The 71361-nt window shown below is 46.8% G+C and overlaps 1 protein-coding gene across 1 annotated transcript; it reads left to right on the forward strand.

Moving 5' to 3' along the window:
* Window positions 1-996: 996 nt before the first annotated feature.
* On the forward strand, window positions 997-20597 carry LOC114808717 (RING finger protein 17-like). Its single transcript, XM_029056529.2, has 12 exons — window positions 997-1138; window positions 2041-2120; window positions 3550-3638; window positions 4501-4612; window positions 6764-6844; window positions 10303-10403; window positions 10848-11016; window positions 12454-12530; window positions 15105-15403; window positions 16938-17118; window positions 17868-18057; window positions 20115-20597. Exons 2-10 carry the CDS (start codon window positions 2088-2090, stop codon window positions 16952-16954), a joined length of 978 nt encoding a protein of 325 aa, XP_028912362.1. The 5' UTR covers window positions 997-1138; window positions 2041-2087; the 3' UTR covers window positions 16955-17118; window positions 17868-18057; window positions 20115-20597.
* Window positions 20598-71361: the final 50764 nt, after the last annotated feature.

Below are 71361 nucleotides of genomic sequence, written 5' to 3' on the forward strand. Positions count from 1 at the left end.
GAGATATCTTGAAGGCACAGCACTGTACTAAGCACTTGGGAAAGTATAATAATAATGATTATGTTGGTATTTGTTAAGCGCTTACTATGTGCAGAGCACTGTTCTAAGCACTGGGGTAGATACAGGGTAATCAGGTTGTCCCACGTGGGGCTCACAGTTAATCCCCATTTTACAAATGAGGTCACTGAGGCGCAGAGAAGTGAAGTGACTTGCCCACAGTCACCCAGCTGACAAGTGGCAGAGCCGGGAGTCGAACCCATGACCTACGACTCCGAAGCCCAGGCTCTTGAAGGGGACGCTTCTCCTTGCCGACAAAGTATGTGCCCCTTCTGGGCTCTGTGCTTCCCAAGCACTTAGTCCCACTCACCGCACCCACTAGGCGCATACAAACACTCTTACGACTATCTACTAAATGTGACCCAGAGGTGATGGCCTGTTGGGCCCACCCGGCGGCCAGCTAGGCCAGAATGCGTCTTCCACCTCTAATGCTTTGGAGGTGACTAACAGGATGAGGGCGCAAGGCCACAGGGATTGAGGGGGTGAGGCGGCCGAGTGAGAAGGCGGGGTGAGGAGGCAGGCCGGGTGAGAGGGTGGGAGATGGTGGGGTGAGGAGGCCGGGTGAGAGGGTGGGTGAGTAGGGGGTGTGAGGAGGCGGGGTGAGGAAGGAGGCCGGGTGAGGAGGTGCGGTGAGGAGGGAGGCCGGGTGAGGAGGGAGGCCGGGTGAGGAGGGAGGTCGGCCGGGAGGAGCCAGAGCTTCTTTTCCGTGGCTAGTGATTGGCTGACGGGAGACGCCTCGCCCCGCCCCGCCCCGCCCCGCCCCGCCCCGCCCCGCCCCGCCCCGCCCCGCCTCGCCTCGCCTTGCCTCATTGGCCACAAACGCTCCCGGTGCGGGCTCCTGCGCCTACTCGGCCGAGTGGGTCCGCGTGGCGCTTGAGGCCTAAAATGGCCGCGGCGGCGGCGGAGGCCGAGACCGAGGCAGAGGGAGAGGCCGAGGAGGACGAGGGAGAGGTCGAGGCTGAGGCCGCTGTGGGGTCCGGATCCCCATCCCGGCCCCCATCCGCCGGCCCCAGGCGGGACACTCGACTACGCGGTCCGGCCAATCTTCGCCGCAGCCCTCGCGGAAGCAGCTTCACCTCGGGTGAGGGACTGGAGCCGCGATGGCGGCGGCGAGAGGCGGGGAAGGAGAGGAGAGGAGAAGCAGGAGGGGAAGAGGAGGGCGGGAGAAGGGGAAAGGGGGAGGGGAGGGGAACGTGCTGGGTGGAGGGCAGCTTTCTTTTCGTTTCGCCGTAAGCGGATTCAGTGGTTGCTCTCGTGCCCCCGGGGGGAAATGTTGGGCCATCGTATCAGGCTGTCGCCTAGGCGCCAGGTCCCATCTCCCACCTTCCCGCCTCTCCCTCTCTCCCTCCCTCCTCCCACTCTCCTCCCTCCCTCGTCTTTCCCGCTATTCCCACCCCTTCCCGTTCGTCCTGCCTTCCCTCTTTTGCCTCCTCCCCTCTTTGCCCTTTTTGGGAGAGTCGAAAGCCATAGAATAAGAAGAAGAAGAAGAATGTTGGTATCTAAGGGCTTACTCTGTGCAGAGCCCTGCCCTAAGCGCCGGAGTAGATCCAGGGTCATCAGGTGGTCCCATGTGAGGCGGGAGTCTTCATCCCCATTTGACAGATGAGGGAACTGAGGCCCAGAGAAGTGAAGTGACTGGCCCACAGTCACTCAGCTGACAAGGGGTAGAGCTGGGATTCAAACCCATGACCTCTGACTCCCCAGCCCGGGCTCTTTCCACGGAGCCACGCTGCTTCGATCAGTAGAATCGCTAGACATGATCTCTACCCTCAAGGAGTTGACAATCTAGTGGGGGAGATGGACAGTAAAAGAAATTACAAATAGGAAAATGGCAGTGCGTAAGGCTAAATAAGTGTTGGGCGGTTGGGGGGTGTTTTTAAGGGTCGTTAGACTTTTGAAAATGAAGGGAAAAAATAGTAAGAACAGATTGGACATTTGACGTAAAAAAAAAAGGGCAGCTGTATAACTAACTCTCGTCAGCAGGACCCTCAAGCAGAACGTATTGCAGAGAGCCTGATTGTGAGCGATGCATGCTAGAGATTGAATTTGGCCCTGGTTTTGAGGTAAGTTCTTCTATACTATTAACACATGAGTTTAGTGACCTTTTTAAGGGGAACACATTCAAATCTCTTTACTTCGGAGATTCTCACCTCTGAGCGGTAGTGCTCCCTCCTCACGCTCAGCTGCTTTCCCTCAGTTTCCAACTCCCAGCCCAAGAGTGTCTTCTCCGTAGCGGATGTGTCAAAATCATTCCCGTGGATAGATCATTGAAACAGCTTATTTGTTGGTCTCCGGGCCACCCGTTAAAGAAAAGCTGTACGTTCCAGGTTTTTACAAAGGGTCGATTAATGTTGATGTGGTACGCTACCATTAAATGGAGCAAGAAGAAATCAAATTGGCGAATAGCCCATCACTGGGCAGGGATTGTCGCTATCTGTGGCCGAATTGTACATTCCAACGCTTAGTACAGTGCTCTGCACACAATAAGCACTCAATAAATACTACTGAATAAATGAAATGGCACAGTCTCTATTTCTTCCAGAACCAGTGGTGGTGGTGGTGGGGTCTACCAAGGGGCTGGGGACAGAGGCCCCAGATTGGGGTGGGAAAAGGGGAAAGAAGCATTCCGAGGACCCTCCCGCCCCCGTCACCCGTACACTCCCAAACCCAAACTCAACCGACACTGCCCCATCTCCCATTGTCCTGCTTATTACTCATGAATAAATTACTTACTCATATTAATGTCTGTCTCTCCCCTCTAAACTGTAAACTGGTTGTGAGCAGGGAACGTGTCTGCTGATTGATTCGGTTGTAGTGTACTCTCCCAAGCGCTTAGTATTTTTACTGTTATCAAGTGCCGTCGAGTCGTTCAGATTAATAGCGACTCTGTGAATATATTTTCTCCAGAGCGCCCTGTCTTATGCCATAATCCATAACGGTGCTAACGATTTTCCCGTTATCGTCGGTAGGGTTTCTGTCCATCTAGCAGCTGGTCTGCCTCTTACATGTTTTCCCTGGACTTTTTCATAGCATTAGTGTCTTCTCCAGAGAGTTAGTCCTCCTGATTATGTGTCCAAAATATGCTAGTCTAAATCGAATCATTTGGCCCTCCAAAGACCTTTTTGGCTTAATTTGCTCCAAAATCCTTTTGTTTCTCGTGCAGTCCGTGGTATTCGCGAAAGTCTTCTCTGGTACCATATTTCCAAAGAATCGACGCTCTTTCTATCCCAATGGCCTCAAATTTGGGGTCTCCCCTGGCCGGTGGGGGAGGACTCTGATGCTTTCTGGGAAATGGGGTGGACTTTTTGTTTCTAGAGCCTTGTCCTGCAATTAGTCAAGCTTCTGATATTTATAACTATTCATGAAACCTCTTGAAAACTCCTTTGTACTGGATTTAAAACCTCTTGCTGCCTGCTTGTAAATCAGTTCCATTGTCAGGAAAGGAAAAGCATATTTTTTGTTAAAAATAATCTGATTTTTCCTTTTTGAAAGGCCGTGTGCCCTCCAAATTCAAGATCAGGAGTCAATCCTGTTGGTGGATCCATGAAAGAAATGTATGAAGAAAAGCTGCAGCCCAAAAAGTAGGAGTGCTTTGTACAATTTGTACTGATAACTTTGTTTTATTTGGATGATTATTTTTTTTTCTGGCTTTTCTCTGCAAATTACTGTTAAGAGAAGCAGCGTGGCTTAGTGGAAAAAGCATAGGCTTGGGAGTCAGAGGACGTGGGTTCTAGTTCCGGCTCTGGCATTTGTCTGCTGTGTGACCTTGGACAAGTCACCTAACTTCCCTGTGCCTCAGGGACCTCATCTGTCCAATGGGGATGAAGGCTGGGAGCCTCACGTGGGGCAACCTGATTACCCTGTGTCTACCGCAGTGCTCAGAACAGTGCGTGGCCCATAGTAAGCGCTTAACAAATACCATAATTATTGTTATTGTTATTACTACATGGTCAGGATTGACTTTGGACAGTCAATCAGTTATGTTTATTGAGCGCTTACAGTGTGGCAGAGCACTGAACTAAGCGGTTGAGAGAGTACACGGTAACAGCATGACAGAGTTGGTAAGACAACGTGCTTAACAGTCCAGAGGATGGTCAGAAGTATTCTGTCCTGTGTGGTGGCTTTTTCTAATGAAAGGCTTTGGCTGGAGTGTCCATTTAGTTCTTGATGGATATTGAAGAGGAAATGTGTGCCCCTTACTCCATGGGTGTCCTTCCCGGTGATGTGGTGGCACGTGGCCCAGTCGACCCAATTCCCAGCTAGCAAGGATAAGTTGTTAGTTGGCCAGGCAGAAAACTTCAAGTTACTTCCTTAGAATGTTTTCAGTTTCTAATTTCCAAACCATCTCATGAGGTAGAGCTGTGGATGGAGTCTTCTTAAACTTGTCAGTGTTCTTAGAAACTTGCTTGTAGGAAGGGCTTCATGAGTTTTGGTGTTTTTTAGGATCAGGAGTTGCCCTCAAGACGCCGGAAAGATTGACCTCCAACAGGCTGCTTATTTAAAAAATCTGTCCTCCGAACACCACCCTGTTTTGAAACCATCGGCAGCCTCCATGGTATGGAAAACATTGGAGTTTTTACTTTTTCTTCTCTCCGTGATACTATTGGGCCAAACAGCGTATGCGGGAGAAGGGAAAAAAAAGGACTTAGTATAAGTGAAGATCAGTTTCATTAGTACCGTAAAGTACCGCTAATATTTTCATCCTGACTTCCTCTGATTTTCTTCGCTTGCCTAACTCTGGAAGCTGAGGAAAAAAGACTAAGTTTGTCAAAGTCTGAGACTCTGCTTGCTCTGCTAACATCTTTTCCTTCTGCTTCTTGTCTCTGGATTGCCCTCTGCTGCCCTTCTGCCCTCTGGAGTCAGTGGATTTGGGTTCTAATTCAGGCTCTGCCACTTGCCTGTCGTGTGACCGTGGGCAAGTCACCTGACTCCTCTGGGCCTCAGTTTCCTCATCCTTAAAATGAGAATTACTAGACTGTAAATTCGTCCCCTAGACTGTAAGCTCATTGTGGGGAGGGAATGTGTCTGTTTATTATTATGTGGTACTCTCCTCAGTGCTTAATATAGTGCTCTGCGCACAGTAAGCGGTCAATAAATATGATTAACTGACTGAGATACTGGTTCTCACTCCCCCTTACACGGTGAGCCCCTCGTGGGACGGGGACGGTGTCCAACCCGATTGTCTTGTATCTTGGCACACAGTCAGCGTTTAATGTGGCCTAGTGGATAAAGCATGGGCCTGGGAGTCAGAAGGTCAAGGGTTCTAATCCCGGCTCTGCCACTTGTCTGCTGTGAGACCTTGAGTAAGTCACTTCACTTCTCTGTACCTCATTTACCTCATCTGTAAAATGGGGCTCGAGACTGTGAGCCCCACTTGGGACAGAAACTATGTCCAGCTCCATTTGCCTGTATCCACCCCAATGTCCAACCCAGTTTGCTTGTACCAATCCCAGCCCTTAGTACAGTGCCTGGCTCGTAGTAGGTGCTTAACAAATGCCATCGTAATTAGAGAAGCAGCATGGTGTAGTGGATAGAGCACAGGCATGGGAGTCAGAATAATAATAAATAATAACTGTGGTATTTGTTAAGCACTAACTGTGTGCCGGGCGCTGTACTGAGGGCTGGGGTTGGTTCAGGCAATTTGGGTTGGGCACAGTCCCTGTCCCACGTGCGACTCACAGTCTCAATCCCCATTTTCCAGATGAGATGACTGAGGCACAGAGAAGTGAAGAGACTTATCCAGGGTCCCTCAGCAGACAAGTGGCGGTACCGGGATTGGAACCCATGACCTTCTGACTCCCATGTCTGTGCTCTATCCACTATGCCGTGCTGTTTCTCATGGGTTCTCATGGGTCATGGGTTCCAATCCCGGCTCTGGTCACTTGTCTGCTGTGTGATCTTGGCCATGCCACCTTACTTCTCTGTGCCCCAGTTACTTTATCTGTAAAATGGAGATTGAGACCCATGTGGGACAGGGACTGTGTCCAAACTGATTTGCTTGTATCCACCCAGCGCTTATTACAGTACATGGCACATAGTAAGTGCTTAACAAATATATTATTATTATCCTTTGCCAGAGCTATTTCCCTGTGGCAGGGTGGTTTCTGTTTTCAGTTTGTTCGTTGTTTGTTCCATCTTCTTCACCCTCCCCTCGCAATTTTCCTGTTATGTTCTTTCCCATCGTCTAGGCTCCTTAGCCTCTTTGGGGTTTTTCCATGATTCCTGTCTCCACACTCCTCTTTTTCCCCATACTTTCTTCTCAGCTGTCTACATATAAAGGTGAATTTTGCATTTTTATAGAACTGGAAAATCCATACCCATAACTGCTGTTTTTCTTGAAAATGTTTTCTGGTCTCCTCTTTTTTTTTTTTTTCCTAGGTAGTTTGAAATATAGTAGTATCTGTCAGTTTTTAAATAACAAAAGTGAAGAACAGAAATATTTTCAGAGTTCATGTGAAATTCATTTCAAACTGCAACTGGGCCTTGGTTGCCAGATATTTTGCTCCAAGATGGACAGTTTAGAGACAAAATCCCTCACTCCCTTATTCTTTTGTCTGTTTTTTGTTTTGTGCTGTTTTTCACCATCTAGTGAAGTGAAATTACTGTCTGGCACCCTTTTTAGAATTTCTCAGTTAAAAACAGTCTTAAAATTTACACATGTGCTAAGTCATTTTAATCATGTACACAATCATCCTTTTCTCCCTAGATGACTGAAAGTGTACAAGAGGTTGATCAAGCTTTGAAGATAGCTGAACAGAATTTTGCGCATTTAAGGGCTGCAGAACAGGTAAGGCTGAGAGTGTCGCCGGGGCCTCTGTGGGCAAGTAGAAGGGGGAAGAAAAAAAGAAAAATTCATCTATTTTTTGTGATTTTCTAACAGTGCTCACCTCATTGGCTTGGTTTTCCACCCAGGTGTTGTTAGGTTGGTCTTGAGCCTGGCTGCTGTGGCTCGGTGCTTCTTTCTTCCTTTCTCCCTTCCCCTCTCCAACCCAACCTCTTCTTCTGCCAGCTACTACTCAGTCGGCTCTCTCCCGCCTACTTATCCGTGCTCTTCGCCCACTGCGACTCACCTTCCACTCTTCTTCCTCTCAAACTAACCTGTTCACTGTCCTTCATTCTTCAGTCTCATCTCTCTCTCTCTCCACCGACCTTTCACTTACATTCTTCATCCCCTGTCTGGGACTCTGTCCCCCATCAAATCTGACACAGATCAGGAGAATGGTTGTGGTGTCCATAGTGATGTGAAACTTAGGAGGAGGAGAGGATTTGGAAAAGAAGATGTGGTACTTCAGTTTTCAACATACTGAACTTCAGGTGCCAGTGGGCATCCCGTGTCCGTGGCTCCCCTCCCCCCCAAACTGTGAGCTTGTGGTGGGCAGGGATTGTCACTGTTTATTGTTGTGTTGTACTTTCCCAAGTGCTTAGGACAGTGCTCTTTACACATTGAGCTCTTAATAAATACGATTGAATGAATGAGATACAAGGAAATGTGTGATTGCAGATGGGGCTTAGAGAGGTAGATTTGGGAGATATCACCACTATCCTAATCATCATGACGCTCAGTAGCACTTATTGAGCACCTGCTGTAGGTAGAGCATTGTACTTAGTGCTTGTGAAAGTAGGGAGCTAGTGATTCCAATCAAGTGAAGATAGGGGAGGTTATTGACTTGGGGGGTGGTGGAGAAGAACTGGCCTGAAGCCATGAGAGCAGATGAATTTCCTGAGGAAGCGAATGTAAAGGGAGAAGAGAAGGGGACCCATAACAGAGCCTTGAGGGGCACCCATAGTTAGGGGATGAGACACTGAAGAGGAGCCAGCTAAAGAGAGACTGAGAAGGAGTGACCAGAGAGGTAGGAGGATTGATATGGTCCCTTATTTGCCCTCCCTTTAGCATCGCCTGTAAAGTTGGGGCTGTAAAACCATAAGCACTGTAATTTTCTCCCAACCCCCATAGCACTTAGGTACCTACCCATCGGTGATTTCTTCTCGTCTCTGCCTCCCTGTCTAGTTGGTAAGCTTCCTGTGGGCAGGGGTCATGTCTACCTATTCTGCTGTCCTGTATGCTCCCAAACATTTAGTACAGTACTCTGCACACAGTGAGTGCTGGATAAACACCTTTGATTGAAAGCCTATCCTTCTGGAAGAGGATAATAATAAGAATGGCATCTGTGAAGCACTTACTGTGTACAAAGCACTGTTCTAAGCGCTGGAGAGGATACAAGGTGATCAGGTTGTCCCACTTGGCGCTAACAGTCTTAATGCCCATTTTATAGATGAGGTAATTGAGGCACAGAGAAGTTAAGTAATAATAATAATGTTGGTATTTGTTAAGCGCTTACTATGTGCAGAGCACTGTTCTAGGCGCTGGGGTAGACACAGGGGAATCAGGTCGTCCCACGTGGGGCTCACAGTCTTAATCCCCATTTTCCAGATGAGGGAACTGAGGCACAGAGAAGTTAAGTGACTCGCCCACAGTCACACAGCTGACAAGTGGCAGAGCTGGGATTCGAACTCATGAGCCCTGACTCCAAAGCCCGTGCTCTTTCCACTGCGCCACGCTGCTTCTCTGTGTGGAGTGTGGAGAAGCAGTGTGGCTCAGGTGAAAGAGACTGGGCTTGGGAGTCAGAGGTCATGGGTTGGAATCCCGACTCTGCCACTTGTCAGCTGTGGGACTGTGGTCAAGTCACTTAACTTCTATGTGCCTCAGTTACCTCATCTGTAAAATGGGGACGAAGACTTTGAGCCTCACATGGGACAACCTGATTACCCTGTATCTCCCCCAGCACTTAGAACAGTGCTCTGCACATAGTAAGTGCTTAACAAATACCAACATTATTATTAAGTGACTTGCCCAAAGTCACACGGCTGACAAGCGGCAGAGCTGGGATTTGAACCCATGACAGCAGGGTGGACCTTGCTGATGTTGCCTTTCAAGAGGAGCCACGTGGCCTAGTGGAAAGAGCAAGGGCCTGGGCCTCGGGAGACCCAGGTTCCTAGTCCTGGTTCTTTCTGATGCTTTTCTGCTGTACGATCATAGGCATGTCATTTATCTTCTCTGGGCCTCAGTTGTCTCTGTAAAATGGGGATATGATATCCTCCCACCCTCTTGGTTAGTGATCCCACTGGGACAGGGGCTGTGCCTGATGATCTTGTATCTACCCCCAGCTCTTAACACAGTACTTGGCACATAGTAAGCCCTTAGGAAATGCCATTGTTATTATTGTTTTGGTAATTATTTTTGAGAAGAGTATCCTGTGACTTAGCAGAACCCTGCAAGGGCTGTCATTTTCCAAATCTGCTCTTCTCAGGCCAAGCCAAGCCCCGTTGCTGTAGTGTCCAATTCCGGGTTCCATCTGGCTGGAACCAGAAGAGAGCCTGGCCCATGTTTCTGGGCAGTGTTGTCACTTGTGCCCTGAGTTTGCCCATCACAGGGGCACAGGAGCTGAAGGAGAGAAGACCCTAAATCTCAGCAGTCTACAAGGAGTCCATGTCACATGCCTGATAGGGCTTTTTAAAGCAGACAGCCTAAGTACGCAAGTGGAAGCCCACGCATAGCTGATAATATTGATCATAATCATGATGGTACTTGTTAAGCACTCACTGCGTACCAAGCGCTGTTCTAAGTGCTGGGGTAGTGACAAGATAATCAGATTGGACACAGTCCCTGTCCCATATGGGACTTACAGTCTTAATTCCCATTTTACAGATGAGGCAGCTGAGGCCCAGAGAAGTGAAGCGATTTGCCCAAGGTCACACAGCAGACAAGTGGCAGAGCTGGGATTAGAACCCAGACCCTTCTGACTCCCAGGCCCATGGTCTATCCACTAGGCCACGCTCCTTGTCTAATCCACAGGAATGACTTGGCATGAGCTCACAAACAGCTTCCAGGTTTAGAATTTTGCTGAGCCTTGGGAATGGAGTATATGAAGACAGCTATGAAAGTTACATATTTATAGGGGATTGTGAGTGAAAGAATTGAATGCTAACCAGGGCGAAGTGATGTGTCAGACCTGGAAGCAAACAGAACTTTGTCCTTGAGAACTAGTGTCTTCAGAATGTGAGTGCCATTAAGAACTAGCCCCCAAAATTCCCACTACTTTTCTTTCTGTGTTTCTGTGATTACCTCGAAAAGGAGAAATGGGTGTATATTTGTTTGCTATCTGAATTCATCTTTGAAAATTGCGCTGCTGTGTTACACAAAAATGGGTCTTTGTACCTTTGAACTGTTTTGGAAACCTGAAACAGGAACTGGATCACTTGGAATGCAAAGAGAAAAGAGAAAAAGACTACCTAGTGGAGACTGTCCAGGAGACATTAGATCAGCACTTTATTGATCTTCAGTCAAGGTAATAAGACTTTTTTAGAACGTGCTTATTTCCTGAAATACACAAAAGGGTGTGATAGTTTTCTAAGTTTTCCATTAGTTGTAATTGAAATGAGCCATCCGCTGTGGGTTTGGGATTGTCTTATGTCACATTGTGGAGGAAGATCGTTTTTGAAAAAAGCAAATATTTAAAACACATTCCAAAGAAAAATACATCCCTGCAATATGTCTTGGCTCCATCTCTCATATTACACGCCACCCTTTTTCTCCTCTTTGTGGTTAAGTTTGAACAGGTAAAAGGCTAGTATGCAAAATTGCATTTTGGGTCATGCTTTCAAGCAGAGCAGCCGGTTTTCAAAATTCCCCAGTCTTTATTGTTTGTTTTTTTTCAAAAAGCTTTTGATGAACACTGAATTTCTCATGCTCATGAAATGTGGTAAAGTAATTTTTTGTTCTCTTAATGAAGGAAAAAAAGCCTGCAAGAAGAAATAAAAAATAAGGAGGACTATATTGCAGATGTCATACTGGTTAAACGATCTATTGAAAAGAGAAGAAAATATTTGTATGCAGCTATGGGTAAAGCAAGGACATTTGAATGGGCACCTTCGCGAAGATCATGCTCTGATATGAATCCGGTAATTGCAATAATTCATATGGTGTCAAATATTTCTGAGACAGAGAGAAACTGTTATTAGGATTGGGTGTGAGCAATTTCTTAGTCGCTGAGATTCTGGCATCAGGACACCATATTTATTTTTTATTTTTAAACTTACTAACTTGCTGGGAGAGCTGGAGGAGAACACCTTAATTTCTTGTATGTCTAAGAATATCCCCTGAAAAATACATTTAACCAATATTTATTCATCTTTGGTATTGTCGTAATAAAGTTACCTAGGTTTTTCAATTCCTGTGGCTCTAACTCCTGTCTCTGTGCGGGTGATTCCCAAATCTGCCTCTCCAGCCCTGTCCTCTCTTCTTCACCTCAGTCTCACATTTCCTCCTCTTCTTACCCCTTTCCCCTCCCCTCCCCCTTCTTCCTTCCCCCCCTTCCTTCTTCCTTCTTCCTCTTCTTTTTTTTGTCATTATTGACTTGCCCAAAGTCACCCAGCAGGTTAAGGGCAGAGCCAGAATTAAAACCCTGGTCTCCTGATTTCCAGTCAATCCAATGCTGGTCTCCACTAGGCCATGCTGTGTCGAGCCTGTGTTTCTAATTTGCTTTAGATTACTGTTTGGTCTCTTACGTTGCTAAGATTTTATAGTAAAAGTTTGCCACTTGCCTAAAAGGGGTAATTTAAATCTCCATTCTTATTACACAAAAGTGGAACCGCCTTTGGTCTAAATGATCTATTCATTCATTCATTCACTCAGTTGTAGTTATTAAATACAAATTATTGTATTTACTGAGTTGTATTTATTCTGCTTACTGTGTGCAGAGCACTGTACTAAGCACTTGGAATGTTCAATTTGGCAACAAATAGATACAATCCCTACCCAACAATGGGCTCACAGTCTAAGAGGGGGAGAAAGAAAAAATGGTGGTATTTGTTAAGCGCTTACCATGTGCAAAGCACTGTTATAAGCTCTGGGGGATACAGGGTGATCAGGTTGTCCCACGTGGGGCTCACAGTTTTAATCTGTGACTGAGGTAACTGAGGCACAGAGAAGTTAAGTGACTTGCCCAAAGTCACACAGCTGGCAAGCGACGGAACCGGGATTCAAACCCATGAACTCTGACTCCCAAGCCCAGGCTATTTCCAATGTGCCATGTCAGTTTAGCGTGGCAAATTAATTTTCAACTCTTAAGCACTTTGGTATTTACCCATGCCCTGCAGTCCTTATGTAAATATTCTACATATTTACTTTTTACACTATCCCTAAACTGTTTTAATGTTTCTCACCCCCTGTAGACTGTAAGCTCCTTGTAAGCAGGGATTGCATCTACCAACTCTGTTGTATTTCCCCAAATGCTTAGTACAGTGTTCTGCACATAGCAAGTGCTCAATAAATACCATTGTTTGATTTCTTTTTACAGACAGTCCAGCTTCTGACATTTACTTATTCTGTAATTCCAGATTATCCAGACTCTTAAATCTGGATTTGAGAGGGAATTGTCACAGGTGAAGTCTTTGAAGTTCAGGCATCTTGCTGGGTAAGTCGCAGTGGTATGGGAAATAGTAGTAGTCATAGAAGAGATAATGTTTATTAAGCACTCACCTTGTGCAGAGCATTGTTCTAAGTGCTGGGGAAGAGTATACAAATGGGAATTAGACATGAACCCTGTCCCTCGAAGGGCCAGGAGTCTAAATAAGCAGCATGCCTAGTGGAAAGAGCACGGGCTTGGGAGTCAGAGGACCTGGGTTCTAATCCCAGCTCTGCCACCTGTCTGCTTTGTGATCTTGGGAAAGTTACTTAACTTCTCTGTGCCTCAGTTACCTCACCTGTAAAATGGGGATTAAGACTGTTAGCTCTAGATGGGACAGGGACTGTGTCTGACCCAGTAGACCCTTGTATCTATCCCGTGCTGATTATTATTGTTATTATTATTGTTATTATGAATAATGGTGGGAGGGGAATACTTGAGAGATAAATTGGAAGCCTAAGGGATAAGGTCAGATTCGCAAAATAAAAACAAAAAGGCAGTAAGGATCTGTGATTGGAGGAGTGGAATTTCAAGCTCCTCATGTTTGAGTCCACAGCAATGGCCACTGTGGCCACTAATAATAATAATAATGTTGATATTTGTTAAGCGCTTACTATGTGCCAAGCACTGTTTTAAGCGCTGGGGTAGACACATGGGAATCAAGTTGTCCCACGTGGGGCTCACAGTCTTAATCCCCATTTTACAGATGAGGTAACTGAGGCACAGTTGAAGTGACTTGCCCAAGGTCACACAGCAGACAAGTGGCAGAGCTGGGATTCGAACTCATGACCTCTTACTCCAAAGCCCGGGCTCTTTCCACTGAGCCACGCTGCTTCTCTAGCCTTCCTGAGATTTTAAGGAGGCCTCATGCTGCAGGTGGTGTTGTGTTTCCCACTGGGGTCATGGAAAGCAGGATGAGTTGGAGTCTTTTTGATGGTATGGAGAGGAGCTGGTACCAGTTCTTGGGAAGACAGCATGGCTGGTGCACAGAGCATGCTGGTGCGGGCAGAGTTTCTCAGCCATGGTGGAGGACCACAGAGGGCATGCAGGTGAACAGACCCCAAAACTTTAGGTAGTACCTAATCACTGGAGGTAGGGATAAATAGTGCTCTTCCTTTAATGAGACATGCAAACCAAAAACTAAAGCATGCTGAAATCAGTGAATTGATTGGCATTTAAGATACACCTTAATATTAGTTAGAGGTTCAATAAGAATTCTAATGAACTCAGTTATATGATTAAAAGTTTGGGGGAAAATAGAATATGAAGAACTTTTGAGGGAGGGATCTTCTTTTATGATGCCAAAGTAATTGACCAGAAGGAACTGAATTAGCCCAATTCATAGAGTATATGGAACTCATAAGAGCACAGTTTATAGTGGATTTTTTAATGTATGCATAGTTGTGTAGGTGTAATGATTACATCCTTAACTGATCTGCTTCATCTAGTGTGGCTTGATTTAGTGCTTGTTGTGCCCTGCACAACTTGAAGGCACTTCTCCAAGAGGCCTTCCCTGGTTAAGCCCTCTTTACTTTTTCTTCAGCTCCCTTGTGCGTCTCCCTGAACTTGCACCCTGTATTCATCCCCCCCCGCAGCCCCACAGCACTTATGTATATATCTGCAGTTTATTTATATTACTATCTTTCTTGCCCTCTAGATTGTAAGCTTCTTGTGGACAGGGAGTGTGTTTGTAATATTGTTATATTGTACTCTCCCTACCACTTAGTATGGTGCCCTGCACACAGTAAGCGCTCAGTCAATACAGATGACTGACCTGCTGTTGGTCCAGTGGAAGAGAATCAGTTACTGATAGTTGTAGCCCAGCTCTACCCAACTCGTGGATCTCTGGCACGGCACTGCCACAGTGCTGCGGGCACTTCAGCTGTCGGCGGGCCCTGCTCGGACCACACTTTTGCCTACCCATCCCAGGCAGGAACGAGAAAGTGCCAGGGTTGTGCTGGGTGAACAGTTAGCACTGGAGTCTTTCCTTCCCTCGGGGTCTCGCTGCTGAAGTGTCACCCAAGGCTTTGGCTCATCTGATGTTCCCTCTGGGGAGTCTTGTGTGTCTCTCCCTCCGCCCTCTTGTCTTCCGCCTGCTTCCTCTCTATCCCCTCCTCCCTGTGTAATAATTCCTAGTATGAGGGTTTTCCTGGAACATGGTTCAGTTTATCTGCCAGAGTGCTTTCCAGAATTCTATTTTCAAGAACTCAGTCACAGAAACCTTCACATGAATAAGTGGAAGTCTTGGGTCCCAATCTGCTGCAACTTCTAGAGGGAAAGCAGAGCTATTAGTGGGCCAGTCAACTCTAGGAACTCTGGAGGAAATATACTCCCTCAGAGAGCTCGGACGAGCAGATGGCAGCAGGCCTCACCCGTGATCCCGTGATGAGGCCAAATCTCTTACTTTGTACCTGTCAACCCACAACCTTCACTGATGCACTTCTGCAAAGGCCCAGGTCAATCGGGCCTTATTGACTGTGGTGTGAAAAGGAGGTGACAGTTGTCCATAGAATCCATTCCAAGGATCCTGCTGGGTCATGTGAAAACACCCTAAATCAGACTTTCCCCCCCCCGCCCCAACAGATTTTCCATGGAGGAAACTGGAGTCGTGGGAGGACATATTCCTCGGTGCATTGAGGAGAAGGAAGTTTCCTATTCTGACCCTTTCATACCAGCAGAAAGTGATGAGTTGGACCCAACTGAGTTAGGTGAAGGAATTCCTCTGCAGCCTGAAACCGATGATGGGAATTCAGAAAAAATGATGAACATCCAACCCCGAGACTTGACCTTCAGATCTCTGCTCTCCAAAATGACTACTTTACCTGAAGCATCATGGGATCCTGATGTAATCGTCGAAGAAATAATTGACAGTGACCAGGAAAGTGAGTTGAATGAGAATTGCATTGATCACATGCTTGATTGATTAAAGAAAATGGAGGATGGGGTGGCAGGTTGCCTGCAGAATGTGCTAGAAGCTTGCTGCTGCCCAGACCCTGTTCTATTCTTTGGCTGCTCCCAGAACATGATACTCTGCCTCACTCTGAGAGCTGTGGCCCAGGCAGCCTTGATCAAGCCCCCTGGTTCGCTTGGCCTGCCCTTAAGTGGAGTTGTTTCTGTGACGCAGAGCTTCCCCAAGCTTCCCTCAAAGCACCTGTAGTTTTTCCCTAAGGCCCCACAAGTCCCTGGAACTGTCGAGGCTGAGTTAGGATGGCCCATCATGACTTTACTTCTAGATTGGAAACTTATTGGGGGCTGGGAATGTGTCTACCAACTCTCTTATATTGTACTCTCTCAAGCGCGTCGTCCAGTGCTCAGTAAAGACCAGTGATTGATTTATTTGTCTTCTCAGACCCAGGATTCTCGCCACTTCAGGGCTGTATGTTGCTATTTCAGTCACAGTGGCATTTATTGAGTGCCTACTGTGTGCAGAGCACTGGACTAAGCACTTGGGAGAGTTCAATGGAGTTGTCAGTCAGTTGTATTTATTGAGCACTTACTCTGTTCAGAGCACTGCACTAAATGCTTGGGAGAGTACAATAGAGCAATTTAACAGACACATTCCCTGCCCAAAATGAGCTTACAGTAGAGAGGGGTATACATGATTCAACCAGACTGGTAATACAAGTGTCTTCGTTAACAGGAATAGTGCACTTTAATTTTTTTGTTTGTTTTGGCAAATCATGCTTCACAGATTATCCCATGGAGGCAGAGGCAAGTAGACAGCCAAAATCTTTCCAGGAAAACTCTATTTCTTCTGGACAAAGAGCACATAAGTGTTTCCCCGTTTTTTTTGTATTAAAGAATCACTTTATGGGATTTAAAGGTTTTGAGTGGTTTGTCACACTTGTGACCTTTTTGGGGTTAGTCAATCAATCAAATTTATTGAGCGTTTACTGTATGCAAAGCACTGTTCTAAGCCCCTGGGAGAGTATAACATAACAGATTTGGTAGACAGGCTCCCTGCCCATAATGAGTTTACAGATTTTGTAATGTTTCTTAAAACAAGGTCTGAGTAGTCTGCAGATTGCCTTATCAAGCAGCACTCCTGCATTTCATATATATTTGTTGTCTCAATAGAAATAGTTGGTATTTGTTAGGTGCTTCCTTACTCTGAGGTACTAAGCACTGTACTAAATGCTGGGGCTAATCCAAGCTAATCTGATCGGATACGTTCCCTGGACCCAGGTGGGGGTCACGGTCTAAGTGGGAGGGAGAGGGGGTATTTAAAGCTCATATGCCAAATGAGGAAACTGAGACCCAGAAAAGTGAAGGGACTCTGCCAAGGTCAAACAGCAGGCAGGTGGTGGAGCCGGGAGTTAAACCCTGATCCCTTGCATCCCAGGCCCGGGCTCTTTCCACCAGGCCCCGCTTCATTCTGTTTAATTATGCAATCCCAATTCATTCTTCTCTGTTCAGTTAACAGGGAGCTCTAGCCCACCCGCTCAAGAACTAGTGATTGTAAGCCATGTTGTACATCCCTGCCACTTCTATGTTCGGAAGTACTCACTAAGGAAAATCGCAGCAAAAATGGAAAAGAACCTGAATCGCTTTTGCAGCATGAACCAATACCCCAGTCCTTCTGAAGTCTTGGAACTAGGTAATTAAAGCAATTTTTCCCAAAACCTAGGAATTTTAGTATTCTTTGGTGCAGCAGAGTTAGACAACAAAAGCATCTCCTGGTGAATGTTATAATAATAATGATGATGATGCTAGTAGTCCTTGTTAAGTGCTTACTGTGTGTCAAGCACTGTACTAAAGAGAGGGGTAGATTCGAGACAGTCAGGCCGGACCCAGTCCTTGTGCCACGTGGGACTCACGGTCTAAAGGGGAGGGAGAGCAGGTATCGAATCCCCATTTTCCAGATGAGGAAACTGAGGCCCAGAAAAGTGAAGTGACTTGCCCAAGTTCACACAGCAGAGAAGTGGAGGAGCCCAGGAGTCATAGTCCCCTGCTTCCCTGACTCGGGCTCTTTGCACTAGGCCACACTGCTTCCACAAATAAGCATTTTTTATGTTGTTTGTTTTTTTCTGGGCATTTCAAGAGTGCTAGAAAACTGGGGTGCGATTTGCATGACAATCATGTGATCGATCTCAATTTCCCAAGCAGGGACTTAGTTGGGAAAAAACGTTGTTTTCAGTCCCTCCAGATAGAAGTATTTCAAAAGACTTAGTTGGAGTCCTGTGAAACATTGAAGATTTGAATTTGAGGATGGCATTGCCCATTTTGAGGCCCACGATCCCCTCTCATTTTGTGCCCGGTGAAGAAATTACTGGACGAAAAGATGAATAATTATGATGTTACCATCTGAGATCTCTGGTTTAACTTTTTTTTACTCTAATCTTTTAGGTGCAAGAGTATTTGTTAACAGTAAGGAAAACGGAGTGTGGTGCCGGGCGACTGTCACCGGGCTGATTCCACTGGAGGGTAAACATGTGGAGCAATCCCATGGTCCAAAGAAGTACTCCATCGGTGAAATTGCAGTGCTGCAAGTTTACATGATTGATTTTGGGAATACTGAAGTCTTCATTATCCCAGGGTAGGAAGGAAATTTGGTTGTCTTCGTGTGTTTGTTTAGAGAGGAGTAAAGAAGGGAAAGGAGATTTGGGGAACTCCTTAACAGCTTTCCAGTTCGGAGGCAGAAGCTTCTCTTCAAATTTTACCATTGTTATTGTTCCCTCTCCATCACCTGGCGAGCAATTATGTCATCTTGCATTATGTCAGTAGGCGTTTATGCTGTTTCAAGTGGGCGGATTAGGAGAACGGGCATCGCCCATGCACACGGCTCTGTACCTCTTAAGTGCTTGACGCTCATCCCACCCTCGGCCCCACAGCACTTAGCTCCATATCCTTACGCTCTCCCGTTTTCCTTTTTGGAAGTTCAGTGAATCAGTGATATTTGAGCACTTACAGAGCACGGTACTAAGCGTTTGGGAAAGTACAGTACAACAGAGTTGGTAGACCTGTTCTTTGCCCACAATGAGCTTGCTTTTGTTTTTCGTGTCTGTCTCCCCTTCTGAGCTCCTTGTGGTCAGGTGTCGGGTCTACCGACTTGATTGTATCAGTTTCTCCCAAGTGCTTAGTACGGTTATCTGCACGCAGTGAGCGCTCAATAAATACCATTGGTGGTTGTTTGATTAGATAACTCTATGGGTGGTTTCTCTGTTTTCTCTAATAGCTAGCGCAGTGTGATTGGGGGCATACATGAGCAGAAAAAGAGGGTTTGCTTCATTGAAAGATCAGATTATTTTTGGTAAATTGAATTCACTGTCATTTGGCTGTTAGGCTTTTGACTCCCTGAAGCTCATCTCTCCTCAACTCACCTCTCTCATGCAACCCTCATTTTCAGTTTGTCACCAGAGGCTGCTGGTTCCACCTCCACAGCATTACCAGGGTCCTCCCTTTCCTCTCCATCCAAAATGATGCTATGCTGATCCAAGCACTGATCCTATCCCGCCTTGATTACTGTATCAGCCTCCTCGCTGACCTCCCTGCCTCCTGTCTCTCCCCACTCCAGACCGTACCTCGCTCTGCTGCCCGGATCATTTTTCTTAAAAATTGGTCAGTCCACGTGTGCCCACTCCTCAAGAACCTCTGTGGGCTGCCCTCTCGACTGTCGGCTTGTCGTGGGCAGGGAACGTGTCTACCCCCTCTGGTGTGTTGTTCTCTCCCAAGCCCTTAGTCCAGTGCTCTGTACACATTCAAGGGGTCAGAAAATACCATCGATCGATTGCCCACCCACCTTCACGACCAAGAGAAAGTCTTTCCTAGTGGAGTGGGCTGGGCCGCTGGGGGTGCCCCCCTAATAATCACTCCGGAGGGCTGTGACATCTACTGCTTTTCCCCCTTTGAGCCTCGGGCCAGGTGCTGTGTTGGCAGCGGCGGCGACCTCTGGTTTGCAAGCAGTGATTCTCAACCCAACCCAGGCTTATGTCTGGATCCAAGTCGAACGGTTGGGAAGGAATGGAAAGAGGACATTTTTCTCTCTGAAGCTTGGAGTGCCACAAGTGCCCTCTGGAGCCACAAGTGGAAACTGTAGCTCACCGTTCAGAAGAGCCAGACGAGGCACCAACCCCAAAACAGGAAAGCCACAAGCTAGTTAGGCAGTGTTTTTGATGCAGCCTTTGGCCACAGTTTTACAAAAGCCATGGTCTCTGCCATTCTAGAGTCCCTCATTGTCACTTTGGAGTTTAGAGATTTCTACGGTGACCCGGTCACCAGAGAAAGAATGGCAAAACGGAAAGGGTAGAGAAGGGACCGGATCGATGGTGGAGACCCTGAAGTGACAGAAACCAGTTGAACCACAGAGCGGCAGGAAGGGCGGTGATCGGAGTCCGTTTGCCGCCCTCCCGCCGTCTGTGTGCGTGCGTATGTGCATGCATCCCTGCGTGTGTGTATGTGTGTGTACTGGAGGGCAGATAGTTGATAGTTTCAGTAAAACTGTACCTTTCAGGAAGGTATCTGAACAGTCCAGCAAAACCTGTAGGATCCTGGAACATATTTTTGGGATGGGAATTTCCCGTGTTAGGGGATGGGAAGGTTTTTTTTCCTCTTCTGTTTCCAACTGGACCCATGCTATTGGTTTATTTTCATTAGGGCTAGTGATGACCCCTTTATCCCTAAGCATCTGACTCTGAGCTATGCAGTGGTGGATGCCCTTTGCCTGGTGATAAGAAAGCCTGATAATTGCAAGAAGCAGCTGAGAGTTCGAAATCCTTTGGCGCTGAGGTGCACCCTGAAGGACCTGGTTCCACCATATCCAGTAAGTAAGAGATGAGTGAGCGTTTCTTAGAGTTGCTGATTGCGGGGGTGGGACAGGTACCAGGGAAACACCTGTGAGGCTGCAGAATGATGCAGAGAGAACTCCTCTGCGTCCAGAGTTGAGGAAGATTTGAGCAGAGAGAGGCTAATAACCCTCCCATTCATTCATTTATTTCCATCTGGGGGAATGAGAAGGCTGGGGCATTTTTCTCATCTTCCAGCACTCGTTCATCCAGAGGCAGCCTCCTCGTTCTGGAGCCGGAGGAGCTCTCTCAAGCGACTTGAAACAAGATCCATCTCTGGGCTTTCCACTTTGTAGCTCACCACGTGTGTGAGGTCCTCTCCTCCCTTCTCTCTTTCTACCGCCCACCCCGCACGCTCCGCTCCTCTGCCGCCCACCTCCTCACCGTCCCTCGGTCTCGCCTATCCCGCCGTCGACCCCTGGGTCACGTCCTCCCACGGTCCTGGAACGCCCTCCCTCCTCACCTCCGCCAAACTGATTCTCTTTCCCTCTTCAAAACCTTACTTAAAAATCACCTCCTCCAAGAGGCGTTCCCAGACTGAGCTCCTCTTCCCCCTCTACTCCCTCTGCCATCCCCCCTTTACCTCTCCGCAGCTAAAGCCTCATTTTCCCCTTTTCCCTCTGCTCCTCCACCTCTCCCTTCCCATCCCCACAGCACTGTACTCGTCTGCTCAACTGTATATATTTTCGTTACCCTATTTATTTTGTTAATGAATTGTACATCGCCTTGATTCTATTTAGTTGCCATTGTTTTTACGAGATGTTCTTCCTCTTGACGCTGTTTAGTGCCATTGTTCTCGTCTGTCCGTCTCCCCCGATTAGACTGTAAACCCGTCAAATGGCAGGGACTGTCTCTATCTGTTGCTGACTTGTTCATCCCAAGCGCTTAGTACAGTGCTCTGCACATAGTAAGCGCTCAATAAATACTATTGAATGAACAAACAGACCGAGTTGGTCTGATGTCCAGTGAAGGCCACCCCATGCCCTTTTTGCCTCGAGATAGAAAACACAGATGTAGTTCTGTGGCTCGGTTTGCTTATTGCATTCAGAACTTGTAAAGTTGGCCAGTACCATGTGCCGCTTCTCTATTCCACAACATAAACTTCTGTCAGCATCTCTTCGGTTAGGTTGGTGAGGAGATTGGAGGGGGTGTTGATCTACGGTGCCCGCTTCTCTGTAAGTTGCTTTCTCTGTAAATTGCTTTCTGATCTCAGTCACTCTCTCATCAAGTCAGTCTCGCTGTCTTCTCCTGGTGGCACCCACAATCTTCAACACTGCCAGGTAGCAGAAATCCCCTAGGAACCCTCAATTGCTGATCACATCGGTAGAAGTAGATGGAGTTTCTTGCCCCGTTGGGGCCGCTGCTTCGATGAAGCTGCTTAAGTGACTTTGCCGTTTGTGATTCTCCCAGAGTTTGATGCCAGGCTGGCCAGGGTGGCGTGGATGCCACTCTGCACTCCATTGGCAGTACTGCTGCTATGTGTGGCTCTGAGCGCCCGACTCACCCTGACTACTGTAAAGGTTCACTGTGCACCAAAAAGAAAGGTGTGTTTCCTTTTCAAAGAGTTTGCTGTCCAGATCTAGCCAAGCTGTGGTCTCTTGAATCATTTCCTCCATGAATCTCCTCAGAAGTTCCCAACCTGGCCCTTTGTAGGAAGGTCAGAATGGCAGAGTAGGTAGAGCATGGGCCAGGGAGTCAGAAGGTCATGGGTTCTAATTCCAGCTCCTCCACTTGTCTGCTTTGTGACCTTGGGCAAGTCATTTCACTTCTCTGGGCCTCAGTTACCTCATCTGTAAACTTGGGACTGAGACTGTGAGCCCTACGTGGGACAGGGACTGGGTCCAACCCAATTTGCTTGTATCCACCCCAGCATTCAGTACAGTGCCTGTTGCATAGTCATTGCTTAACAAATGCTAGTTACTATTAATAGTATTGTAATTATCATTGTGAATCCCGAACCTCTCTGGGGTAGTGAGGAAAGAGCACGGGCTTGGGAGTCGGCGTTCTGGTCCTGACTCTGCCACTTGTCTGCTGTGTGACCTTGGGCAAGCCACTTAACTTCTCTGAGCCTCAGTTACCTCATCTGTAAAATGGGACTAAGATTTTGAGCCCCATGTGGGACAACCTGATTAACTTGTATCTACCCCAGCGCTTAGAACAGTCCTTGGCACATAATAAGTGCTTAACAAATACCATACAATTATTATTATTATTATTATTACTATTATTATTCCTCTCCTCTCAGACATCGTGCAGGCTCTGCTGAGCCCATTTCCTTTCTTAGCATAGCTTGTGGCATGGAGAGTGGTTTCAGAAGGGCCTGGTGAAGAGTGAGTAAATTTGAAAAATGCCTGTTGAATTTGTTCCGGATGCCAAGTTTAAAGGATGGTCTACAGCTCAGAGATCAGAGATAGAATGCAAAGATAGAATGCAGAAATAGAATGACCTGGACAGGCTGGAAAAGTCATCTGAGAAAAACAGGGTGGATGTTAATAGCAGCAAGGAAAAGGGTAATTCACTTAGGGAAGAAAAACACTCTCCACAAGTCTGTGTTGAAGATGAGTGGCCCAGTGGGAAGGGCCCAGGCCTGGGAGTCAGGGGCGTTGAGTGGGAAATCTGGTTCTGCCACTAACCTTGACTTAGGGCAAGTCACCTCACTTCTCTCTGTATCTGGGTTTCTTCATCTGGAAGATGAGGATTGGATTTCTGATCTTCATTCATTCATTTGTATTTATTGAGTGCTCACTGTGTGCAGAGCACTGTACTAGGCGCTTGGGAGAGTACAATGCAACAATAAACAGACACATTCCCTATGCACAACGAGCTTACAGTCTAGAGTGGAGGAGACAGACAATATAAATAAAATAAGGATATCAACATAAGTGCTGTGGGGCTGGGAGGGGGTGGGAATGAACAAAGGGAACAAGTAAGGACGACGGAGAAGGGAGTGGGAGAAGAGGAAAGGGAAGGCCAGGGAAGGGAAGGCCTCTTGGAGGAGATGTGCCCTCAGTAAGCCTTTGAAGTGGGGAGAGTAATTGTCTGCCACATTTGAGGAGGGAGGGTGTTCCAGGCCAGAGGTAGGACATGGGCGAGGGGTCATTGGCAAGATAGATGAGATTGAGGCACAGTGAGAAGATTAGCATTAGCGGAGTGAAGTGTGCGGGCTGGTCTGTAATAGAGTAGCGAGGTGAGGTAGGGGGCGAGGTGATTGAGTATTTTCAAGCCAATGGTGAGGAGTTTTTGTTCGATGCAGAGGTGGTTAGGCAGCCACTGGAGTTTCTTGAGGAGTGGGAAAACATGTCCTGAAAGTTTTTGTAGAAAAGTGATCTGGGCAACAGATGAAGTATGGACTGGAGTGGGGAGAGGCAGGGAAGCCAGCAAGGAGACTGATGCATTAATCTAGGCAGGATAGGATGAGTGATGGTATTAACTTGGTAGCAGTTGGATGGAGAGGAGAGGGTGGATTTTAGCTATGTTGTGAAGGTGGGACCGGCAGAATTTAATAATAATAATGATGTTGGTATTTGTTAAGCGCTTACTATGTGCCGAGCACTGTTCTAAGCGCTGGGGTAGACACAGGGGAATCAGGTTGTCCCACGTGGGGCTCACAGTCTTAATCCCCATTTTCCAGATGAGGGAACTGAGGCACAGAGAAGTTAAGTGACTTGCCCACAGTCACACAGCTGACAAGTGGCAGAGCTGGGATTCGAACTCATGAGCCCTGACTCCAAAGCCCATGCTCTTTCCACTGCGCCACGCTGCTTCTCATTCTGATTCTCATTCTGCCCAAGGTCACCCAGAATATCAGTGGTGGAGCAGGGATTAAAACCCATGACCTTCAGGCACCCAGACCTGTGTTCTATCCACCACACCATTCTGCTTCAGTCATATTTAGTGAGCACTTACTGGGTCGGGAGCACTTTACTAAGGGCTTGGGAGAGTACCATATAACAGTAAACAGACATTTTCCCTGCCCACAGTGAGCTTTTTCAGAGTAGAGGTTAAATTTACTATTCTAAGACCTGGTAAAGCACATTCGAGACGATAGACACAATCCCTGCTTTCTAGGAACATACATTTATAGAAATTACAGGTAGGAGAAGCAGACAAATATAGAGATAGGTATCTAAGTCCTGTGGTGATGGTGGTGCAGAGGACGGGATGCGAGCTTAAAGGGTGTAGACTCAAGTGAATAAGGGATGTAGAACGGAGGAAAAATAAGCTGGGGATATGAGAGGCAACTCAGGGAAAGGTCCTTGGAGAAGATGTGATTTAGTAGGACTTCAAAGTTTGGGAGGACGTTTTTCTCGGATATGAACGGGGAGGGAACACTAGGCAGAAGACAGGATGTGAGCAAGAGGTAGGCTGTGTAGGAAATTAGATCAAGGTTGTTGCTAGAAAAGAGTCTGCAAAATGGCTTGAAGTAGGAGATTAATGAGGTAATACATAATGAAGAGAAGTGACTGAGTGCCTGAAAGCTAGTGAAGGTTGACGTGAAAATGGATGGGCAGACTTTGGTGGTTTTTGAAGAGTGAAGGGAGGAGCATAGAATCTTTTCAAGAAAATTGATGTTCCCGTGTGTACTCTCTCCCATCCAATCCCTCCCTCACTTCTCCCTGCCCCATCCCTGTCCTCCTGCCCCAGCATCACCCCTTCCCCTTCCCCTATGCTGGCACCCATCATCTTCCTACAAACCATCTCCATCACTTGCACCATCCCTTCCTCCTTTTCTCCCTACACAGCTGCTGACAAGTATGGCCTGTGGAGCCCCTGCTTCATCATGAGAAGCTCTCCTTCATCCTTGACCTGTTCCTTTCTCAGTCATTCCTCCTCTTTGCCATCACTGAAACCTGGTTCTTCTCAGATAGCCTGTTCTCCCCTGCTGCTCTATCCACAGGGGGCCTCATCTTCTCCCACTCCCCCAGTCTCACTTCTCATGCCCCAGTGCTGCATCACACCATTCCACCTTCCCTATCCCTTTCTTCCCCTTCCTTTGAAGTCCCTGTGAACCCCCTCTACCACCCTTTCCTTACCATCCTCCCAGTTCCCTCCTCCAACTTTAACCGTTTTGATCCCTTTATCACATTCCTTCTCTCCTTCTCCATGCCCTCTTTGACACTGGGGAACTTCGATATCCACATGGAGGATCCTGATGACCCTTCTGCTGCCGGCCTTCTGTCACTCCTCAGTTCTGCCAATCTCCTGTTCCACCCCACCTCCTCTACCCATCAACTTGGACATGCACTCGATCTCATCATCTCTAACCTCTGCACAATCTCTATGCTCACCAACTCTGAAATCCTCCTATCTGACCACAACCTCCTCCCTTGCCTCCTCTCCCACACACCATTCACTTGTATTTATTGAGCACTTGCTGTATGCAAAGCTCTGTACTAAGTACCTGGGAAAATGCAGTATAACAACAATATTCCTGCCCACAGCGACCTCGCTAGAAGGTCTAGAAGGGGAGGCAGACATTAATATAAATAAATAAGTAGATTAATATATAAATTACAGATATATACAAAAGTGCTGTGGGGTTGCCCCACAGCACTTATGTACATACCTGCAATTTTATGTATTTGTAAATGATGTCTTCCTCCCCCCATCTAGACTCTAAGCTTGTTGTGGGTAGGGAATATATCTGCTTATTGTTGTGTTGTATTTTCCCAAGCACTAAATACAGTACTCTGCACACAGTAAGAGCTTAATAAAAGTGTATGAATGATATTTATATTCTTTTCTCCCAAGTGATGTACAGTGCTCCCGATATTATAATTAGTCATTAACTATCACTGTTTAATTGATTGATTGATTGAGGGGTCAGACAAGAAGCAGTGTGGTCAGCAAGGAGGATGATGGCTGTAATTGAGGTGGGATATGACAAGCGCTCCGATCAGCAGAGCAGCAGTTTGATTGGAGAGGAAGGGGTGAATTCAAAAGTTGTTCTCAAGATAGAACCAACAGGACTTGGTAAGGGATTGTACATGCAGGTGGAATGAGAGACATGAGTCAAATATGATGCTGATTGTGGGTCTGTGAGACAGAGAGGGTAATAGTGCTGTTAAAAGTGAGAGGAAAGTTGAGGAGAAGAGAAGACTTTTGTGGGAAGATGAGAAATTCCTTTTTGGACAAGGTAAGCTTGTGGTGTTGTTAGGGCATCCAAAAAGAGATGTCTTGGAGGTAGGAAGAACTGTGAGATTGTAGAGAATGTGAGAGATCGTGGAAGGAGAAGAGGATTTGGGACTCATCAGTGTAGAAATGGTAGTTGAAGCCATGGAAGCACCTTACGTGCAGGGATTGAGTCTACCAAATCTATTGTTTTGTACTCTCCCAAGCACTTTGCACAGATTCTGCATAAAGTAAGCACTCACTAAATTCAATTACTTTATTGTTCAATTGATTTTCCAGTGAAGTGGGGGCAAATTGAAAATAGAGAACCAGAGCCGAGCCTTGAGGGAGCCCCACAATGAAGAGGTGGGAAGCAGAGGGTAAACTTGAGAAACTGGAGACTGAAGAAGCTTCCAGGGAGATAGGAGAAAAAGAAAGAACAGTGTCAGTGAAACCAAGCTCCGATAGTATTCTCAGGAGAAAGGGATGGTCCACAGTGTTCAAGGCAGCTGAAAGATCCAGGATTAGGGTGGAATAGAGTCATTTTGCCAAGAAGGAGATCATTGGAAAAGGCAGTTTTCATGAAGTGGGAGGAAGGGAAGCCAGGTTGCTGGTGCTCAGTGAGAGAAGTGGAGAGAGGAATTGAGGCAGAAAATGTAAGCAAATGGGTTGAGAAATTTGGAAAGGAAGAGTAGAAAGGAGGTGGAATGATAACTGGAGGGTGCTGATAATAAACTTCAAGAAGAGAAGGCTTAGTTTGAGACTCTTATGAATCTGAAAGTCATGGAGGGTAGAAGGATAATTAATAACAACAGAGGTATTTCTAAAGTGTTTATTATGTACAAAGCACTGTACTAAGTATTGGGATAAGGGCAAGATAATCAGTTCAGGTACAGTAAGAATGGGGAAGTATTGTTGCTGGGTAGAGGAGTGGGCAGAATTCAAGCAAGTGAGAATCAGTGTGTGAGATGATTGAAGCCATTCTGGTGTCTGAATTTCCAGTAGCAGCACTCCACAGCTTGTGCACAAGAATGGAGGAACTATACTGTAGAGGAGCCTCATGATTGCTTGTCAGTGGTACGAAATCAAGCCCTGGCTTTACCACTTGTCTGCTGTGTGGCCTTGGGCAAGTCATTTTACTTCTCTGTGCCTCAGTTTCCTCATCTGTACAATGGGGATTGAGACTGTGAGCTCCACAAAGGACAGAGACTGTGTCTGACTAGATTTCCTTGTGTCCACCGCAGCGCTTAGTACAGTGCCTGGTACATAGTCAAGTGCTTAACAAATGCCATGATTGTTATTATTATTATTGTTGTTACTAAGTCAGTGGAGGAGTGGGGCAGTGAGAGAAATGAGTTCAATTAAGAGGGTGGTTTTGAGAGTGTGGATTTGTGCATCAAAATCAGGTAAGCTAGGTGAGGATATCAAAAGAGGCAAGATGACCTTGAGAAATGGAGGAAGTGAAAAGATTAGCGGTCCTTCTAAGGGAACTGGGCAGATCTGTTTGGAGGGGCATATGGAACAGAAGTCAAGGCAGGAGCTTTGACTGGAAAGTAGAATTTGAGAGTTGGTTTTGGTGTACAGTAAATAGAGAAGTTGAGATGGAGGGTGTGTCCAAGATTGAGGGTGCGTGGGTGAGGTGGGTTCATTCATTCATTCAATTGAATTTACTGTTACAGGTTAGACCAGGAGGTCAGTGGGTTGAAGAGTGAGAGGAATCTGGTAGCAGAAGGGGGTTGGGAACATTCATAAGGATGCTGAAAACCCCTAGGATCAATGAAAGGATGAAATAAGAGAAGGCAAGTAAGAAAGGGAATTGCAATTGTTCAGAAAGTTTGAGGTGAGACCAGGGAGTAGTTGTAAATAAAGGCGACAAGTAATTGAAATCAGTGGTAGAGCCAGATGATACAGGATCCTTGTGGGCCATCAGTTGTGTTTACCAACTCTATTGTACTGTGTTCTTAGTAATAATGATAATTTGTTAAGCACTTACTGTATGCCAGGCATTGTACTAGACCTGGGCTGGATACAAGCAACTCGGATTGGACAAAGTTACCTGTCCCATGTGGAGCTCATAATCTCAATCTCCATTTTACATATGAGGTAACTGAGGCCCAGAGAAGTGAAGTGACTTGCCTAAGGTCACATAGCAGAGACATGGCGAATCTGGATTTAGAACCCAGTACCTCATGACTCCCAGCCCTGTTCTCTGTCCACTGTACCACGCTGCATCCAGTGCTCTGCAATAAATAATCAATAAATACTATTAATTGATTGATTAGCCGTCATTCTCACTTATTAGTTAGCAAGGATTTTCTCTTTCCCTAAAGGTCCTAGAGCCATTTCTTTCTGCCTTCTGAGGATTCTCCACAATCGACTTCTATGCCCTGCAACCTTCAACCTTCAGACAGATTGAGACAGGGCTGTGACTTCTTTCTGCCTCCCACCAAATTCTCATCTGATCGCCCTCCCTCTTAGGCTGTGAGCTCCATAATGGCCAACTAAGGAGAGAACATCATAATTTTGCATCCATCTGAGCTGTTAATACGGTGTTTAGCACATAGACGTTTAACCAACATGAAAATTTTGTACTTTTATGCCTCTTTTTTATAATTTACACCCCTTTTCCCAAATCCTTCGGGGTCTGGTTCGTTTTAATTATCTTGGTGGAGCTCAATAGATTCACATTTAGTTCACTCTATGAGTTTCCTGAGAAGAGTGTGATAATTGGCTCATTAGTTGCTGAGGAGAGTTTAGGCTTTTAATCCCTCTTTATCTTCAAGGCCCTTTTGTCTCCCCAACTCATTTCCTTGCACCAGTGTACCGGGATATTTTATAAAACTTTATGGGAACCCAATACATAAATATTAAATCATCAATATTAAATATTAAATTTCAGCAGAGGTGAGCTAATAATTTTGCTACCCATCATGGCCATTACCATTGACTTTTAATAAAAAATTTTAACAGTTGTGTGATCATGTTATTGGCAGAAAAAGCTAAGACTGCTCCCCAGGTGGATCTTTCTATGCTTACATGCTGAGTGCCCACTCAGAACCCCTGAACACTGATGGGTGCTTAAGGTACACCATTTTACAATCAAATAAGAATGCAATCCTTGCTCTCATAATGTGGGAATGGGAATCTTGAAGAAACTCAAGTCAAGGAAACTGTTTTGTAATGCACATATCACGATCACTCATGCACAGATTCATTTTTATCCATTACATAATAGCCCATTCAAAAAGACCACTTGCTCATATTGTACTTCCAGCCTGAAACTCTCTCTTCTCCTTAAATCTTCTCAATTTCTTCACTCTTCAAGTTCCAAGCTCTCTTAAAATCCCAGTTCTTCCAGGAAATCATCCATGATGAATTAATAGCTGTTCATATTCTACTTCCCAAACATGCATTCTTTCATTCAGTCGTATTTATTAAGCACTTATCAGTGGAGTTCTTCTCGAGAAAAGAAGACAGTTTTGGACACATATTAACACTGCTTATACCCTGATTTAGGTTTATACAGGTTATAATCAGTATCACATCAGTGTAAGTAACAAACTCCGACGTGGACATAGCTATCGTGCACAGAGGTACTCTCAGAAGGAATGACTGAGTATTCTAATGATAAAAGCGTATTGGAAGTCTTCGAGCAAAATATGCTCATCTTACACAGAAAGAGAACAAGATTATTTGTTCCTCACTCATTTTAGAAAGGATGGCTAAACAGTCCTAACCTCTGTTTTGAGAACAGGCTCCACGATCAATTCATTCCTATCAATTCCTTTTACTGGGCTTAATGGAGAGTGCTAATTAGAGTTGAGTGCCCTTTAAAAGAATGCTTCAAAAGCTAGATTTTGAGTCATATTGATTCTCCCTCGTTCTGCTAGTCTCCAGTTGTTGTTTTTAAAATGCAATGTTGTCAGTTTAATCGGGATTTTTCTCCTTTAAAATTAGAAATCTTTGCATATTTGCTTTTCTCCCCAGTTTTCAGAAGCAGGTTTTCATACAGAAAGAGGTTTAGGCCTGAGAGTCCGGGTCTCATCATTCATTCTTAGTTGCTTTCTTTGTGATCTTGGGAAAATACTTCACCACTTCACCTGTTCCCCATTTCGCCTAGGCTCTACCCCATTATTAATGTATCTGGCACAAAGTAAGTGCTTAAAAATGTCACAATTGGTATTTATTACTAATTTTAAAGAAGGGAATAAATTTTATTTATTTTGCAGTGAAAAGGACTGCCGATATGGAATTGCTCTGGGGAGGGAGTTTCTTCTTTGATGGTATTTATATTTGTAAGTTAATGCCACTTATTTTAATGTCACAGAGTCACACAAAGGGGAAATTCCTTCACTGAGACAAGAGACTTTGAAGGGTAAAATGATCAGAATATGAGAATGCACCTCTGGTGGCTCACCCAAGGGATTGAAAGGTTTATTGGGGAAGGAAAAGAGGGTGGAAGCACTTCTGAGTGCTTAACGAATGCCGTATTTGAAAGATTAATCAAGTAATGAGACAGTTTATAGTGCCCCCTTACCTTTCTCTTCCTTCTTCCCTCATCTCCCCCTCTCCTTTTTCCAGCTGTCCTTATGGCTAGACACACCTCTGCACACAGTAAGTACTCAATAAATACAACTGAAAGAATGACTAAATGACTGAACAAAGGAATGAAGGAATGATGAATGAATGATGCACTGGGCTAATGTCCAAAGCCTTAAGGTTCCAACTGTATCGTCTCAGTTTGAAAATTCTGGATTCTTGGAGCTATATGAAGAGACCCAAAGGTAGTCTAAGAACAAGATTTGTTCATTCTTTTCTATAAGTAAACTCTACTTTTCCGTGCCTCAGTTACACCTTCCAGAAAATGGAAATTAAGACTCTGAGCTCCAAGAACTATGCTCAACTTGATTAGCTTGTAACTGTCACAACACTTACTTATCCTCTCTCCTCCTCTTTGCCATCACATAAACCTGGCTTGTCCCTGACAACACGGTCTCCCACTGCTCTTTCCTGCGGAGGTTTCTTCTTTCCCCACTTACCCACACTCACTGGGACAGGAGGAGGTGTCGGGTTCCTCCTCACACCCCAATGACTCTTTTACGGTATTTCTCCTCCCCCTTCCTTTTCTTTCTCGTTCTCTGAAGACCATATTATCCACCTCTACCACTCCTTGTAGATTCTTGTAGCCATCATCTACCATACCCCGATCTCACCTCCAGTTTAAACATTTTCACCCCTTTTTCACCTTCCTTCTCTCTTTTTCCAAGCCCCCTTTGATGCCTGGAGACTGGAGATGTATTTGGTTACTCTTCCGTTGCCTGCTTTCTATCACTCCTCAAATCCTCCAACTTACTGTTCCACACCACCTCGCCCACTCACCAACTTGGACACACACTTGATCTCAGCATCCCTAACCGCTGCACAATATCCACCTTCACCAACTCTGAAATCCCTCGCTCTGACCACAATCTTCTCACTTGCCTCCTCTCTCACACTCCTCCTCCCCGAAAATCTTTATTATTTCCCCTCAGAGACCTTCACTCTCTCTACCCCATCCATCTCTCAGTACATCACACTCCACCTTCCCTCCCTGATCCATTCTACCCACTTTTAATGACCAAATGGATGCTCTCAACACCACCCTCTCTACTCAACTCAACTATAGCCCCACAGCCCTGGATCCCCTCTACTGTGCACCTCCTTCACTCTTATGCTTGAGCCGCTGAAAACTGCTGATGGGAATCTAATTACTAGGCCAACCTTGTCTACATTAAGTTTGTCGTTTCTTGCCTTAACTCTGTCCTCTTCTCTGCCAGACAATATTATTTCACTTCCTTTATTAACACCAATGCCCAGCATCCTCGGCAGCTGTTCCGGTCATTTAACTCCCTCCTCAGGCCCACTACCCCCTGCCCCATCACCCCCACCAACGATCTGACCATCTACTTTATTAAGAAATTAACACTATCTGATCTAAGCTCCCTCAAATCACTCCTCCCCCTTCTCCAACCCTTTATCTCAACTCCCTTTTCTACTTTCCCATCCTTCCCAGGAGTAACTCAGAGGAGCTTTCCTCACTCCTCTCAAGTGTCACCTCTCCACAAGTGCTTCAGACCGCATTCCCTCCAGCTGCATAAAATCTCTTGCCCCTTCCTTCCTCCCCACTTTTACTTCCATCTTCAATCGATCATTCTCCATCTGCTTCCACCCCTCTACCTTCAAATCTGTCAATGTCTTTCTCCCCTATCTTAAAAAAAAAAACTCTCCTCAATTCCTCAGCCCCTTCCAGTTACCACCCCAACTCCTTCCTACACCTAATTTCTAAACTCCTGGAGCGAGTAGTCTTCACTCGTGGCTTTAAATTCTTCTCCTCCAACTTTCTCCTGGTTCACCTCCTTTCTGGCCTCCCTCCCATCCATTCCACTGAAACCTCCCTCTCAAAGATCACCAGTGACCTTCTTCTTGCCAAATCCAACAGCTCTTACTCCATCTTACTCGTCAATGTGGAAGCTGTTTGAGTGGAGAGGAAGGGGAGGATTTTAACAGTGTTGTGAAATTTTAACCAACAAGATTTAGTGATGGATTGAATATGTCAGGTGAATGAGAGAAGGCAAGAATAATTGCAAATAGCCAAAACAAGTGTTGAGCAGCAGGAGTAGGAGAAAGTCGAAGAGGAGCACAGTATGTACACTACGCACCAGACCAATCTCTTACGACCTCAAATACATGCTCACCTGCCATAATGTCGCCCTCTCCTCTTATTAGAAAACCTATTTCCCTTCCCCTACTGACTCCCAGTCCCTTTGCTAACCGAAACATATCCATCAAGAAGACAAATTGATTTAGTAGTAATATTACAGTTCTTGGAAGCTTAATTTAGTGGCAGTTACTTAGCACAAATTGTAAGAATGGACCCATTTCTAGGAGAATAAGAAAAAGGCTTACAAAGGGACAGGCACTTTGCTAAATTGTGGTGTAGATTTATGACTACTCGATTCATTAATTGATTAAATTATATTTTATGCTTTCTCTGAGCAAAGTACTGTATTTGAGAGAGTACAGTGGGACAACAAACACATTACCTGTCCGCAATGAGCCTAAAATTTAGAGGGGAAGACAGACAGTAGTAAAAGTGAACAGATTACAGATATGGAAAAAAGTGTTGTGGGTTTGAGAATGGAAAGGGGCAATTTTAAAACAGACACCATCTTTTAAAGAATTTCCAGTTCAAGGGAAGAACAGGCTTCTCTTGCAAGTAGAGAATGAGTCTGTAAGTCACAGACTTTTAATTTTAATCATGGCTACCTTGTAAAAGCCCTATCAAGAGTCCTTGACACAAAATAAATACTTTCACAATAATTAAAATAGAAAAGACTGAGCTTGTTATGGGGCAGGAATCACGTCTGCTTATAAGAAGTGCTCAATAAATACCACTGATTGATTGATTTAATTATTCGTGGACCCCTAAATAAATATATCAAAGGGCCAAACAATTTTAGAAGAGTCTTTTAATCACTCAACCCATTATCAACCCAACGACCCTTATATACAAAAGTGTGGTCTTACACAGAAGAGATCCCAGGATCTGGGAATCAGAACCTGTTCTCTGATTCATTCATTTATTCATTCAGTAGTATTTATTGAGCGCCTACCATGTACAATTCGGCAACAGATAGAGACAATCCCTGATCAGTGAAGGGCTCACAATCTAAACGGGGGACAGATAAAAGAGCAAAACAGAACAAAACAAAAAGAAGGCATTATCAAGATAAATAGAATCAAGGGGATGTACACCTCCATAGCAAAATAAATAGGGTTAAAAATAATATATACAAATGAGCACAGTGCTGAGGGGAAGGGAATGGGGAAAGGAGAAGAACAGAAGATAGGGAGAGGAGAGGTGGAACTGATGGAAAAGGTGGGGTAGTCTGGGAAGACCTCTTGGAGGAGGTGGGTTTTAAGGGCTTTGAAGAGGTGAAAAGAGTGAGTTTGGCAGACGTGAGGAGAGAGGGCATTCCAGGACAGGGGTAGTACGTGGGCCAGGGGTCGACGGCGGGTTAGATGTGAACTGGGGACAGTGAGGAAGTGAGCAGTAGAGGAGCGGAGTGTACAGAGTGGGGTGTAGAAAGAGAGAAGGGAGGTGAGGTGGTGGGGCAAGGTGATGGAGAGCTTTGAAGCCAAAAGTGAGGAGTTTTTGATTCATGCCTAGGTTGATAGGCAACCACTGGAGCTTTTTGAGGAGAGGAGTGACATGCCGAAAGCATTTTGTAGGAAGATGATCCAGGCAGCAGAATGAAGAATAGACTAGAGTGGGGAGACACAGAAGAAATGGAGGAGGCTGACAAAATTATTCAGCCGGGATATTTTGAGTGCTTGTACCAACACGATAGCTGTTTGGATGGAGAGGAAAGGGTGAATCTTGGCGATACTGTAAAAATGAGACCGGGCAGGTGTTGGTGACAGATTGGATGTTTGGGGTGAATGAGAAAGCTGAGTCGAGGATGACACCAAGGTTGCTGGCCAATGAGACGGGAAGGGCGCTCTTTCCATCCACAGTGACAGGGAAGTCAGGAAGAGGAAAGGGAAGGGACAGGAGGGAAGATAAAGAGCTCAGTTTTAGACATGTGGATTTTTAGGTGTCAGGCAGACGACCAGGTGGAGACCTCCTGGAGGCAGGAGGAGATACGAGCCTTGAGGGAGGAGGAGAGAACAGGGTAGGAGATGTAGATTTGGTTGTCATCTACATAGAGATGATAGTTGAAGCCCTGGAAGCGAATGAATTCACCAAGGGAGTACAGATGGAGAATAGAAGAGAGCCAAGAACTGACCCTTGAGGACCCCCTGAAGTTTTTAGTGGATGCGAGCAGGAGGCGGGGCCGCGAAGGAGACCGAGAATTTATAGCCAGAAAGGTAAGAGGTGACCCAGGAGAGGACGGAGTCCATGAAGCCAAGTTATCGAAATGAAGCTAATTCCAGGTCCGCCACTTGTCTGTTGTGTGACCTTTTGTATACAGTCCTCTGCACACCGTAAATGCTCTATAAATCCAATTGAATGAATGAATGAACTTCGGCAAATTCTCTGTGCATCAATTACCTCATCTAAAATGAGGTGTAAGACTGAGCCCAATTTGGGTTGAGGGACTGTGTCTAACAAAATTACCTTCTCTCTGACCCAGTGCTTAGAAAAACATTGAATGATTATACAGTGCGTGGCACAAAGTATGCACTTACAAATGTTTTAAAAAATCCATATTTTCTGTCATTTCCTAGCTCTCACTCTAAACCAAGCTCTTTTGGGGTAGGGAATAGATCTACTAGATGCTGTATTGGAATCTCACTAGTGCTTAATACAGTACTCTGTATAAAGTAATGCGTACCCATTAATTAATGATTCTCTTATACCTTATACATTTTCATCTCTGGGTTCCAGAGAACAGGTCTGTATTCTCCATTTTTGAAACAGAATAGTTCACTAAACGATTTTGGACGATGTTTGTGGTGAGCAGGAAATGTGTGCGTAATATTGTGTGGTACTTCCACAGATGTTTATGACAGTGCTCTGCACACAACAAGCCCTCAATGTGATCTGAATAAGCCAACCCCTTTATAAGAAATTTGGGTAGTGAAACTGAGGAGTCTATCTATAAATCCTGGAAAGAAGAGCTGTTAATGTGCCTTTAAACTGGGTCTAATTCGATACAATTCCAGGTGTGGAGTGCCATCCAGTGTCAAGTCTGTCAAAATCTGCGGATTTCTAGGAAGAACACGAGGGCAAAAGTTCTACTGTTGGTTTTCTTCAGGGAGGGTGGGGGCGGGGAGTGGTTTGAAGCAAGGTGAAATTCACAGTGGACCAAATTCAGACAATTTATGGACCAAAAAGTCAATATATGAAACATGACTGTAATTGCTCATGTGGATCATGGGAAGTCCACTTTGACTGACTCACTGTTTTGGAAAGCTGGAGTTATTGCCTCGGACCAGGCTGGTGAGACTCTTTTCACTGATACAAGAAAAGATGAACAAGAAAGATGTATTACGATCAACTCCATCGGAGTTTCTTTGATCTGTCTCTTGATTAAATATCCTTGAAATTATTCTAATTGAAATATAAAACCAGTTGTTCCATATCTTTAACTCCCTTCTTAAACCCCTGCCTCCCCCATCCCTTGACCCAATGACCTGGCTACATATTTCATTAAGGAAATTGACACTGTCAAGGGTGATTACCTTCAAATCTCCCATGCACTCTCCAGTGTCTCCTCTTTTCTGCCGCTTCTTCAACTTTCTTATCCTTCCCAGCAGTATCTCTAGACTTAATCTCCTCCTTTACTCAAAATCCATCCCATCCAGGTGTGCATCTGGACCGTATTGTTTCTCACCTAATCAAAGTATTTGCCTCCTTCTTCTCTCCTCAACTGCTATTTTCAACTGTTCACTCTCTAACAGCTTCTTCCCTACTGATTTTACACATGCCCATATTTCTCCTATCCTAAAAACCCTCCATAGACCACAGTTCCTCTATTTATCGCCCACCTCACTCTTGCCATTATTCTACAAACTTGTTGAGCAAGCCATCTACACTTCTCCTTCAATTCTCTCACTGAACTACAGAGTTAAAGGCATAATGGATGCAGAGATGAGGACAATTCTCCTCCGAAAGGGGCTTACAGTCTTCATCCCCATTTTACATCATTTTACAGGTGAGGTAACAGGCACAGAGAAGTTGAGTGGTTTTCCTAAAGATACACAGTAGGCAAATGGTCGTGCTGGGATTAGAATCCAAGGTTTTCTGCCTCGCAGGCCAATGTGCTATCCACTATGCCATGCTGCTCCTCCAAACACTGAACTAAGCACGAGGGTGGATAAAAGCTAACACAATCTCCCTCCTACCCTACCTCACTTCTACTATATCAAATCTGAAAATTGTGCAATAACACCAAAACCACTCAGTAGCTTTCTCATTCAACTTCCTTCCTTATGATGCTAAACAGCTTTGATTATTCTACAATTTTTTCATTTGGTGCTAGTTATTTGGAGCAAAAATAAGATGGACTACTTACAAATATGTGTGGTGTTCCAGGCTCTACACCCTTGCCTCTGAACTGCAAAAGAGTAGCAGGAATTAGAACCTATTTCTTTTGTTTCATTCCAACTTAATGCAAAAAAAACTCTATTCCTGAGAAATGGACCTTCTCCTCAGAGTTGAGAGGTCTGGAACCAAATGAAGGAAACTGTGTGGGAACGAGAAAAGGTGATTCTTCTCTCCAACACAGCAGAGTTTGTCAGTATTATTCTGGATAATAATTTTGGCAGTTGTTAAGCATTTACTATGAGCCAGCCACTGTACTAATTGTTGGAGTGAAGAAAAGTTAATAGGGTTGGACATAGTCCCTTGTCCCAGGTGGGGTTCACATTCTTTATTCCCATTTTACAGATGATCTTCCCTTTTGCTTTCTCCCTACTCTGACTATACTACAGGGAGCAAATCATGATACATGTTGCACAAGAAAGCTTCCCTTGTGAGACTGGAAATAGTTGTGGTTTTCTTCACTCCCTCCATGCCAGAGGTTCAAAGTAAACAACATCTTAATATAGGAGGATTAAACAAAATGAAACCGTAGAGCAGCTGATGAACAAAGAGCCAATCAAAATTAAATGCATATTATTTTAGCATTAATATAGTCACAAGGTGGAATTTTAAAAAAGTGAGACAGAAAAGATTAGAAAAAATAACGGAAAAAGAGAAAGAAAAGAGGAATAAGAGTCAGAGAGAAGGAGAAGGAAAGAGGAAGAGTAAAATATTTGGGAATAAGTGTTTCTCCTCTCTCAGATTGGTAAGAGCATAAAGTTGTACCAGAGTTATAAATCATCACATTTCAACTGTAAACAAATGTCAAAGACTAATTCAATGACAATAACTGAGCAGCAAAAACTATATGAAGTATTTGGGAAAACCTTATGTAATTACCACACATGATCCTTGCCCATAATAAGCATACAATTTAGAAGAGAAAATAGAAGAGAGAGAGAGTTATTGTGGTGGGCAGAGAATGCCTCCGTTTATTGTTGTATTGTGCTTAATAAATAAATTGAATGATTATGGATATTTATGAGTATCAAAATGCAGGTAAAAGAGTTAAAAAGATTTTTCCTTAGGGTGACAGAGGATGTGTGTACTCTTTTTATAAAAAAAAAATTAAGTCTTTATTATTGCCAGACACTGTGCAAAGTGCTGAGTATCAGATGTAAGGCAATCAAGTTGGACACAGGCCATGTCCCTCGTGGAGTGCAAAGTCTTAATCCCCATTTTACGATGAAGTAACTGAAGCACAGAGAAAAGGCCTGTGCTCTGTTCAGTTCAGTCATATTTATTGAGCACTTATTATTTGCAGAGCTCATTCATTCAATAGTATTTATTGAGCGCTTACTATGTGCAGAGCACTGTACTAAGCGCTTGGGATGAACAAGTCGGCAACAGATAGAGACAGTCCCTGCCGTTTGACGGGCTTACAGTCTAATCGGGGGAGACGGACAGACAAGAACAGAGCTCTGTACAGAGCTCTGTACTAAGTGCTTAGGAGACATTCTCGGCCCACAGTGAGCTTACAGTATAATGTACACAGAAGCTCTGCACACATTAAGAGCTCAACAAATATGACTGAATGAAATAATGAATGTACTCTATTTTCCAGGTCTTGCTGCTTCTCCTTAAATTCCTGGGTGGAGTGAAAGCTCTCAAAACTGTAAACTCACTCTGGGTGGGGAATATGTCTACCAACTCTTATATATTGAATTTTCCAAATGCTAAAAACTGTGCTCTGCACTTAGGAAACACTAGGTAATTACTACTGCCATTGAAGAGCTGAAATGGCAGTTGAGTTAGAAACATTATAATATTTTGTCTTGATTCAAGTTACAGCCCGTAATGTCACCATTCAGCTGGAAGGGCAAAAGTGTGGCAAGCAGAGACTCTAAAGCATCACAGATGTTTCTATTTCCCTTATGGAAAATAGAAACCTTGAAGGAGCCTAGACTCAATAGAAGTATATTAATGTATATGTGTAGACACACATACATGTAAGAGTGCATGTTTGTTTGCTTGTTTGTTTTTAAGGTAATTGCTAAGTGCTTACTAAATGCTAGGCACTGTACCGAACTCGCAGGTAGATACAAGCTAATCAGGTTAGACACAGTCTGCGAACCACTCGGGGCTCACAAACCTATTATTTATTATATATTAACTGTATTTATTGAGCACTTTGTGCAAAGCACAGTGTGCAAAGCGTGTGTGTGTGTGTGTGTGTGTGTGTGTGTGTGCCATGGGAAAAAGAGAGAGAATGAATGAAGGATCAAGTATGAGCGGCACAGAAGGGAGTGGGGGAAAAAGAGAAGAGGTCTCAGTCAGAGCAGACTTCCTGGAGGAGACATGCCTTCAATCAGGCTTAGAAGTGCGAGGGGGGGGAGCAGTTAACTCTCTGATATGAGGGAGAGAGGGCATTCCAGGCCAGAGGTAGGTTGTGGACAAGAGGACAGCACAGAGATAGACAAAATCGAGGTTTCTGGGGTGACTGAGAAGGTTAGCATTAGAGGAATGAAGTATGAACTCTGGGTTGTAGTAGAAGACCAGGAAGGTGAGGCAGGAGGCGGAAAGCTGATTAGCTGCTTTCAAGCCAATGGTGAAGAGTTTTGGCTTGGTGCTTGATGCTTGCTTGAAACAACCTGAGTTTCTTGAGGAGTGGGGCCACATGATCTGAACGTTTTTGAAGGAAAATGGTTCACGCAGCAGAATGGAGTAGGGATTGGAATATGGTGTGACAGGAGGCAGGAAGGTCAGTAAGGAGGTTGATACAATAATCATGATAGGATAAGACAAGTACTTGCATTAATGTGCTAGCAATTTGGATGGAGAGGAAAGGGTGGATTTGGTGATGTTGTGAAGGTAGAACTAACAGAATTTAGCGATGTTGTGAAGGTAGAACTAACGGAATATAGCGATGGCTTGAATATGTAGATGGAACGAGACAGAGAAGTCAAGGGTGATAACAAGGATATGGGCTGGTGCCATCAACATTGATGAGAAAGTCAGCGGTAGTGCAAGGTTTATGAGAGAAGATAAGGAGTTCAGTTTGAGATGATGGAAGGAATTCCAAGTAGAATGTCTTGAAGAAAGGAGGAAATGCGAACTATCGAAGAGGAAGAGAGATCAAGGCTGGAGATGTAGATTTGGGGGTCACCAGCATAGCAGTGATAGCTATATGTGTGTGAGTGAATAAATTTTCCAATGGAATGGAAAATAAAAGGGAACCCAGAACTGAACTTTGAGAGACCCCCAGAGTCGGGGATGGGAGGCAGAGGAGGAGTCCACAAAAGAGATTGAGAAACAGCGGCCAGAGAGATAACAAGGAGAAATTGAAGAGAACAGTGTCAGTGAAACCGAGGTTGGATATCGTTTCCAGTAGAGGGGAGTGGTCAATAGTGTCAGAGGTAGCTGATAGGTTGAAGAGGATTAGGATGGAGTAGAAGCTATAGGATTTGGTAAGAAGAATATCACTGGTAGCATTTGAGAGGGTCGTTTCTGTGGAGCGTAGGGGACGGAAACCAGATTGGAGGGGGTCAAGAAGTGAATTAGAGGAGAGGAACTTGATGCAGCTGGTTTAGGCAGCTTGTTCAAGGATTTTTGGAGAGGAATGGAAGGAGGGAGGTGGGGCGTTAACTAGAGGAAGCCATGGGGTCAAAGGGGGATTTTTTTTTTAGGAGAGATATAAGCATGTTTAAAAGCAGTGGGGAAGGAGCCAGGAAGAGTGCATAGTTGGAGATGGCAGTTAGGGAGAGAAGAAGAGAGGGGGCAAGTGTTCCGTTGAGGTGTGAAGGAAAAGAGTCTGATGCAAAGGTGGAGGGAGTGGATTTTGACAGAAGTCTGGAGATTTCCTCTAGAGATACCCTCTCCTTCCTTTCTTCCCTCCTTCCCTTCTTTCCATCCCTTCGCAACCAGCAAGACCCCAGGCTCGCTGATGTGGGAGTAGGGAGAGAGAGAGGGAGAGATGGGAGGTGGCGGAGCCCTTCCCTCAGCCTCAATCTTTTGTTCATCATGTGGTCGACAGGGCACTTGTGTAGTTAGCAGCCCTTCTCTCTGGCTCGATTTTAGGCCTCTCTTTGAGGGGAGTCAAGAGGCCAGAGGACTCATGATCCCTTCCCCAGATAGATCCTACGTCACTGGCAGGGATGGCGGGTGGCAGAGACCCTTCCCCTGATTCAGTTTTTCAGCTCATGGTTTTCCCAGTGGGCCTTGGAATAGTCAGAGGTCTTTCCTTCATGTGCAAACGTGGGGCCCCAGTGTCAGGAAGGGGGAGAGGGGCCAGAGCCCTTAGCCTTCCTTCCTTCCTTCTGTTGCCAACCTAGACCCGCTGCAGGCGGGGACAGGGAGAGGATGGGATCAGCGATCCTTCTCTTTGAGCATGGGTCTGGATGAGTTGCCCCACACTGGGCCCCCGGCACTGTTGCTGCTGACAGTCACAGCCTTTTCACAGCCCTGTTACCATCCCCGCCATCTTGACTCATTTTAATCCCCTCTTAAAATGAGGTAACTGAGGCACAGAAAAATTAAGTGACTTGACCAGGGTCATGCAGCAGACCAGTGGCACAGCTAGGATTAAATCCCAGGTCCTCCTGGACACGCAGCCCCATGTTTCATCTACTGTGCGGGATCATTCTCATTTCGGTATAGGAAACGAACCAGCAACTTAAAATGCAGCTCTGCTTGTAAATGGCAAAGGGAAAGAAAAACAAGTTCAAGTCTCCTCTTAAAATTACTTCTTAATTGCACCAGTTTTCAACTCTCCAATCTTTAATCTTTTCCTCCGATTCTCTCCCTGACACTACAATGTACAAGGGTACATTATAAGCTAGAATGAAATTACTCAATGCTTAATTGTGAATAACCAGGCAGTCAGTGGTATTACTGAGCAATTGTTGTGTGCAGAGCAATATACGATGCCCTTGGGAAAATAGCCTACAACAAAATTGGTGGACATATTTCCTGCCCACAAGTAGCTTACTGTCTATAAGAGGGAAACAGACATTTAAGTAAATTGTGGGTAATAATAATAATGATGATGATGATAGTGTCGTTGTGGGCAAGCAATGTGTCTGTTTGCTGTTGTATTGCACTCCACCAAGTACTTCGAACAGTACTTTGCACACAGTAAGCGCTCAATAAATGTGATTGAATGAATGAATGAATGAATGGATGAATGAACTTGTGAATGTGGCGTGCCTCACTAATGTAAAAAAAAAGTTGGAAGGAAGGAGGGAAGAAGGGGAGGGGGCCAGATTCCAGCTTGATAGAGGGGAAGAAATCAATCAATCATCAGTCATGGTCAGTCACGTTTATTCATTCATTCGCATTTATTGAGTACTTGCTAGGTACACTGATCCGAACAGGGAAGACCTGGAGTGGAGCAGGATGAGGACAGAGTGGTGGAATTTATGAATGTTGTAGTGCAACAGCAGTGTTTAGACAGTGAATTTCCAAGTTGTATATTTTGTGAGATAGCCATTACCTATGGTATGCCTGCAGTTGGTACAGGAAATCAATCAATTAATCAATGGTATTTACTGATTTAGAACAAATTAAACCCAAGTGGGCTTTGAAAGTCCAAAAAACCAGATATGATTCAATGAATGAATGACTTAGATTAGCGTATTTTCTACACATAATCAGGAGGATTATACGTTCTCAAGAGAAGCCGTTCTCCCAGGTAACATGGAGACAAGGTTTTCCCGTACCCCACCAATTCTTCAGATTTTCACAGATTTCTCACTCCCGTTGTGGTTGAGCTCTCAATGCCACTATATCTTTATCATTCCAGCCTCGTGACAACTCCTTGACAGAACAAGATTTATAGTCTGAGGTAGAGTGCAGGGACACAGTGATTAGAATGTTAGGTTTCTCCTCATTAGATTTTACCCTAGCCAGATTGAATTGTGCACCTGCACTTTAGAGAACTTTTCAACTTTTCAATAGCTTTTTCCTCATGAATAGGCACAAATTGCTTGTTTGCTTGCTGACCCCAACAAAACCTCCTTTATTTAGATGATTCTGCTTCCTGTTTTGCTTCTGCACATAAAGGATGGATCCTGTAGTTGGAAATGAGATGAAGTTACAGGTAGCGGTTTCATAAACATGAGAAAAGAGACTTTGAATAATTTTGAGGTGTCGTTTTAAATGGCTAAGTTTTAGGTGGCGGGCAGACATCCAGGTGGAGACGTCCTGAAGGCAGGAGGAGATACGAACCTGGAGGGAGGGGGAGAGAACAGGGGAGGAGATGTAGATTTGGACTTCATCTGCATAGAGATGATGGTTGCCTGCTATGTCAAACTTGGTTGTTATTTAACTTCTCTGTGCCTCAGTTACCTCATCTGTAAAATGGGATGAGACGGTGAGCTCAGGAGGATTTGGGGACGGATAGAAAATGTGGGTGGAATGAGAGAGACAAGTTGAGGTCAGGGCCAACGCTACAAGTTTGCGAGATTAGAGAGCATAATGGTGGTAAAGTCAGCTGGAGGACAGGGTTTGGATGGGAAGATAAGGGGTTCGGTTTGGGACATATTTCGTTTGAGGTGTCGGCAGAACATCCAGATGGGGATGTCCTGAAGGCAGGAGAAAATGGGAAACTGTGGAGAAGGAGAGGGATCAGGGGAAAAAAAGAAGAAAGAATCCTTTGGGATGAGGGAAAGAATGTTCAGAATGTCTTTTCATTCTCACACTGTGAGTTGCTCGGGGACTAGAGACTGCCAAATTTTTATTCATGAATTGTTGCAGAAGCTGCTCTTTGTAACCTGGATTTCTACCAACTATTCAGTAGCTTGAGTGGGAAAAAAGCCACCAGTGGGAGTCGCTGGTGGGTGGGCGTTGTTGGTGCAGGAGTATCTGAGGCAGGGTTCAGAGGGTCAAGGAAATTAAGGTTAGGGTGGAGGCGTGCTTACATGGCATATGGAAAGTGCTTCACAAATAGCATAATAAATAATCAGCCAAATCAATCAGTGGTATTTATTGAGAGCTTATTATGTGCAGAGCGCTATACAAGCTCTTGGGAGAAGACAGTTCATCCGAGTTGGCAGAGAGGTTCCCTGCCTTCAACCAGCTTACAGTTTAGAAGGGAGACCGACATTATAATATATAATTTAAAGATGGGTATATAAGTGCTGTGGGGATGAGCTTGGGGCAAATATCAAATATCCAAAGGTCACAGGTGATGAGACTGTGATGTGATGTGACTCTGGTGACTGTGATCCCGAGGATGATGAGAATGATGATGATCATTCAATCGTATTTATTGAGTACTTACCACCTGCAGACCACTGTAGTAAGTCCTTGGGAGAGTACCGTTCAACAGACACAGCAGACGTGTCCCCTGCCTTCAACCAGCTGAAGTTTAGAGGGGGAGACAGACATTATAATATATAATTTAAAGATGGGTATATAAATGCTGTGGGGTTGGGGATGGAGCAAATATCAAGTGTCTTAAGGTCACAGATTGAAGTGCCTAGACAGCGCAGAAGGGAGAGCAAGTTGGGGAAAAGAGAGCTTTAATCGGGGAAGACCTGTTGGAGCAGATGTGAATTTAGTAATCTTCGAAGGTAAGAGAGAGTGGTGGTCTGGCATTCCTCTGATGGTGGTAAGGAGGGACGGTTCCAGGCTAGTGGATGATGTGGGGAAAAGGTCGGTGGCACGAAAGATGAGATTGGGGCACGTGAGTAAACTCGTAGTCGTGGAGCTCGGCTATAGTAGATTAGTGAGGTGAGGTAGGATGGAGCGAGCTGACTGCCTTAAAGTCTATGGAAAAGAGTTTCTGTTTGGAGTGGAGGTAGATGGACAGCCAGTGGAGAGGTTCTTGAGGAGTGGGGTGGCATGAACTGAACGTTTTCTGTAGATAGATATTCATGCAGCAGAGTGAAGTATCGTATTGGAGTGGGGAGAGACCAGAGGCCAGGAGGTCAGCTAGGAGACTGATGCATTAATCAAGGTGGGTTGATATATGGGTATATAAGTGCTGTGGGGATGAGCTTGGGGCAAATATCAAATATCCAAAGGTCACAGGTGATGAGACTGTGATGTGATGTGACTCTGGTGACTGTGATCCCGAGGATGATGAGAATGATGATGATCATTCAATCGTATTTATTGAGTACTTACCACCTGCAGACCACTGTAGTAAGTCCTTGGGAGAGTACCGTACTTACCACCTGCAGACCACTGTAGTAAGTCCTTGGGAGAGTACCGTTCAACAGACACAGCAGACGTGTCCCCTGCCTTCAACCAGCTGAAGTTTAGAGGGGGAGACAGACATTATAATATATAATTTAAAGATGGGTATATAAATGCTGTGGGGTTGGGGATGGAGCAAATATCAAGTGTCTTAAGGTCACAGATTGAAGTGCCTAGACAGCGCAGAAGGGAGAGCAAGTTGGGGAAAAGAGAGCTTTAATCGGGGAAGACCTGTTGGAGCAGATGTGAATTTAGTAATCCTCGAAGGTAAGAGAGACTGGCATTCCTCTGATGGTGGTAAGGAGGGACGGTTCCAGGCTAGTGGATGATGTGGGGAAGAGGTCGGTGGCACGAAAGATGAGATTGGGGCACGTGAGTAAACTCGTAGTAGTGGAGCTCGGCTATAGTAGATTAGTGAGGTGAGGTAGGATGGAGCGAGCTGACTGCCTTAAAGTCTATGGAAAAGAGTTTCTGTTTGGAGTGGAGGTAGATGGACAGCCAGTGGAGAGGTTCTTGAGGAGTGGGGTGGCATGAACTGAACGTTTTCTGTAGATAGATATTCATGCAGCAGAGTGAAGTATCGTATTGGAGTGGGGAGAGACCAGAGGCCAGGAGGTCAGCTAGGAGACTGATGCATTAATCAAGGTGGGTTAGGATAAGTGCTTGGATCAGCGTGGTAGCAGTTTAGTTGGAGAGGAAAGGGTGGATTTTAGTGATATTGTGAAGGGAGAACTGACCTGATGTGGTGACAGACTGACTACGTGGGGTGGAATGAGAGAGAGGTGAGTCGAGGACACTGCCAGGGTTGCAGGCTTGTGAGGTAAGGAAGGTAACTGTGATGGAAAGGGCTAGGGGAAGGAGGGTTTGGGTGGGAAGATAAAGGGTTTCAATTTGGAGCACGCTTAATTTGAGGGGTCATCCGCGTACCTATGTCGTGAAGACAGAAAGAAATGTGAGAGTGCAGGGAAGGTGGGAGGACAGGGCTGGAGATGTAGATTTAGGAATCATCTGCAGAGAGGTGGTTAATTGAAGTCATGGGAGCAGATGAGTTCTCCAAGGGAATGCAGGTAGACTAGAAAGGGACCTACTTGTCAGCTGTGTGACTGTGGGCAAGTCACTTAACTTCTCTGTGCCTCAGTTCCCTCATCTGTAAAATCCCAGCTCTGCCACTTGTCAGCTGTGTGACTCTGGGCAAGTCACTTAACTTCTCTGTGCCTCAGTTCCCTCATCTGTAAAATGGGGATTAAGACTGTGAGCCCCACGTGGGACAACCTGATTCCCCTGTGTTTACCCCAGCGCTTAGAACAGTGCTCTGCACATAGTAAGCGCTTAACAAATACCAACATTATTATTATTATTATTATTAAAATGGGGATGAAGACTGTGAGCCCCACGTGGGACAACCTGATTCCCCTGTGTCTACCCCAGCGCTTAGAACAGTGCTCTGCACATAGTAAGCGCTTAACAAATACCAACATTATTATTAGAACTGAGACGTGAAGGCCCTCCCCACCTCCCTCCCGACCCTCTGGCAGAGGGTGGGAAGTAGAGGAGGAGTCCTCAAAAGAGACTGAAAAGGAGCGGTCAGAGAGGTAGGAGGAGACAACGTTTCAAGGAGAAAGGAGTGGTCCACAGTGTCAGAGGTGGCTGAGAGGTCTAGGAGGATTATGATGGAGAGAAGGCTGTCAGATTTGGCAAGGAGGTCATCGATTGTCTTAGAGAGGCTGTTTCTGTGGAGTGAAGGGGATGGATGCCAGGTTGGAAGGGCTCTAGGTGAGAATTGGAAGTGGAGACAGCAGGTGTAAACAACTCTCTCGAGATAATAATTGTAATACTATCATACACTGTAATTGTAATAATAATAATTGTAATAATAAATGGTTGGCAGGAATTGTTGCACCCAAGGTGAGGAGCACTGGTAGGGGGAGTCTAGGGTGGGCATAATGGTTTGGGATAGATGGAAGCAGTCTCTCTAGGGAGAGAAGGCATTTTGGGTGAGATAGGAGGGTAAGAAGTTTTATTTGGAGAGTGACAGCTTTGCAACTGGAAAGATTAGAAATGGAACAAGGACTTGTGGTGATGAGATCCACTGTGGGTATAAATTGTGAAGTGTGATGGAGCAAGAACTTGGTGGTTGGAGAAGGAAGAAGCAGAAGTGGACAACTGAGATGTCACCTGAAGCATCGACATGCATGCCAAAATCCTTGAAAATTAGGGATGGAGATGAGAAAGAAGGAAGGGAAGAGAGGGGCAAAGTCTCTCTGCAAAATGGAGAGGTGGCTAGGGTGACTGTGGATGATGTGGATAAAAGAGAAAGGTGAAGATTCGAGAGGTTGGGTTGAGGTGAAAGTTGCATTGGGGAAATGAACGTTAATCAAATATCAATCAATCGCCTGTATTTATTTTGTGCTTACCTTGTGCCGGACATTGTATTGAACGCTTGGGAGAACTCACTGCTCTCTTTCTCCAACTACCCCTTTCCCCTTCCCTGCCCCCTTTCCCCTTGATGTTTGAAACAAAAATCCGTGAAATCTGTTGTGGCGTGTCTCTTAAGGAGAAAGCATTTTAGCGTTTGTGAAGGTGATGAGGAACATGATTTGGTGGATTTGAGAAGAGAGAATTGGATAATGAGGAAAGAGAGTGTCCAGAGTGTCCAGAGTCAATTTGTAGTGAAGTTAGAGGTTTAGTTTTAGCAGGATGAAACAGCAAGTGGTAACAGATTTTCCAAGTGGCTGTGCACATAGCAAAAGTGAGTGGGATAATGTGCAGCCAATCCCACTTTCCTGACTCCTTCTCAGTTTCACTCTGACCCTGAGCCTGGCACATTTATATCACTGGTTTTGGGGTCTAGATTTATTCATTTATTCATTCATTCATTCCTATTTATTGGGTGCTTAATGGGTGCAGAGCACTGTACTAAGCGCTTGGAAGAATACATTATCACAAGAAACAAACATATTTCCTGCCCACGACGAGCTTACAATCTAGAGGGGGAGGTAGACATTAATATAAATAAGTAAATGATAGATATATGCGTAAGTACTGTGAGTCTGGAAGAGGGGATGAATCAAGGCAATGCAGAAGAAAGTGGGAGGAGGAGGGCTCAGTCAGGGAAGGCCTTTTGGAGGAGATGTGCCTTCAGTAAGGCTTGGGATGGGCAGAGTAATTGTCTGTCAGCTATGAGGAAGGAGGGCATTCCAGGCCAGTGACAGGACGTGGGCTAGGGCTCGACAACTAGATAGGCACTGTGAGAAGGTTAGCATTAGAGGCATGAAGTGTGAGGGTTGGGGTTGTAGGAAAGAGGAGTGAGGTGAGGTTGGGGTAATTTACTTGAATCCTTTAAAGCTAATGGTGAGCAGTTGCTCTCTGATGGATGGCTGGTTTCTTAAGGAGGGGGGAAAATCGCTAAAATTCGTCTCTTCCTCTCTATCCAAACTGCTATGTTATTAACCGTAAGGCCTAGTGGTAAGAATTTGGGCTTGTAAGTCATAGGATGTGGATTCCATCCCTCTGCCACTTGTCTTCTGGGTGACTTTGGGCAAGTCACTTAACTTCTCTGTGCTTCAGTTTAGCTCACCTGTGAAATGGCGATTAAGACTGTGAGCCCCACATGGGAAAACTTGATATTCTTGAATATAACCCAGTGCTTAGTAGAGTACTTGGCACATAGGAAGCGCTTAACAAATACCATAATTTATTATCATTATTATCCTATACCACCTTGATTATTCTATCAGCTTTTTTGCTGAAGTCCCCCTTCCCCTTATCTGACAATGACTCTCCCCTGCCGTTTCAAGGTTTAGTGAAGGCACAGCTCCTCTGAGGGGTCTTCCCTCCTGTCTCTCCCTGATCTAGTCCACAATCCACTCTTCTACCTTTCTCATTTTCCTTCAGAAAGGTTCAGGCAATGTTTCCCCATTTCTCAAGAACCTCCAATGGGTTGCGCATTCACTTCCACATGAAGCAGAAACTCCACACCATTGGCTTTAAAGCACTCAGTCACCTTGCCCCCTCCTTCCCCATCACACTACGCTCCTACTACAACCCAATCCTCACACTTCCATCCTCTAATGCTAACCTTCTCACTGTACCTTCGACTCATCTATCTTGATGCAGACCTCTCCCTCACACCCTGCCCCTGCCCTGTACCCCCTTCCCTCCTCCTATCTGACAGACAATGATTCTCCTGGCCTTCAAAATTTCACTGAAGGTGCATCTCCTTCACAGGACCTTCCCTGACTGAGCCCTCTTTCCTCTTCTCCCACTCCCACCTGCGTTGCCCTGACTTGCTCCTTTTGTTCATTCCCTCCCAGCCCCACAACACGTATGTCCACATCCACCATTTATTTAATTCTATTAATGTCTGTCTCCCCTTCTAGGCTGAAAGCACACTGTGGGCAAAGAATGTGTCTGTTTATCATTGCATTGTACTCCTCCGAGCTGTGCACACAGTAAGTGGTCAATAAATATGAATGAATGATGAATGAATGAATGAATCCTGGATACTGACTCAGGGAAGTGGAAGAAGAGTTCTGCAGAGATGGCTGTAAGAGTCACATAAGTCACATATATAAGTCACATGATGACTTTAGTAGTAATTTAAAAAATCCTCTTCAGTCTTCCATTCGAAGTTGCAGTGTGAACAAAGGATGGTCCGTTCTGCTTCTCTCTTATTTGTTGGGAATCCTCAGTTCCTGCCAGTTTTTCCTTTTACAGCTTTCTGTGAAAATCTCCAAAATTCCCCTCCAGTAAGCTAACCTTTGTGGAGGGTATTTGTTAATAGGATTCCAGGAATTGCCATTTCACTCTGGCTTTTTTGTTGTGTGTTGGGTTGCCTTGTTTTGATTGTATTTGTTAAGCACTTACTCTGTGCCAAGCACTGTATTAAGACCTGGGGAAGATACAAGAAAAAGAGGTTTGACAAAGTTCCTTTCCCACATGGGGTGCACAGCCTAGCTAAGAGGGAGTAGGATTTAATTATCATTTTACAGATGAGGTTACTGAAACACACGGAAGTTAAGTGACTTGCCCAAGGTCCTTCAGCAGACAAGTGGTGGAGCCAGGATTACAACCCAGGTTTTTCTAATTAACAGGTCCAGGTTCTTTCCCAGGCCACGTTGCTTCTCAAGAAGGTACTGGCCCAAAGGAACACCCTCTTGAGCTTCTTCTTGAGTCTAGCCAGTCCTTCATTTCCTTTTGCCTTAAGGTGGCTTCAGTGGAATTTTAGAGTGTTGGGGACTTTTTAAATTAAAGATAAAAACAAGGATCAAGTTAATTGCTGCTAACTGCTCTAGGAGACTTTGATTTCTCAACCCTAGCTATGAGACTGCAGACTCAGGCTCCTTGGTCCTGCTATTTCTGCCCATCTCTACCACATGAGCAGTTTGGAGAAGGAACATATTTTCTTATGCCATAATTCAGGATTCTCTTCTCACTTCTCCTTTGCTTCATGGTTTGTATAACACAGTCATGCAAATGAAGGGGCCTAGACTGGGAAGAATTCAAAAGTTTATTGCAGGATGTTACAGCTTCTGCTCAGGATTGCTGGAGGCTGTTCGCTGTTGACCACAATGGCGCCATTTTGCTTAGGTTAGTGTGGCCACCTACAGGTGCCCCTCTCCTCTACCCCACTCCCTTAAGAATTATGTCAAATGGGATGCTAAAGCCAGGCTAAGTGGAATGCGGTCCCTGAGCTAGGTAATCCGTCCTGGATCCTACCTAGTTCATGAGGCATGAGTCCTGGCCCCAGGACTCGTGATGTCCTCATGGATGGCCAACCTGGGCACGTGCAGAGAGAACAGGTCCCAGTCAGAAGCTGCAGCCCGGGACATGTGGGGAGCCTTATTGGGAGCTGCCAATCGATTCTGGGTGTGCTGACATGCACTTGTCCAAATGGCAACATGTAGCACTTGTGCTGCAATCGGAGATGGGGTTCGAGGGGCAGTCTGCCAGAGACTCGGAGCAGTTGCTGCACTAAATCTCCACCTGGCCTGCATCGGCACGCCTGCCCAGTGTGATCGGGTCCCCAACCTCACGGTAACTAGTGGAGCTTAGGCGGGCCGCCAGGGCGGACACCCATAAGCGTTAGATGCACAAACCCTGTTCACGAAAGCAACGGACTGCTAGCTAGCATTTGGGGAGCTAAATCCTCAGAATGCCTGTGTTTCAAAAGGTAAGGAAGGCCTTGGTTAAAGAAGTTTTCTGGCTTAGGTCTTCGTCTGTCTTCCCCTGACAGTCCCTCGGGTCTCAAAGTCCTCTTACCTCTCTGGCCGGTCATTCTCGGTCTCCCTCGCTGGCGCCTCCTCCCTCTCCCATCCTTTAACTGTTGGGTCAGTTCTTGGCCCTCTTCTGTTCTCCATTTACACTCACTCCCTCGGTGAACTCATTCGCTCTCACGGCTTTGACTACCATCTCTACGCAGATGACATGCAGATCTACATCTCCGCCCCTGTCCTCTCCCCCTCCCTTCAGTCTCGCATCTCCTCCTGCCTCCAGAACGTCTCCACCTGGTTGTCGGCCCGCCACCTAAAACTCAACATGAGCAAGACTGAGCTCCTCATCTTCCCTCCCAAACCCGGTCCTCTCCCAGACTTCTCTATCACCGTGGATGGCACGACCATCCTTCCCGTCTCTCAGGCCCGCCATCTCGGTGTCATCCTTGACTGGTCTCTCTCGTTCACCCCACACATTCTATCCGTTACCAAGACCTGCCGGTTTCACCTCTACAATATCGCCAAGATCCGCCCTTTCCTCTCCACCCAAACGGATACCTTACTGCTACAGGCTCTCGTTATATCCCGGCCAGACTACTGTGTCAGCCTTCTGTCTGACCTCCCTTCCTCCTCTCTCGCCCGGCTCCAGTCTATTCTTCACTCCGCTGCCCAGCTCATCTTCCTGCAGAAACGATCTGGGCATGTCACTCCCCTTCTTAAACAACTCCAGTGGTTGCCTATCAACCTCCGCTCCAAACAATAACTCCTCACTCTAGGCTTCAAGGCCCTACATTACCTTGCCCCTTCCTACCTCTCCTCCCTTCTCTCTTTCTACGCACGCTCCGCTCCTCCGCCGCCCACCTCCTCACCATCCCTCGGTCTCGCCTATCCCGCCGTCGACCCCTGGGCCACGTCCTCCCACGGTCCTGGAACGCCCTCCCTCCTCACCTCCACCAAACTGATTCTCTTCCCCTCTTCAAAACCCTACTTAAAACTCACCTCCTCCAAGAGGCCTTCCCAGACTGAGCTCCTCTTCTCCTTCTACTCCCTTTGCCATCCCCCCTTTACCTCTCCGCAGCAAAACCCTCTTTTTCCCCTTTTCCCTCTGCTCCTCCACTTCTCCCTTCCCATCCCCACAGCACTGTACTCGTCCGCTCAACTGTATATATTTTCGTTACCCTATTTATTTTGTTAATGAATTGTACATCGCCTTGATTCTATTTAGTTGCCATTGTTTTTACGAGATGTTCTTCCCCTTGACTCTATTTATTGCCATTGTTCTTGTCTGTCCGTCTCCCCCGATTAGACTGTAAGCCCGTCAAACGTCAGGGACTGTCTCTATCTTTGCCGACTTGTTCATCCCAAGTGCTTAGTACAGTGCTCTGCACATAGTAAGCGCTTAATAAATACTATTGAATGAATGAATGGATTTGGCAAGAAGGAGGTCATGGGTGACCTTTGAGAGAGCAGTCTCGGTAGAGTGGAGGGGACGGAAGCCAGATCGGAGGAGGTCCAGGAGAGAATGGGAGTTAAGGAATTCTAAGCAGCGATTGTAGACGACTCGTTCTAAGATTTTGGAAAGGAAGGGTAGTAGGGAGATAGGGCGATAACTGCAAGGGGAAGTGGGGTCGAGAGCGGGTTTTTTTAGGATGGGGGAGATGTGGGCATGTTTGAAGGCAGAGGGGAAGGAGCCATTGGAGATTGAATGGTTAAAAATAGAAGTTAAGGAAGGGAGGAGGGCAGGGGTGATGTTTTCTATAAGGCGAGCGGGAATGGGGTCCGAGGCGCAGGTGGAGGGGGTGGCATTTGCGAGGAGGGAGGAGATCTCTGAGGATCCTGCAGTGAAGGATGGGAAAGTAGGGGAGAGGGTTGGTGGGGGGGGAGGGGAGAGGGGAAGGGTTGACTTTGGGGAGCTCAGACCTGATTGTGTTGATTTTTGTGATAAAGTAGGTAGCCAGATCATTGGGGTTGAGAGATAGGGGAGGGGGAGGAACAGGGGGCACTAAGGAGAGAGTTAAAGGTCCGGAACAATTGGCGGGGGTGACGGGCATGGGTGTCAATGAGGGAGGAGAAGAAGTTTTGCCTGGCGGAGGAGAGTGCAGAGTTAAGGCAGGAAAGGATAAATTTGGAGTGTGTGAGGTCGGCTTGGTGCTTGGACTATCGCCAGCAGAGCTCAGCCACTCGAGCATAGGAGCATAGGAGGCGAACAAAGGAAGTGATCCAGGGCTGTGGGTTAGTGGAGCGAGAGCGGCGGAGGGGAAGGGGGGCGAGAGAGTTGAGATGAGTAGAGAGGGTGGAGTTGAGAGTGGAGACCTGATTATTGAGAATGGGAAGTGAGGACAGGGCGGCAATGTGGGGAGAGATGCTTTTGGAAAGACGGATGGGATCAAGAGAACGGAGGTCTCTCTGGGGGAGTAGCAAAGATTTGCAGGGGGAGGGAGTGTGAGAGATGAGGCAGGTTAAGAAGGTTATGGTCAGAGAGAGGGATTTCAGAGTTGGTGAGGGAGGAGATAGTGCAGCGGTAGGAGATGACGAGATCGAGGGTGAGACTGAGTCGGTGAGTGGGCCCGGTATGGTGGAGCAGGAGGTCGGCAGAGTCGAGGAGGGATAGCAGGTGGGCGGCAGAGGAGTCATCGGGTACATCCATATGGATGTTGAAGTTTCCGAGAATCAGAGTGGGCAGAGAGAAGGAGAGAAGGAAGTGAGAAAGGGGTCTATGTGGTTGAAGAAGTCGCCCCCCTTTCACTCCGCCGCTCTCGCTCCACTAACCCACAGCCCTGGATCACCTCCTCTGTCTGCCTCCTATGCTCCTATGCTCGAGCTGCTGAGCGCTGCTGGCGAAAGTCCAAGCACCAAGCCGACCTCACACACTGCAAATTTATCCTTTCCTGCCTTAACTCTGCCCTCTCCTCCGCCAGGCAAAACTTCATCTCCTCCCTCATCGACACCCATGTCCGTCACCCCCGCCGATTGTTCCGGACCTTTAACTTTCTCCTTAGGCCCCCTGGTCCTTAGGTCCCTTAGGAAGGGACATGGTGAGGCCAGAGAGGTGGGTGGCAGCACCGACAACAATAAACAATAACAAGCAAAATCGGTAATATAGCAACATGGTACAGTATGATACAATCCAATAGTGTTAATAAGTGGGCGATGACCAGCGTCGGAGGTCGACCCAATCAAACTCAAAGTCAAGTGGCTAGCGGCCGGGAGAGTCCCGGAGCTCACTACCAAATGTCTCTGAGGCGGCGGCGGGTGCCCTGAGGTTGTCCGGGCGGGGGGGTTGTGGGCGTAGGCGGCAGCTAAGGTAAGGTAACACGGTGAGGACAAGGACATCGTCGCCCGGGGCGGGGACCGGGGAGATGAATCACTTTAAGGGGAAAGAGGGAGTGAGGGCTTCCCAAAATGGCCACTTCAGGCGGAGTTGGGGGGGGGGGGGATTGAGTACCACAATGTCCCCGGGCCCGAGCAGGAGGACACAATGTCCCCAGGGGACACAATGTCCCCAGGGCCGAGCAGGGGAGCAGAATGAGAACTGGTGGCTGGGGGTCTATGGGGGAGAAGATACCTAGTGTCGGAGTTTTCGAGCGGGGGTACGGAGGTCCAGGTTGGGAAAGGATGAGGCGGGCGCAGGGCCAGGCGGTCCAAGGCGGGGGAGGCGGTGGCGGCGCGGATGAGTCAGCGAGCGGCAGGCGAAGGGCAGGCTTGTAGGGAATCGGGGCCGGGCGGGCCAAGGCTGCGCCTCAGGGGAGCAGAGATCCCCAGCCCACGTGGTAATGGCTCCAAGGGTCTGGGCAGTGACAAGGCTCAGCTTCCCGGCAGAGAGAGGGTGGTCCTGCCGTGGATGAGTCGGCGGTCAGTGGCCAAAAAGCAGCTAAAGTCGGCGGTCAGTGGCCAAAAAGGCTGCTAAAGAGCTAGCCTGGAAATGGGGGCAGGCAGTCCAAGGAACCGCTGCCTTGGAGGAGAACTCCCAAGTCCATGTGGTGGCCGATTCAGTTGGGAACAGGGGGACCGGCGGTCTAAAACTCACCCCCCAGGGGAGCAGAGATCTCTCTTCAACGCTGACCACTCTCTGCAGGTTCGCAGTTTCTCTCTGCTTGCAAGTCATCTCTACTTGGATGTCCGGCTGACACCTCAAATTTAACATGAGCAAAGCAGAAGTCATCTTCCCACCCAAACCCTGTTCCCCCACCACTTTCCCACCACTGTAGACAGCACCACCATCCTCTCTGTCTCACCAGCCCATGACCTTGGCCTTACCCTCAACTCCTTACTGTTGTTCAACCGTCATATTCAATCTGTCATCAAATCCTGTCGGTTCTAGCTTTACATCACTAATATCCACCCTGTTCTTTCTCCAAACTAAGCTGATCGAAGCACATATTGTATTCTGCCTTGACAACTGCCTCAACCTCCTCTCTGACCTCGTTGTCTACCGATGACCCACTCAAAGTCCATATTTCACACTATCTACACAGATCATTTTTCTAAAACAAAACAAAAATAAAAAACTTTCAGCCCGTTTCCCCACTCCCTAAGAGCTTCCAGTCGTTGCCCGTCTTACCTCAGCATCAAACAGAAACTCAACCAGCATTTTTTTCCTTCCTGTCTTACCTCAGTGCTTTCCTGCTACAACTCAGCTAAGTCACTATGTACCTCTAATGCCAATCTACTCACCATAACTCAATCTTGACTATCCTACAGCCAAACCCTTTCCCACGCCCTCCCTCTGGGCCAGAAACTCCCTCCCTCTTCATAGGTGACAGACCACTACTCTCCTCATCTTCCAAGACTTATAAAATCACACCAGCTCCGAGAGGCCTTCCCCAGCTTAACCGTCACTCACCCCATTCCCTCTCTCTTCTGCACTGTGTGTCCTTGCCCTTAGATTTGTAGCCTTTATGAACTAGGAACTACCCACAGTTTATGTTAGGGAAGCAGCGTGGCTTAGAGGAAAGAACACAGGCTTGGGAGTCAGAGGTCGTGGGTTCTAGTCGCAGCTCCACCACTTATTAGCTGTGTGACTTTGGGCAAGTCACTTAACTTCTCTGTGCCTCAGTTACCTCATCTGTAAAATGGGGATGAAGACTGGGAGCCCCACATGGGACAAGCTGGTTACCTTGTATCTACCTCAGAGCTTAGAAAAGTGCTTGGCACATAGTAAGTGCTTATAAGTACTATCATCATCATCCGTATTATTATTATTATCATTATTGTTAATAATAATGTCTGGCATCACCTATACGCGGTAAGTTCCTTGTGGGCAGGGACCATTTCTACCAACTCTGTTGTACTGTGTTCTCCCAAGCATTTAGAATCACGCTCAGCATTTAATAAACACTAAATAAATACCATTTGACCAATTGGAAATTTTTCGCTTGGGAAGGTCTAGCTGTGCTAAGAATATTTTTCTTTATTAATTTGTAATTCCCTAACCGGTAAACTCATGTGGTAGGGTTAAAACGTAAAGATTTTATGGACCCAGTGTTTTCAGTGGTCACCTTGTTTTGATTCTGCTCTTTTTTGAGAGTACATGAAAGAAGTACGGACTTCCAAAACTACATCTGATTGGATTGCGGTAGTCCCAGGTTAACCTCTACTCTTTCTTCACTCAGTTAAACAATTGATTTTAGGACACAATAATAAGTTGCCTTTCCTCAGTGGTTACTCTCGACATGAGTGGCGTTTTAATTGGTCCTTGACATGAAGATTTGAATGGAATAATAATAATAATAATTACAGTATTATGGGGAAGTCATGAATCCTTCAGTTTAGTACAGCACATTTTGCTACCAGCCTAACAATGTCTTCAATACTATGATGGCAGTGATTTGATTTTCTACCTAACGACTACCGCATTTCAACTATGTCGAAACAGAATTCTGTAAGTGCATTTAGTTCAGGATTAAGAATGCACACCTTAGATGGTGGGATTTCATGGAAAGGCTGTAACGTTACTTTGGCCTTATTCAGGTTTATTACCTCAGTTTCGCTTACTGTTTTTCCTCTTTCAATTCTTATCCTTTATCTATGAGGCTTCCAAAAGGTTCTACTCAAGGAATAATCTCTATGCCCAGTCTCTCACGGATTTCATCTACTTATATGGCTTCAGATATACCACCTTTAGATACCCCTCCAACCCTGACCTCTCATCTCCTCTTGTCAGCCAACCTATTTCTCAGGATGTCTCAAAAATATTTGAATTTGACACGTCTCTAACTAAACTTCCTACCTTCCCGCCTACATCCACTCCTCCTCCTCCTAACTGCATCCTTGGGGCACTCTTTCCTCTCCCCACTCTTCTAGCTCTCATATTCAATCTATTGCTACATCTCGCCACCTTCCCTCCTTCACATTACGTTGTAACAGAAGTTCATACAGTTTGAAAAGACACAGTGCAAGACTTTGATTAATAATACTTGTGCCAGGCACAATACTAGCCTCTGGAGTTAATATAAGGTAAGATAATCAGGTCCCACAAGGGGCTCATAGTCTAAGACAAAGAGAGAACCGGTACTGGACCCTATTTTGCAGGTGAGAGAACTGAAGCGTAGAGAAGTTATGTGACTTGCCCAAGATCACACAACAGACAAATGGCAGAGCTGGGATTCGACCCTAGGTCCCCTGACTCTCAGATTCGAGTTCGTCCCACTAGGCCACACTGCTTCTCTAATTAACGCAAACATTTTTGATGGCCAGAACAATTCTGCTGTTCTAAAAAAACTTTGTTCTTTGAAAAGTGGATAACAAAAAATGACCAGAATAAGTGTTATTCAGTGAGTATGAAGTATCCCACCATTTTTATGCCTTGCGCTAGACTTGTTTTTCAACAGCAGTGATCTCCACCCTCTCTTCAGGCCAGCTGTATTCAAAAGTATGTATTGTAAGGTGGGTATTAAGAGTAACCAGGATGACTTGTACAGCATCTCAGCATTTAAACTGTATTGTGCTTTCATTCGGTTTGCACCTACGGGGTGAGAAACCCGCATACACTTAACCAGTCATTCAGGTCATCCCTGCAAACCAAGAAGAGACTTGACTGCAGTCGTCAAAATGTATTTCAGGAACTCTACCACCTGAAAAGATTTCAGGCAAGATCCAAAGACCAGGAAACAGCCACTCAAGAATTGCTGAATATAGCTGGTTGTGCGCTAGAGACCCACCCCAAGAAGACATACAATTGACTGAAAACTGCTAATTCCATGTATTGTGGCATGGCAATTAGTCAATCGTATTTATTGAGTGCTTGCTGTGCAGACCGCGCAGATAACTAGTGCCTAGATCACCAAGGCGACGAATCTATCTCTGCTAGGGAAAGAAAAATCTAGTCCAATAAGTCTGTTACCTAGGAACCATAGTGTCCAGCAAAGCAATGAACAGCGAGTAGAAAACTGAATCAAAAAAGCCAATATATCCTCTGAGAGAATGTCAGTGTTGTAGGCTGTGTCCAACCTGATTAGCTTGTAACTACCCTGGTGCTTGACACACAGTAAGCGCTTAACATATACCATCTTCATTGTCATCATCAACTCTATTACTACTGCTGTCATCTTTAATAATAATACTAATAATAATGTTGGTATTTGTTAAGCGTTTACTATGTGCCGAGCACTGTTCTAAGTGCTGGGGTAGATACAGGATCATCAGGTTGTCCCACGTGAGTCTCACAGTTACTCCCCATTTTACAGATGAGCTAACTGAGGCACAGAGAAGTTAAGTGACTCGCCCACAGTCACAGAGCTGACAAGAGACAGAGCCGGGATTGGAACTCATAACCTCTGACTTCCAAGCCCGGGCTCTTTCGACCGAGCCACGCTGCATCTTCTTATTAGGCTGTGTGATATCAGATACCAAATCAAAGGTCTACGGAGCTGGAGTGCTGTCCAACGTTCTTTCCTACTCAAATCCTCTCGTAACACAATCTCCACTTAGAGACCTTGCTCATCAAACGGCAAGAAATGATCACAGTGAAGTCCTGGAATTAAGCTAGTTTCCTATCATTGAACTACTACCCAACTCTACCGGGTGGAATACATGAAGAGAAAGGAAACCTTTGAGATACCCCACCAAGGGTTATGCAGTGAGCTGAAATTAGAAACCCAAACAAGGAAGACAGAGCCCATTTCAGGTTATTAACCTAGTATTCTCTTCCTAGCAAGTGTTCTGCTTTAAGGGCTTCATATTCTATTATGCTTCATATTCTATTTCTTTCAATCCATCAGTGGTATTATGGATTGCTTCCTGCAGCAGAGCACACACACCAAGCACTTAAAAAGTATAATGCAAGAGTTGATAAGTGTAATCAACTCTGGAGAAGCAGCGTGGTGCAGTGGAAAGAGCACGGGCTTTGGAGTCAGGGCTCATGAGTTCGAATCCCAGCTCTGCCACTTGTCAGCTGTGTGACTGTGGGCAAGTCACTTCACTTCTCTGGGCCTCAGTTCCCTCATCTGTAAAATGGGGATTAAGACTGTGAGCCCCACGTGGGACAACCTGATTCCCCTGTGTCTACCCCAGCGCTTAGAACAGTGCTCTGCACATAGTAAGCGCTTAACAAATACCAACATTATTATTATTAATCCCTGCCTACAAGGTGCGGTGCTTAGTTTTTTTATTAGTAGTAGTATAATCATTATTATTCATTCATTCATTCAATAGTATTTATTGAGCGCTTCCTATGTGCAGAGCACTATACTAAGCACTTGGAATGTACAGATCGGTAACAGATAGAGACAGTCCCTGCCCTTTGACGGGTTTTGGTGGTGATGATGATGATAATTCGGTTTTCTACAGGGAAAGACTGACGTCAGAGGATATTAGGGAGAGAGGAAATGGTAAAGTATAAAAATATTTCCATAAGTAGTGTGGGGCAAGGGTGAGTACTGAAGTGCTTAAGGTGACCTCAGCCAAGTATGTAAGTGTTGCAGAGGGGAAAGTGTTTAGGGGAAATAAAGAGCTTAATCTGGAAAGGCCTCTTGGAGGAGACATAAACTGTAAGATAAAAGATATATGTTCGAGACTGTAAGCTCCTTGTGGGTGGGGAATGAACCTCTAACTACGAGGTTGTACTGTACTCTCCCAAGCAATTAGTATAACTCTGCACAATAAATTAACACCACTGACATCAATTTCTGACAGTCACTCTTCCTACCTTGGAAGACTGATTATAAGCCAATCTCCAAACGTCCTTCCCCACCTAACGCCTCACTTCCCCCAATCATTCATTCATTCGTTCGTTCGTTCGTTCCTTCCTTCCTTCCTTCCTTCCTTCATTCATTCATTCATTCATTCACATTTATCGAGTTAGTACTTACTGTGTGCAGAGTTGTACTAAGTTCTTGGGAGAGTAACATTACAACAGTAAAGAGACTCGTTCACTGCCCTCAGCGAGCTCACAATTTGGAGGAGGCACACAATTCTTAATATGAATGATTGAATGAATGAATTAATATATAAATGAATACCTAAATGCATGAATGAATGAATGAACAAATATGAATTAATGAATTAGTGAATGATTAACAGAGACGTTCGTAAGTGCTTGGGGGCTGGGGACGGCGGTGGGAGGGAGAGGACGAACAAGCAGAGCAAGTCAGGATCAGGCACAAAGGAGTGGGAGAAGAGGAAAGGGGGCCTTAGTTAGGGAAGGCTTATTGGAGAAGTTCCCAATTAAGCCCTCAATAAGAATCGTGCTCTCAACAAGACTTTGAAGGTGGTGAGGAGGGAGTAGCTGTCTGTCGGATTTGAGGAGGGAGGGCGTTCCAGGCGAGTGGCAGGATGTGGGTGAGGGGTCGGTGGCGAGATAGGCGACGAGATCGAGGCACGGGGAGAAGGTTAATGTTAGAAGAGCAAAGTGTGTGGGCTGGGTTGTGGTAGGAAAGTGATGAGATTAATAAATAAGATACATGCAATCTTATTTATTGAGCGTTTATGGTGTGCAAAGCACTGTATTAAGCACTTGAGAAAGTACAACCCAACAGGTAGGAGTGGGTAAGGCGTTTGAGGGCTTTAAAGTCATTGGTGAGGAATATTTGTTGGATGTGGAGGTGGATGGGCAACCATGGGAGTTTCTTGAGGAGCGGGGAAGCATGTCCTAAGTGTTTTTGCAGAAAAAGTATCCAGGCAGCAGAGTGAAGTATGGATTGGAGTGGGGAGAGACGGGAGGTTGGAAGGCCAGCAAGGAGGCTGATGCAATAATCCAGGCGCAATAGGATGAGTCAGCGTTTTAACATGGTAACAGTTTGGATGGAGAGGAAAGGGCGGATTTTAGTGATATGGTGAAGAATGGACCGGCAGGATTTAATGAAAGACTGAATATGTGAGTTGTATGAGACAGAAAAGAGACAAGGAGAATGCCAAGGTTATACGCTTGTGAGACAGCAAGAATGGTGGTGACGGGAAAGTCGGGAGAGGACCGGGTATGGGTGGAAAGATAAGGAGTTCTGTTCTGGACAGACCTCCCTTTTAATCACATGCAGAACACTGTACTAAGAGCCGGTGTCATACTGAGTATACAAGAGAGACGGTAGATAGAGTTGGCAGTACAGTGCCTAGCACATACTAAATGCTTAGCAAATACATTAAGAAAAACAAACCAACAAAACGAAACCCTAACTATTCTAAATTGGAAAAAATGTCCCACGGGAAATTGTCCTTCACTCAACAATAAAATTTACTTGAATTTTTTTGCTCCATTTTGCCTTCTGTAGATTGCAACCCATTTTACCAATCAAATTACTTCCTGATTCCTCCAATATCACTCCTTAGCCTGCCAGAAGCATTAGTGACCAGAATTTAGAACCCTACCCCCAGTTGCTCAAGGACTCTTTCTAGAAATAACTTGTAATTCAACATCCTTACTTCACACAAATCTTTCTCCCAATCCCCAGAAAAAAAAAAACATTTTGTTTGCTGATTTACTTCACACAAACCCTTCAGCTCTAATGGTAAACAGCCACCCCCCACACCTTTCACACCCTAAGGAGATAAATCGCTGAACTGGGGAAGCAAACTTAATTTGAAAACAGCGGATGCAAAGGTTGATGAGCTAACTGTCTCCACTTCAGAAGAAGAATGTGGGATATCAAACTTAAATAAAATGTTTCCCCCTTTAGACTGTAAACTTGGTTTTGGGCAGGGATTATGCCTGTTATATTGTAATCTCACATACGCTTAGTGCAGTGCTAGGTACGTGCTAAGATCTCAATAAACCTGACTGAATGAATAAAATAAGAGACTGCCAAAGGAGAAAGGTCAGGTTGGGAGAGGAAATTTGAGAACCATTGCTGTCATCGTTGTTAGTTGAACGCTTAGTTGAGATTGAATTCTTCTCCAAGGGAATGACATGAGGAGGTGCCAGAGCTAGAGGTTGAGTGGGGCAGAAGAGGAGGCTGCAGGAGCTACCGAGAATAAATGGTTGGAAAGATAGGAGATGAGGAGATGAGAATCTTTGTGAAGGTTAGATAAGGTTTCCAGAGTCAGAGTGTATGAGGCAGCTGAGAGACCGAGGAGGATTAGGGTGGAGTAGTGGTCATTGGAATTGGCAAAAGAACGATAATGGATCATCTTAAAGAAGGCCAGTTCTAAGGAGTGGAGGGGACTCAATCAGGGGGTCATAAAGGGAGTTAGAGGAGAGGAAATGAAGACAGCAAGTGGAGACAGCTCTCTAGAAGTTTGGAAAGGAATGATAAGAAAGAGATAGAGGGATAAGTGGAGGGAGCCATGGGGTCATGGGGAGTATTTTCTTGGGATGGTATTATACATTACATGAACATGCCATTGAAAAATGAGTAGCTGAAGATGTCACTCAAGAAAGGAAGAAAGGAAGGGCAATTGCTCTGATGAGGTGAGGTGGTTGGGGTCAAGAGGACATGTATAGAGGATAATTCAAGCAGAAGTGATGATCTCCTTTTGAGATACTGCTGGGAAGGATAGGCAAGTCGAAGAGGGGAATGGAGATGGAAGGAAGGAAGAGGAGAGGAGCGAGGAAGCTGAGGTGGGGAGTGGAGAGAGGCCAATATGGGGGCTAGGAAGGGCTGGATGGGGGTGTTTTGACAAAGACCGTAATAAGAAGAGTAATAATAATTACAACGATAATGGCATTTGTTAAGCACTGACTACGTCTCAAGCACTTTTTTAAGCGCGCGGGTGGGTAAAAGGTAATCTGGCTGTCCCTAGTAGGGCTCACAGTCTTCATCCCCACTTTACAGATGAGGTACCTGCGGCCCAGGGAAGTGAAGTGAGTTGTCCAAAGTCACACAGCTGACAAGTGGCAGAGGAGGGATTAGAACCCATGACCTCTGACTCTCAAACCAGCACTCTTGCCACTGATCCACACTACCTCCGTCAGGCAGAGACGTTTAGGGTATGGGAGAGAGGGGGTAGCACACAGGTCGCGGTGGAGTTGAATGAGCAAGAGCTGAGAGGATTGTCGGGGTTCAAAGGAACGGGATTGGTAGGGAAGGGACTGTCGGGGGGAGGAGTGTACTGAGGTCTTGGGGAGTTTAGGGCATTTAGGAAAGAATATCTGGAGCCATTCTGGAGCACTCAGCAACAAAACGAAGTTCCTTAAGGAGAGATAGGAGTCCAGCAGCTCCCAGCTGGTGGAATCCTTAGAGGCAATAGAGAAGGTCAAGTCGTTAGCAGCTGTTTAGAGGGAATTGGTGAGTTGTTACCAAGACCTTAGTAGCTGGGTTGATGTGTAGAGGCCTCTGTCCCCTTTCTCCTTGGTGTATACCTAGGTTCAAGTCAGTGTCCCTTCTTGGCACACTCTTTGGAACACGGGTATTGAGTGGGGGTTGGGAAGGTCAGCATTCCTTCTTCTTTCTGTGGCTTGATCCCCTTAGAATAGGGTTGTTTAGGGCCAGGGGACTTAGTGTACTGTTCTCCTGGCACAGCCCCATGCACCCAGTACATAGTGGGAAGGTCTGACAAGGTGTTAATTGTTTCCAGGCCCCTAGCATGCGGGCGCGGGGCTGGGGTGGTTGGCGCCCCTTCCCTGTAGGTACAAGGGCAGGGCTGGGTTTGTTGGGGGTGGAGATCGCGGGGCCTTCATTTTACTAAGTTCCCAGGCCCAGAAAATGGTGAGGAGATGGGGAGGAGGGCAACATCGCTTCCCCCTTATGTGGAGCCAAGCCCCCAGAGCTGGATATCTGAGGGAGTAGGGATCCTTTGCCCTTAGTGTGTGTGAAAAGGATCCTTCCGGGATAAAGCTCCTCATGGTCCGATGGCGGGATCCTCAGGAAGGGAGATCTCGACACTCCCGTGGCCTCCTGCTGTGGGAAAAGATCCTTCCGGAATCATGGGTACCCTCCGTGGCGGCGTCTGCAGGTAAAAGAAATCATCCAGGGAAAGGGGGACTCGTCGTCCGATGGCGAGATTCTGAGATGGGAGATCTCGGCGCCCCAGTGGCAGCGTCTGGAATGCAAGGATACTTCCGGGAACGGGGGACTCGTGGTCCGCTGGCAGTATCCTCAGAAAGGGAGATACCGACGCTCCCGTAGTTTCCTGCAGAGGGTAAAGATCCCTCCGGGAACATGGAAACTCATAGTAGGATGGCGTGTTCCTCCGGAACGGAGATCTCGAGCACGCTGGTGTCGGCGTCCAGAGGGAGAAATCCATTCTGGGAAAAGGGGGACTCGTCTTACGATGACGATGGCGAAATCCTGAGAAAGGGAGATCTCATCACCCGGTGGCAGCGTCCGGAATGCAAGGATCCTTCCGGGACCAAGGAGATTTGTAGTTCGATGGGTGGTAGGTAGGGGTTCCTCTGGAAGGGAGGAGGCGGCACCCTTGTGGTGCAGGGGGACTTGTGGTCAGAAGGCGGGCTCCTCAGGAAACCCCGTGTCAGAAGAAGGAGGGCAAATACCCTTCGTGGATCTACAGTACTCATTATGCGATGGCGGGCTTCTCAGGAAGGGACACTTCTGCGCTGCCATGACTGCGTCCAGAGGTGAAAAGGGGGCCGCGGGCCCATTGGCGGGCTCCTTTAGAAGGGAGACGTCGGAGCCCTCGTGGCACCGTTTGGAGGGGAAGGATCCTCAAGGCAATAGGGGGACTCGGGGTCCGATGGCAGAGTCCCGATGAACGGAGATCACGACATTCCATTGGCGGCATCCTGAGAGGAAACCTACTTCCGGGAACACGGGGACTCGTAGTCCAGTTGCGGGTTCCCCAAAATGGGAAATCACGGCTCTTCTTGGGGGATCCCTCGGGTTAAAGAAACCTCCGGTAACTGGCGGAGTGGTGGTAGCATGGCGGTGTCCTCGGCAAGGGAACACAGGGACGTGTCTCCGATGGCGTTTTCCTCGGAAAGCATGAACAAGGTGTCCAGTGAGGGCGTCCGCAGGTTGAAGAACCTTCTGGGGAACTCCGGGTCCGATGGCGGGTAAATGAGGAAGAGATATGCTGGGTTCCGTCTGTTCGTCCGGACTGGAAAGATACTTCCAGGAGTACGGGGACTCCTGATCCCATGTCGGGTCCTCAGGATGGGAGAGCTCGGCACACTTTTGGAAGGCATTCGGAGGGGAGCAATCCTTCCGGGAAAAGGGATTCCTGGTCCAATCGCGGTTTTCTCAGAAAGGGAGATCACGTTTCCCCATGTGGACGTCCCCAGGGTGAGGAACCCTGCCCTTAACTGGGTGACTGCTTGTCCATTGGCGGGTTCATCAGGAGGAGAGATCTCGGCCCGCCCATCTGGTCGTCAGAAAGTAAAGATCCTTAGGGGAAGAGAAGTAGTCATGGTCCGATGGCGGGCTCCTCAGTAAGGTAAGTGTCGAGGCTCCAGGATAGAGTAAGGACCGGAAATATCCTGCGTGGATCGGCGGGACTCGCATAGCGATGGCGGGCTGCACAGGAAGGGAGACTTCAGAGCCGCAAAAGAGTGCATCGGGATGAGAAACTTCCTAGCGGGAGCATGGGGCCTGGGGTCTGATGGCAGTTTCCTCAGGAAGCGAAATCTCAGCAACCTCGTGACGTGGTGTGAAGGCCAAATCAAAGATCCTACCGCGAACAGGGGGACTGGTGTCCAGAAGGTGGATTCCTTCGGAAGGGATATCTCAACGCACCAGTGGCCTCCTTTCGAAAGGATAGATCCACCCGGGAACATGGGGACTCTTGATCCGATAGTGTGCTCCTCAGGAAGAGAGATTTCGGCTCCCTCGTGGCAGAATCTGGAGGGGGACAACTCCCTCAGGCCCCAGGGAGACTCATAGTCTTAGGGCAGGTTTCTCAGGACGTGGGGTCGCGACACACTAGTGGCGACGTGCCAAGGCGAATGATCCTGCCGTGAACAAAAGAACTCATGGTCAGAAGGTAGATTCCTCAGGAAGGGAGTTATTGACGCTCCCATGTTCTCCCTTGGAGGCGAAAGATCCATCCGGGATGGGAACTCGTGGTCCGATGGCGTGGACCTAAGTAATGGACTTCTCGGTGCCCTAGTAGCAGCGTCTTGGGAAGCAAACTCCTTCCAGGAAAAGGAAGACTATTGGTCTGAAGGGGGAATCCTCTGGAAGGGAGATGTGGCGCCCTGGTGTTCCCGTCCGGCTGGGAAGGAGCCTGCCGTGAAGTCGGGGACTCATGGTTCTTGGGCCGAGTCTGGGCAGGTAGAAAACGGCCCCCTCGTGACGACATCCGGCTGGCAAAAGTCATTCCGGGAATGGAGGACTCGTGGTGAGATGACAGGTTTCTCAGTACGGGAAATCTCGGCGCCCGCGTAGGGGCGTCCGAAGGGGAAAGATCTTTCCCAGAATTGGGAGACTAGTGTTCCAGTGGCGACCTCCTGAAAAAAGGAGAACTCGATGCAGTAGAGGCCGGCATGCGGAGGGGAGAGATCCTAACGGGAAAAAAGGGACTCGTGGGTTCCTCAGGAAGGTAGATCTCGGCGCTTCCAAGTCGTCGCCCAGAGGGGAATGATGTTTTCGGGAACATGGGGTCTCTAGATGCATTGGCGGGTTCCTCGGGAAGGATGATCTCGGTGCCCCATCTCAGCACCCGGAGGGGAGAGATCGTTCCGGTAAGAGGGGCACTCGTACTCCGATGGCGGGCTCCTCAGGAAGGGAGATCTTGGCACTCTTGTGACGACGTCCGGAGGCCAGAGATCCTACATCGATCAAGGGGACAGGTAGTTTCCTCAGGAAGGTTGATCTCAGCGCCCCTTGGCAGAATAAGGAGGGGAAATAGCCGTCGAGGATCCGGTGGACTCGTGTTTCGATGGCGGGATGCTGAGGAAGAGATATTTCGGCTCCGCCATGGCTGCATCCGCAGGGGACAGTTCTGAGCGACTTGGTCCGATGGCGGGCTAGTTTTGAAGGAAGGCCTCCGAGGCCTCGTGGCGGCGTGCAGAGTAGAAGAATTTTACCAGGAAGAAGGGGACTCGTGGTCTCATGATGGGTCCTCGGAAGGTAAATCTCGGGGCCCTAGTGTCGGCGTGTGGAAGGGAAGTTTCCTATGGCCAAGAGGGGGATTCAACTTCTGATGGCGTGTTCTTCAGAATGGGAGATCAGGTTGTATGGGTGGGACGTCCACAGGTTAAAAAACCTTCCGGTAACTGGGGGACTCGTGCTCTGATGGCTGGTTCCTGAGGAAGGCAGATCTCGCCACCCTCGTGGTGGGGTGTGAAGGCGAAAGATCCTATCATGAATAGGGAGACTCGTAGTCAGAAGGCAGGCTCCTCCAGTAGGGAGATCTCGACACTTCCGGGGCCTCCTCCGGAGGGGAAAGATCCTTCGGGGAACGTGAGGACTCGTGGTCCGATGGCGTGGTCCTCAGGACGGCAGATCTCGGCACCCTCGTGGCGGCGTTCGGTTGGGTAAAATGCTTCCTGGAAATAGGGACCCCGGCCTAATGGCGGGTTCATCAGAAAGGGAAATCAGGTCGCCTCATGTGGGCGTATGCAGAGAAAAGAGTCCTCTGATACCTGGGCGACTGATCGAACTTTTAGGGGTTCTTCAGGAAAAGAGATCTCCGGACGCCCAGGGGAAAGATCCTTCCTGGAACAGGGAGATTTGTGTTCCGATGGCGGGACCCTCAGGAAGCGAGATCTTGACGTTCCCGTGTCATCTTCCTCCGGCGGAAAGAAATCCACCCGGAAACAAGGGGCTTCGCGGTCCGATGGCGTGTTCCTCCGGAAGGGAGATCTCGGGTACCCTTGTGGTGTCGTCTGGAAGGGAAAAATCCATCCCGGAACAGGGGGATTCTTCGTCCGACAGCGGGATCCTCAGAAAGGGAGACCTCAACACTCCCATGGCCTCCTCCGGAGAGAAAAGATCCTTCTGGAACCATGGGCACCCTTGGTCTGAAGGCGTGTTCCTCCGGGCGGGAGATCACGGGTAACCTCGTGGCGGCGTCTGGAGGGAAAAAATCCAGCCAGCGAAAGGGGGACTCGTCATCCCATTGCGGGATCCTGAGAAAGGGAGATCTCGAAGCCCCTGTGGCAGCATCCGGGTTGGAAGGATCCTTCATAGAACAGGGGGACTCGTGGTCCGATGGCGGATCCTCCGGAAGGGAGAAATGAGGGGAAATATTTTTTGAGGATGTGCGCTACTCGCTAAACTATGGCGGGCTCCTCAGGAAGGAAGACTTCTGACCTGCCATGGCTGCACCAAGAGGTGAAAGTTCCTAGCGGGAACAGGGGGGCTGGGGGTCCGTTGGCGGGCTCCTTTGAAAGGGAGACATCGCAGCCCTTGCGGCACCCTTTGAAGGGGAAGGATCTTCCCAGGAATTGGGGGGCTCGGGGTCCGATGGCTTAATCCCGATGAACGGAGATCACGACATTCCACTGGCGGCATCCTGAGGGGAAAGTTACTTCCTGGAACACGGGGACTCGAAGTCCAGTTGCGGGTTCCACAGAAGGGGAAATCACGGCATCTCTTAGCGGAATCCCTCAGGTTAAAGAAACCTCCGGTAACTGGTGGAGTGGTGGTAGCATGGCGGGGTCCTCAGGAAGAGAACTGTCCGCGACCTAGTGTCAGTTTCTGGAGGGGAAGTATCGTACCGCGAAGATGGGGACTCAACTCCTATGGCGTGTTCCTCAGATAGGAAGATCAAGCTGTACCGTAAGCTCGTCCACAAGTTGAAGAACCTTCCGGCAACGGGGGAGGGGGGGACTCGAGGTCTACTGAGGGGTAAATCAGGAAGAGATATGCTGGGGCCCGTCTGGTCGTTCGGACCGGAAAGATGCTTCCAGGAGTACGGGGACTCGTGGTCCGAAGTCGGGTCTTCAGGATGGGGAGATCTTGGCACACTGTTGGAAGGCATCCGGAAGGGAAAATTCCGCTGGTCAGATGGCGGGTACCCAGAGAAGAGATCTCGGCCCCGACCCCTGCATCTGTTCATCAGAAAGAAATAAGATCCCTCGGGGGAGAGGAGTACTCCTGGTTGAATGGTGGGCTCCTCACTCAGGTAGGTCTCCGTGACAGAGTGAGAAGCGGAAATAAGCTTTGTGGATCCGCGGGACTCTTATAGTGATGGCGGCTTCCAAAGGAAGGGAGACTTCGAGAACCGCCTTGATTATTTCTGGAGGAGAAGGTTACTAGCGGGAGCAGGGGGACTGGCGTCTGATGGTAGTCTCCTCAGGAAGCGAGATCTTGACAGGCTCATGACAGCGTACACTGGCCAAAGATCCTACCGCGAACAGGGGCCTCCTTGGGAAGGGAAAGACCCATCCGGGACCATGGGCACTCCTCGTCCGAGAGCCTGTTCCACAAGCACGGAGATTTCGGGCCCCTCGTGGCAGAATCTAGAGGGGAAAACTCCTTCCCGGTACAGGAGAACTCGTAGTCCGAGGGCAGGTTTCTCAGAACTTGAGGTCACGATACACTCGTGTCTGCGGGTGAAAGGAAAAGATCCTGACGTGAACAGGAGAACACGAGGTCAGAAGGTGGATTCCCCAGGAAGGGAGATCATGACGCTCCCATGGCCTCCCCTGAAGGCGAAAGACCCATCCCAGATGGGGGCTCCTGGTCCGATGGCGTGGAGTTCTTGGTACCCTAGTAGCAGCGTCTTGGCGGTGAACTGCTTCCGGGAAAAGGAGGACTATTTGTCCGAAGGTAGAATGCTCTGGAAGGGAGATCTTGGCGCCCTTGTGTTCCCGTCTGGATGAGAAGGATCCTGCCGTGAAGTGGGAGTCTGATGGCCCTATGGCCTCATCTGGGAGATCGGCGGGTAAAGATCCTTCCGGGAACAGCTCCGATGGTGGGCTGTTGAGGCAGAGAGAATGGCAAAAATCATTCCGGGAACGGAGGAGTCGTGGTGAGATGGCAGTTTTCTCAGGAAGAGAAATCTCCAAGTCCGCGTGGGTGCGTCCGGTAGAGAAAGAGCCTTCCGAGATGAGGGGGATTCGTGGTCCAATGGTGGATTCCTCAAAAAAGAACTGGACGCAGTAGAGGTGGCATGGGGAGGGGAGAGATCCTAAGGGGTAAAAAGGGACTCATGCCTGTCTAAGGAAGGGAGATCTCAGCGCTTCCGTGTCCTCTTCC

Source organism: Ornithorhynchus anatinus (assembly GCF_004115215.2).
Source record: "Ornithorhynchus anatinus isolate Pmale09 chromosome Y5 unlocalized genomic scaffold, mOrnAna1.pri.v4 Super_Scaffold_Y5, whole genome shotgun sequence".
NCBI lineage: Eukaryota > Metazoa > Chordata > Mammalia > Monotremata > Ornithorhynchidae > Ornithorhynchus > Ornithorhynchus anatinus.

What these genes read in the sequence shown, in the direction of transcription:
- LOC114808717 (XM_029056529.2), top strand. Translation starts at nt 2,088, where the DNA reads ATGCTAGAGATTGAATTTGGCCCTGGTTTTGAG. An exon ending in AACCATCGGCAGCCTCCATG is followed by an intron (nt 4,613 to 6,763) that starts GTATGGAAAACA and finishes TTTTCTCCCTAG; the next exon opens with ATGACTGAAAGTGTACAAGA. An exon ending in TTTATTGATCTTCAGTCAAG is followed by an intron (nt 10,404 to 10,847) that starts GTAATAAGACTT and finishes CTCTTAATGAAG; the next exon opens with GAAAAAAAGCCTGCAAGAAG.